Source organism: Squalius cephalus (assembly GCF_949319135.1).
Source record: "Squalius cephalus genome assembly, chromosome: 9".
In the NCBI taxonomy this organism is placed as follows: Eukaryota; Metazoa; Chordata; class Actinopteri; order Cypriniformes; family Leuciscidae; genus Squalius; species Squalius cephalus.
The window spans coordinates 31493715-31565803 of NC_137130.1; the positions used below are offsets into that span (position 1 = coordinate 31493715).

At 40.1% G+C, this 72089-nt stretch overlaps 2 protein-coding genes across 3 annotated transcripts; both read right to left on the reverse strand.

Moving 5' to 3' along the window:
* Nucleotides 1-1332: 1332 nt before the first annotated feature.
* Nucleotides 1333-22921, reverse strand: galnt5 (polypeptide N-acetylgalactosaminyltransferase 5). 2 transcript variants are annotated; one of them, XR_013822172.1, is made up of 10 exons: nt 20950-22921; nt 20663-20829; nt 20038-20157; nt 19681-19816; nt 19056-19175; nt 10377-10494; nt 9723-10036; nt 9485-9565; nt 9229-9372; nt 1333-2106 (listed from the first exon to the last, which is right to left on the reverse strand). XR_013822172.1 is itself a non-coding variant. In XM_079880239.1 (10 exons), the coding sequence occupies exons 1-10, from the start codon at nt 22026-22028 to the stop codon at nt 1969-1971; spliced, it is 2436 nt and encodes an 811-aa protein (XP_079736365.1). In that variant the 5' UTR covers nt 22029-22914; the 3' UTR covers nt 1622-1968. The 2 variants fall into 2 exon arrangements, 1 of the variants encoding a protein (XP_079736365.1); XM_079880239.1 differs by having other exon boundaries at nt 1622-2106; nt 9485-9587; nt 9726-10036; nt 20950-22914.
* A 36764-nt stretch (nt 22922-59685) lies between these two features.
* Nucleotides 59686-61834, reverse strand: LOC307164747 (uncharacterized protein). The gene is made up of 2 exons (XM_079881806.1): nt 61468-61834; nt 59686-60785 (listed from the first exon to the last, which is right to left on the reverse strand). The coding sequence occupies exons 1-2, from the start codon at nt 61817-61819 to the stop codon at nt 59692-59694; spliced, it is 1446 nt and encodes a 481-aa protein (XP_079737932.1). The 5' UTR covers nt 61820-61834; the 3' UTR covers nt 59686-59691.
* Between the last annotated feature and the right edge of the window lie 10255 nt (nt 61835-72089).

Sequence of the window (72089 nt, forward strand, 5' to 3'; positions counted from 1 at the left end):
ATGTCAGGTTAATGTGTGATGTTGAGTAAGCTATATTTAGCAGTATAAACAACAAGGAATGATAGCAAATAATGATTCACAACAGAAAGATATACAAAGCTTACAGACGCAAGCCAACTCAGCAGCAGCAACGAGGCAGCAGCGAGGTGTATATGACTTTCTTTTTTCAGAAGAATACAATCTGAGTTATATTATTTAACACCCTGACGCTTCCGAGCTTTATAATGGCAGTGCATGGCAACCATCAGTTTGAAGCTCAAAAAAGTGAATCCATCCATTATATAAGAAATCCACACGGCTCCGGGGGGTTAATGAAGGCCTTCTGAAGCTAAGTGATTTGTGTGTGTGTAAGAAAAATATTCATATTTAAAACTTTATAAAGTAAAATAACTAGCTTCCGGCCAAACGAACATACAGATTTGACCTAAGTCTAAAGCGCAACTTATGCGAGTTCCATTACTTCCTACGTCATAAGTTGCGCTTTAGGCGTAAGTAGACTGCGTATGGCCGTTTGGATGAAATATGAATATTTTTCTTACACAAACTCATCGCTTTGCTTCAGAAGGCCTTTATTAACCCCCCAGAGCCGTGTGGAGTTTGTTTATGATGGATGGATGCACTTTTTTGAGCTTCAAACTGATGGTTGCAATCCACTGCCATTATAAAGCCTGGAAGCTTCAAGGTGTTTATTAATATAACTCTGATTATATTTGTCTGAAAGAAGAAAGTCATATACACCTAGGATGGCTTGAGGATGAGTAAATCATGGGCTAATTTTCATTTTAAAGTGAACTATGAAGTTAAAGTTCATGTCTCCATTTGTAGAATGTTTTGTTGGCCTGGGCACTTAAGTAAAAGGTTGCAAAAGGCTCATGGTGATGCTGTAGCCAGATGACCAATATGGAGTGCATTCCATACAGTCAGTAATATGTAGCTTTCTGATGTCAGGTATCTTCTACTCTTAACTTTAGGTTTGAGCATTTAATGTTGTGTATCGAGTATCTTTGAATCAGTTATGGAACTGGCATGACACATGTTTACCTGACTAATAATAAAGTGTTACATTTTATTCTTACCCACTATGAAATAATTAGACTAATTAATATTGGTCTATCTTTGCAAATTGCTAAAGGGACTAAAAAGTACTTTTAGCCAAAAAGCAAACATGGATGGCCATCTAAATAATATTGTCAGTAATATTGTACTTCTAACTAATGACCAAGACCGGCAAGTTATCTACGATTGGATACTCAAAAATGTCAAGATAAATTATTATATAAATGACCAATTATCAATTATCATTCCAACCTAAATTCAAGGTCATGATAAAATGGAGTCAAACAGTGATTTAATTAGAACTAAATCACTTTAACTGCAATAACTTATGCACAGTAGTGCAAGGAAAATACAGAATGCGCAGAAAACCTTCAGCCACACCATTGGATTAAGTCGTTGGGCCAGCGGTCCTTAGAGGTATGCAACACTCACTTTTCACAATCCAATCTACATTTTTGTTCTTGTTCAAAAAGCAGTTTCACTTGGAAATACACAATACGATAATAAAGTCAGTCATTTCATACCCACTTCAACAAGATGTGAAAAATGAAATTCTTGATAGTGTTCAGAGACAATTTGAACTTTATTGTAAAAAATCCTCACAGGGTTTTTTAAAAATGTTTTTTTTTGTTGTACAAAACCCCTGTGTGTAATTTGCTATCAATATCCAAAAGTATTTCTCAAAAAAACCCTAAAATATGAATAATCTGAATTGGCAAAACGAGACACCTGGATCAATCCCCAAACAATTATGAGTAATTACTGTATCTGCACCTTACACAAAACCTTTTCCTCAAACCATACATATTTAAAGACAAAAAATAAAATAAAATAAAAATAAAAATAAAGAAATATCAATAAACAGAGGAGAAAGTTGTGATGGAGAATATGTGAGTGATATTCTGGAGCATCTCACTGAGCGTAGTAGTGTGTGAACTGCCATTTTTGAAAAGTATTGATGGGATCACAGTTCTTAAGGTAGATGCCAGCTTTAACTCCAGCTTCCAGACAGATGGGTTGGGAATGACTCTCTATCATCACATGCTCCGTCTAAACAGATATAGAAGGTAGACTTTGGTCAAAACAATTTTACACACTTGAACTAATCACACTTAAATCTTGAGCTAGGTATCCAAGAGTACAAACAACTAGGGATGCACCGATCTGATACTCAGTATCAGAAACGGTTTCATTCGCAGCAGCTGTCAAATGTCATTCTCCATTCAGCATCTTCAAACAGTGTCACATACATTTACTACAGTCAGCACAGTAAATCTCTCTCCAAGATGTTCCAATGTTCCCATTATTATGCATAATCTGAACATAAAGGTCATGGCTTTTGTTTAAAATGAGTTTATTGTTGATTCTGAATGGTGTGGTGCTCACTATCAGATGAAAGGACTGAATAAAACTCGTCATTCACACAGTAATTGGAATATAAAACTCAATGAAAAAGTTTCAGTAAACAGTTGGACAGATACTCTCAGTGTTGCACACACACAATATTACATATACCTGGAACTCCATGTGCTTTAAGCATATCATTATTCATAAGTGCTTTAGTGCCAATCTGTATTGGAGCCTTTCAGAATATGATAGTTTTAGTCAATAAAAGATAATTAATATATATATATATATATATATATATATATATATATATATATATATATATATATATATGCTATTTATTTGTTCTATCATTTAAAAATAAATAAATCTGTTTTTAATTTTAAATGATTGTTGAATTTAAGAATTTATTAATGCTGCGTCTCAATTTGATTTCTTATATTACACCCTAAAATTCTGTACTGATTTTGTGAAGAAAAAGTACATACTTTTGAGTTCGTAGCAGATTAGTAGGCAAGCTTTGGGACATACTAATTCATCATAATTGCATCTTTAGCAGACCACTCTGTCGCTCAGTTACATAGATCCCACCACCGTTTAAACTACCCTGTCAATCATCGTGTCACAGTTAAAATCCTTCACATTCAATTTAATGTCCTACTGTGTCGGATAGAAATGTATTAGCATGTTGGTCTTTAATGCGGAGAACTCTCCTTATGTGTTTTTGCATAATGATGCATATAAAAGTTAATGACCAAACTTATCTTTATAAAAGTTCACAATTAATTTTTATGTAACGTATTTCCTGTACTAACTAGAGCACTGCTTTTGTACTTTTGGCTGAACTGTTTACTTTGTTTATTTCCTATTGTAAAAACTTCCTATACTTTTATAATGGCTATTGTTCATTTAAATATTATTTGTTCAACAAATAATATTTTATTTTATTTTGCTGTATTTGACATTGAGAAATGGTCCGTTAGTGATTGTGATTTCGACTTCAGTGAAAGTTACATTATTATGCCATTAGATGGCGGCAAAGACAGTCTTAATGACTGAGTCCATACACTTTGAAAGAGTTTGAGCACTACGGGGGCACAGGCCCCCCAACAATTCTCCAAAAGTACTAAATTTACCTGAGGTCTGAGGTCATGTTTTTAACAAACATTAATGTAAGTATGTGCTGCAGATAATTTAGTTTGTTTTTACAGTTTAGGGCTTTGCTTAAATCGCCTGTAAACATTATTTATTTTAGGCATCAGAAGTGGATACGGTTTGGCTGATGACAGTTAAAATTACCTTTGGAACTCTGTTTTACCATGGTAATTTTTAACCCCTTAACGGTAACCCCCTTTTTGAGAATAGATGTGAAAATGCACTTTCCAAACTTAAATGGTTGTTATTCAACAATGCTTTGGAATATAGACCTAAGTTTGGTCTTGTAAGTTAGTTATCTAAGTTAGAAGACACTCAGCAGACTATTGAGCAATTCAAAAAATGAAAGAATGAAAAAGTTTTGGAAGTTTAAATTTACTGTAAATCAAATGTACTGTACAAAATATTTTTTATTTTATATAAAATATATATTTTACAAAATAACTTTTACTCTAAAATTACTATAAAATCAAAGCCATATGTCTATATCATCAAATTTGAAGTTGATTTCACAAAAATTTAAGTTCCTATGAGATTTTGTTTAGGCGCTGTACCAAAATTATCCACCGGGTGTCACCCACATTCCATTGACATTTTTTTGATAGGTTCTTCTGTAACAAATTGATCAATTTCTATCCAAATTTCACTTCTATCACAAAACAGACACCAAATATGGAAACTTGAGGCTCAGACCTTTCCAGCAATGTGTTTTGTAAAGATTAGAAAAGGTTTTGATAATGAAGTAGCTAAAATACATTTTGTAATAGTGGGTATGCATCAGCTGGACTGAGTGGCATAAGAGCTGCTGCATGACTGGATTTAACAGGGGAAACTGCGAAAACGCCAGTAAAACAAACAATTATCAGTTTAAACTAAAGGTTGGACTCGATACAGTGTTCCTTAACAACTTAACAAAGATCCAGTGACCCATGGATATTGACATGCAACCAAGAATCATGTTTCCTGACACTTATATGTGCCTGATTTTTGAATATACGATGGTAAATATTTAATTGAGGAATTGTCAATACAATATATAACAATACAATATATAGAGTATGATTTTACCCCAAAATTCAACATATTGACACAATATGATAACTGCAAAACCACGTTTCACTGCCTGGAGTCCAGCTGTTTCTATGAATTGCAACAATCTATTTGCTTCTCTGTTCTGTAGCTTTCAGGAAGTCTGTAAAAATATGCCTCAGATTTCTTGTCAAGTCTATTTGTACAGTCAATCTCAAAGCTCTTTCCCGTTTTAGATGTGTTTTGTGTGTTTTTTGCGGCATTCACACTGAAAACAAATGCTCAGTCTTTTTGCCACTCAGTGTGATTAGGTGACGTCACGTTCATACCCACTATATAAAACCTGACACTGCCTGATATGTATGAGAAGGTTAAAGTAAAAAAAAAAAAAAACCTTTCTTTTATTTTAAGGGTAATATTTTTATTAGATATGCTTAACATGTTGATGCAGCTTCAGAGCACGCTCCTGTCATTCATTATCACTCCTAATGGCTTTTAATTTATCAAAATGGAGTATAAAGGTTTTGTAATCATTATCAAATGACTTACTGATGATACTTGCTCAGGTGGTTGCTGGGTTCCCATCTCTATCAGCTTGCATCGTTATATATATTGTTGACGAGAACACATAGCTTGCATTTCTAGTAGGGTTGTCAAAAGTACCGGTACTTCGGTACCAAGTTAGTATTGACATTTTAAATGTGGCGATACCATGTACCGCATACCGGGTATATTCGGTACCCACTAATAGGCAGCTGCTTTCAGTCGCTTCCATGTTTATTTAAGCGAGACTAACTTTTTTACTAGGAGCACTGTAGCCGATGTATACCACGAAATGTACTAGTTTCTGTGAATATAAAACCGCAAAAAGACTATTTAAAGGTCCCATATTGTCAAAAATGAAATTAGCTCTGTAGTGAGCTTTCACACTTATGCCCACTCACAGACATAATTTCCCTCGATTCGAGACGTAAAATAACGTCCTTGTTTATACCCTTGTTTCAGTTCCTTTCAATATAAAAGTCTTTGTATGGAAGTAAAATAATGACAAATGTTTTAAAAAAATAAACAATAAAATAAAGCTTGTTGAATTGCACTACTTGAAAAAATATGCATTGCATTAACCCTGCTTGCATTTTAATACATTGTATTTTTAGGGCTTGCATTTGTATGGGCTGAAATTCAACATGGTTGTATATTTAAGCTGTGAATATTTTAATTCAAAACATTTCACACACGTTTTCATTATTAAAAATTCAATAATCCATATTCACCTTTCAGATTTCACTTCCAAAATGTTCATTCTGTTTAAAAAATACAACCTATAATATTCGACAGGCAATTTTCGGTCCATTTTATTTTGCTTTACAAATTCAGTGGTTCAAATTCAACAGAAAATTCAACATTTGACATCCGAAAACAGCAGGAATATCAGGAATATCTACTGAGATTGCGGGTTGATAATCTCCATAGCTGTTAGTCGACATCACCAGCAGGAGTTGCAAGCGGCTGTTGACGAAGACTAGAGCAATGGGTGAGAGAGTAATTCATTCATGAAAATGGATTTACAGAAATGGAGCAAGTGGTAATTATCAGGACCAGTTTATATATGGAAAAGCTGATAAAAACACAAAAGCTGTGTTTAGCTACATTTAAGTGTTCACAGTTAGTTTTGCACATGTAAGCAGCTTTCTCTACCGTGAACGATGCTGATGTACAGATAAAACGTTAAATCTGAGGTAGTAGACATATATTCCTCTCGGTTGTTTCGTTTTCTTAACTTTATATTGCGGCACTGTGCTGCAAAACTGGGGATACCTTCAATACGTCATTCTCCAGGGTTCACTTGCGGTCAGAACTCTTAACGCTTAATGGACTAATACAGTGATGTAAAAGAACAAAACTCGCACCTTATTGGGGATGTAGGCTATATTAGATATAGGAACAGGCTAGCGGATTCAGAATGAACGTAACGCGCAAAGTTTCACGCTAATCGATTCCCAGTGAAATATTGGCATGAAGTTGGCATGACACTGCATATTCGATATTCGCACATTTAGGAACCGTCTCTAAAGTTACATACAACATTGGTACACATGTTTCTACAATAGCATTTGAAGAGAATGACTTGGTCATAAAACCAACTGTAAAGTGTTCATGTAGGTGCCAGGCCACACCTTTTAGATTTTTGATATTTAAATAAACTGTCAAATCATGTTTATTTGCTATTTTTTCAGTAGGCCTACCGCATAATCTCATATTTATTTTAATATCAATTATCTAAAAAGTGTATTATCTCAAGCATCATGCTGACACATGAACAATTTACAGTTGGTTTTATGACTGCAAGTCATTCTCTTCAAATGCTATTGAAGTTAGAAACGTGTGTATTATTGTGTATTATGTATTATTATGTTATATGTAATTTTAGAGACGGTCCCTAAATGTGCGAATATCGAATATGCAATGTCAAGCCAACTTTAGCCAGTATTTCACAATCGCTTAGCAGCCAACTTTAGCCAGTATTTCACAATCGCTTAGCGTGAAACTTTGCGCATTACATTCATATTCTGAGTCCGCTTGCCTGTTCCTATATCTAATATAGCCTACATTCCCAATAAGGTGCGAGTTTGGTCTTTTACATCACTGTATTAGTCCATTAAGCATTAAGAGTCCTGACCGCAGGGGAATCCTGGAGAATGACTTATTGAGGGAATCCCCAGTTTTGCAGCACAGTGCCGCAATATAAAGTTTAGAAAACTAAACAACCGAGAGGAATATATGTCTACTACCTCAGATTTAACGTTTTATCTGTACATCAGCATCGGGGAATAACAGTATAATCTCGTTCACGGTAGAGAAAGCTGCTTACATGTGCAAAACTAACTGTGAAGACTTAAATGTAAACACATCTTTTGTGTCTTTATCAGCTTTTCCATATAAACTGGTCCTGATAATCATCACAAATACTTACCACTTGCTCCATTTCTGTAAATCCGTTTTCCATGAATGAATGACTCTCTCACCCATTGCTCTAGTCATCAACAGCCGCTTGCAACTCCTGCTGGTAATGTCGACTAACAGCTATGGAGATTATCAACCGGCAATCTAGGCCTACTGATATTCCTGCCGTTCCCAGACTATGTTAAATGTTGAATTTTCTCTGAATTTGTGGAAGCAAATATGTAAAGCGAAATAAAATGGACCATAAATTGCCTGTCGAATATTATACTAGGGCTGCACAATATATCAAAATTAGCGAAATATCGCAAATGTTTATATCGCGATATGCATATCGCAACGGCTTGCAATAACTGGGGTCATGAACTAAAGACAAAGAAAAAAATCACTCACTGCTCTTGGCTGAATAACTTTTGTAGCTTTAATAAGAATCAGTAGCCTATATATGTAATTCATAGTGAAAACTAAGCAATGTTTATTTTTACATTTGATTATTCAGTTTCTGTTGTTAAATAAACCTAATGTAGGATAACCTGAAACCCTAAACCCTGTGGTTTACACTGATGTTAAAATAACACTTCTTATGCTACAGTAAAACAATGCTGTTCACATTCAGAAGTTGTAGGGATGTTTTCTTGTCATAAAAAGAATGTGAAACACGTATATTTAAGGTTATATAATTTTAAATATATTTTAAAGATAATTTAAGTTTATTTTACACACTTTAAGCATTATCGTATTGCATATCGCATTATTTAATGAGTTATCGCATATCACATTTTTCTTCAATATCGTGCTGCCCTATATTATAGGTTGCATTTTTAAACAGAATGTAAATTTTGGAAGTGAAATCTGAAAGGTGAATATGGATTATTGAATTTTTAATAATGAAAACGTGTGTGAAATGTTTTGAATTGAAATATTCACAGCTTAAATATACAACCATGTTGAATTTCAGCCAATAAAAATGCAAGCCCTAAAAATACAATGCATTAAAAAAATGCAAGCAGGGTTAATGCAATGCATATTTTTTCAAGTAGTGCAATTCAACAAGCTTTTTTGTTTCAAAAACATTTGTCATTATTTTACTTCAATACAAAGACTTTTATATTGAAAGGAACTGAAACAAGGGTGTAAACAAGGACGTTATTTTACATCTCGAATCGAGGGAAATTATGTCTGTGAGTGGACATAAGTGTGAAAGCTCACTACAGAGCTACTAGAGGTCAAACTTAAATCAAAGAAAGTGCTGGAGCGACGTTCTCACTGCTGAGCCTCAACTTAAGAGAACCATGTCGATATCACCACAGTGATATTTCTCATGCTGAGAGATAAGCAGCTGTATTTTTATGAGGAAATATCACATAAAAAAAAGACACAGAATGAGAACAGTTCCTAATCTATTTAATTTGAGCTCCATGAGATGATGCATATTACACATAGGATTAGAAATATTTTGTTGCTGTTCATGGTCAGTGACAATTTTTTCCAGCGGAAGGAAAGCATTTAGTGATTTTACTTCATGAAAGTAGCATTAATACATATTTTTGGCTTTAATATTTGTATTGTGAGGTTTTATAAAAGCAGTAAGGTACACAAAGCTAGTGCTGTATGGTGAATAAGTCACGGCTGAAGGGTATCGATGCTATACCTAGAGATTACATTTTGCCCAGGACTTACCAAAACTTTACCAGACTTGTGCATCCAGCGGAGATGTGGCTTAGTGTTGTCACATGGTTCCATGATAATCTGTGTTTCCTGAGGAGCCAAGCAGGAAGTGTTCTGTCGAAGCATCCTTAACCAGGTGTAGCTAAATTGTTGACTCTGTGAGGTATGAGAAAGCAGAACAGTGAAAGATTGTGAAACAGTGAACAGATGAAAGATTATACAGCAGAATAGAATACCCATGTGAATAATACATCTGAATTGGATTTACCTTATTTGTGAGCTCACATTTATCAAATGAAAATATGCCATTTTGAAATACCAAACATTTCCTGGCTCCAACATTAAAAATCTGAAAAAACAGACGTAAATTTCTAAACAGAAAACAATAGAACTAAAAAACAATGCAAGAAGAATGTCTCTAAGATTAGTTACAGAAGAATTAGCCAAATCAAATAATATATCTTCTACAATAAATGTCCTCTAAAGTTTATATATTTTCTACCTACCACTCCTGGGCGTCCAGGTCTGGGTACACATTCTCCAAGTACCATTTAAAGCTTTTACACTTGAGTTTTTCTCTCAGTTGAATCTGTTCTGTCAGATTTCCTATATCAGTCACACTTTTGTCCAGTAGGTGGTGGTAGCCATGACCATAAAATAGCTCTTTATATTCATCCAGCCACACCTCTACAACCCTGGCCAAGTTTCTCTCGACTGTCTTCACACGGTCTTTAGGGAACTTGTAAGGATTATCGCCACGGAAGATGTGTCCGACACGTGAGCAGGGGATGATTTCAATCTCGCCACCACACATCCAGATCTACAGCACAAGTAACACATTACCTGCTACCACTGAACAATCTATACAATTATTTAAGTAAGCTCAATAAAAGTTTAAAAGGACTCATATAAAAAAAAAAATCGCCAAGTTTTAGACCAAACATAGTCATATTTCTGTTTTTCATTAAAAGTCCATGCTGATATGTCTACAAGACTGTGCTCAATAATTTAACTCAATAATTAAAAAAAAGGAGGGAGAGAGACAGAAAGAGGCCAAAAATGCAATACAATGAACTATATTATCAAAAATGAAAAAGAAAAAAAAGATCACTTTAAATCTTTGATCTCTGGTCTCAGCTAATACACCTTTGCTAATTTACCTTGAAAGAGATTTCCATGTTTTCACCACCCCAGACATCCAGGCCTGGGTCGTATGCCCCCAGCTCATAGAAATAGCTCTTATCTATAGAGAAAAGACCCCCTGCCATAACAGGACACCTGTGCAAGAATAAAAACACAATTAGAACCCCAATTAGAACTGAAAGTACACACACATAAACGTCTAGGTTACTATTGTAAACCCCGTTCCCTGAAGGAAGGAACAGAGACATTATGTCAGAACTGAACTGAACTGACGAACTTGGAACTCGCCTTAGAGCCCAACAACCTTCGAGTGTAAACTAAACAAGCCAGTGCACATTGGCGTGCAAGATTTGCATAGTGAACTCTGCCCCGCAGAGCGGGTATATAAGAAAGCGCATGTGCAATGCACATTCAGGTTTGCGCTGAGGAGCAGAGCCGGTGACCCAGTCGCTCAGCGGTAGTGCAGCAATTGTGGCGACAGGACGTAACGTATATAGTAACCATAGTAACCTAGACGTTCCCTATAAGTCAGTCACGTTTGACATCGACTTCCTATGTCGACTGAACTTCCAGCGTTCCACGTGAGCCACCTTATTCCCCGCACCTACTGGGGCGGAAGATGGGACAGGGCTTTACGCAGAGAAGGTCAATCACTGCTGTTCCTTCTAACTCATTCATTGAGATTATTGGATAACACTGGGAAAGCGAGTCTTTTCCAAGCAGAAAGAAGACCACATACGGAGACCACATCCTACCCGTAGGGAGGTGTCATGTGGGAATTACACATATGAAATGGACCATTAGGGCAGTGCTACATATGGACAATATCTGTGGTATATTCAGCTTAGTTAGAGAGAAGTCAACACCGAACAGAGAGGGTAGAGTGGACTCTGCTCTGCGTCTGATTGCTGCAGGGTGCTGGATGAACTCCAACAATACTCCGGCAATAGCAGCAACATACACTTTCAGGATGGAGGGAGACAGCCTTCGCTCCAACCCTTCCTGCAGGAAGTAAAGCACCGCCCTGATTGGGCATCTCCGGGGATTTTCTCAGTGAGAAGAGCACAACTCGACAAACAGGTTCCACTTCAAGGTGTGCCTCGTAGAGGGTGCTCTCGCCAAACTGATGGTGTGTACCACCGCCTGGGGTCGATCACCTAAGTCCTCTGTATTCTGTGCACAAACCACATGTGAAGGTTCCAGAGGTCTGGACGCGGGTGCCATAGGGTGCCCCGGTCTCTGAGGTATTACCTCAGAGAATGCGGCAGGGAGAGGCTGTTGCAAGGAGCATTAGTTCTGGGAACCAGGTCCAGTTGGGCTAGTAGGGTGCAACTAGCAAGACCTGTTCCTCATCCTCCCTGACTTTGCACAATGTCTGTGCAAGTAGGCTCACTGGGGGAGGGAGTAAAACAACCGGCAATGGGACGTGTCGGAGAGGCAAACAGGTGTACCTGTGCAGCTCCGAAGCATCTCAAGATCAGCTGGAACACCTGGGGATGGAGTCTCTCAATTCTCTCGGAAGCGTAGGCTGTCGTGAGAGCTCATCAGTTGCACGATTGAGCATGCCCGGAATATGAGTGGCACGAAGTGACCTCAGATGCTTCTGACTCCAGAGGAGGAGATGGTGGGTGAGTTGCAACATGCAGCGGGAGGGTAGACCAGTGGCTTTCAAACTTTTTTCTTTTTAAATTTATGCGACCTACATAGGCTATAGGCTACAACCATTTACATGGAATCAAGCCAAGCAGAAAACCAGGAACACCCCAAGCCTAAGGAGTAAAATACAACAAGTATAACTGTTTTGGGCTTTGACTAAACATGTTTTTGTTTGTGAAGCCCTGCAAGACCCATTTGTAAATAATATATGGATACGACATTTATGTCACATTCTCACTCGTAACTTCATGACACATGCTCCAATAGTAAATGGTGATTGTAAACCATTATTTAAAGCAGAATCCCACGATAAAAATGTGTCCAAAATCAACATAATCCATTGCGTCGATCACAAGATATTTCTCACGGAGTTACGACACAAAACACAGGCGCACATGTAGCTAAGTAAAATCAAATGTAGCTTTCACGTGGCGTTTCCGCTTATAACTTCATTATAAGCGGAAACGCCATAATGGTGGTGGTTTGATCACCACATTTGAGTGATCATTGAAAAAAAGTGTTTATGTAAATATATTCTGTTTATGTTCAATATATTCAAAGTATGACCTCAAGGCTAGATTATTATAATGCTCTTATGGGTGGTTGCCCTGAACGCATAATAAACTAGCTGGTGCGTTTTGTACCAGCTGTAGTTTGAGTTCTTACCAGAACCAGGAAGTTCTGAAGAACTGCATTGACTCCCTATTAAACATCGTATACATTTTTAAATATTGCTGATTACTTACAAAGTACTAAATGGTTTAGCTCCCATGTACTTGAGCGAGCTCTTAACGCATTATAGTCCTTCACGCTATCGCGATCTCAAAACTCTGGCCAGTTGATAATACCTAGAATATCAAAATCGACTGCTGGCGGTAGATCCTTTTCCTATTTAGCACCTAAACTCTAGAACAGTCTTCCTAACATTGTCTGGGAAGCAGACACGCTCTGTCAGTTTAAATCTAGACTAAAAACACATCTCTTTAACCTGGCATACACATAGAAAATTATACATTCCTATTATTCAAATCAGTTAACTGATTATTAGGCTGCATAAATTAGGTCAGCCAGAACCGGGAACACTTCCAACAGCGCGAGCGGGAAGCGGCGCACCTCACGTGGGCATGGCTTATATGCTCAGAGAACGGACACTGCACTAGTGATATAAAACGCACACACACAGGTCTGTTAAATTAAGCAATACTTTTAAGGTAGTCTAATATTTTTCTGACTAAAATTACTGACACAGTAAAGGGTAGATTTAAATAAAGAAAAACGAAATTTAAATAAAGAAAAACAAAATTAAGTTAAATTAAAAATGAGATTAATTTAGATTGATAATAACGGGTAAAAAGGCTAATACATTTTGTTTCTATTATTTTATTTTCCACAATGTTTGTCACGTACTGCTCAGAGACACAAAGTAGGAGATCCAAATGCAGCTTTATTGGCTGGGGCAATCCAGTGGCGTAATCCAAAGTACAGGCTAGGGTCATACACAGGCAGGTAGTCAAAACAAAGAAACAAACAAAACAAACAAAACAGGCAGGGACCAGAGGCAAGAGAGTAATCCAGGGACCAGAGGCAAGAGAGTAATCCAGGGAACAGGGCAAGATATCAAAAACCAAGAAACAAGAAAACCAGGGAAACGCTCAGAAATGCAGTGTAACACTTAACAAGACTTCGCGGTGAGTGAATGAATGAACAAGGTATATATAGACAGACTAACAGGATGAGACAGGTGAATGCAATCAGTGAATGAGGTACAGGTGAATGTGATCAGTGATAAGTGATGATGAGTCCGGGCAGTGAGTTATGGGAAATGTAGTTAGTGAGTGAATATGATAGTCTGATGTGGACTGCCCTCTGGTGGCTCACAAGGGCAGCTCCAGCTGGTGATCGTTACATAGCCCCCCCTTTAAGGAGCGGATTCCAGACGCTCCTAAAAGTGTCCAGGAGGGAGGTGGAGCGGAGGCGGACCCGGGGGCGGGACGGAGGGCCAGGCCCGTGCAGCGGAAGGGGACCTGAAGACTCCGGCAGGGCGGAAGGCCAGGGCGGAGCAGGCTGTGCAGGCGACCAGGGCGGAGCAGGCTGTGCAGGCGTCCAGGGCGGAGCAGGCTGTGCAGGCGTCCAGGGCGGAGCAGGCTGTGCAGGCGGCCAGGGCGGAGCAGGCTGTGCAGGCGGAGCAGGCTGTGCAGGCGGAGCAGGCTGTGCAGGCGGCCAGGGCGGATCAGGCTGTGCAGGCGGCCAGGGCGGAGCAGGCTGTGCAGGCGGCCAGGGCGGAGCAGGCTGTGCAGGCGGCCAGGGCGGAGCAGGCTGTGCAGGCGGCCAGGGAGGGGACGACCCTTCAGGCGACCAGGGAGGAGACGACCCTTCAGGCGACCAGGGAGGAGACGACCCTTCAGGCGGCCAGGGCACAGGAACAGACACCGGCTCAGGAACAGGAACAGACACAGGGGCAGGAACAGACACCGGCTCAAGGACAGGAACAGACACCGGCTCAGGTACAGGAACAGACACAGGAACAAACACCGGCTCAAGGACAGGAACAGACACCGGCTCAGGTACAGGAACAGACACCGGCTCAGGAACAGACACCGGCTCAGCGGAGACCATCTTGTCCTGAAACACTGGCTCGGCGGTGGCCATCTTGTCCGAAGACACAGGCGTGGAGTCGGCCATCTTGTCCGAAGACACAGGCGTGGAGTCGGCCATCTTGTCCGAAGACACAGGCGTGGAGTCGGCCATCTTGTCCGAAGACACAGGCGTGGAGTCGGCCATCTTGTCCGAAGACACAGGCGTGGAGTCGGCCATCTTGTCCGAGGACACAGGCGTGGAGTCGGCCATCTTGTCCGAAGACACAGGCGTGGAGTCGGCCATCTTGTCCGAAGACACAGGCGTGGAGTCGGCCATCTTGTCCGAAGACACAGGCGTGGAGTCGGCCATCTTGTCCTGAGATACTGGTTCGGTGGCGGAGGTCATCGTGTCTGGAGACACAGGCGCAGAAAGAGGAAGAGGAACAGATTCAAGCTCAGTATCCGGATCAGTTTCAGGCTCAGGAACAGATTCAGTCTCGGCGGGACGAGACACTTGACGGGCGGACGTGACGTGAAGCTCAGTCTCTGGATCGGCAGAAGTGACGTGAAGCTCAGTCTCTGGATCGGCAGAAGTGACGTGAAGCTCAGTCTCTGGATCGGCAGAAGTGACGTGAAGCTCAGTCTCTGGATCGGCAGAAGAGACGTGAAGCTCAGTCTCTGGATCGGCATAAGTGACGTGAAGCTCAGTCTCTGGATCGGCAGAAGTGACGTGAAGCTCAGTCTCTGGGTCGGCAAAAGTGACGTGAACAGTCTCTGGATCAGCAGAAGTGACGTGAAGCTCAGTCTCTGGATCGGCAAAAGTGACGTGAACAGTCTCTGGATCAGCAGAAGTGACGTAAAGCTCAGTCTCTGGATCGGCAAAAGTGATGTGAAGCTCAGTCTCTGGATCGGCAAAAGTGACGTGAACAGTCTCTGGATCAGCAGAAGTGACGTGAAGCTCACTCTCTGGATCGGCAGAAGTGATGTGAACAGTCTCTGGATCAGCAGAAGCGACGTGAACAGTCTCTGGATCAGCAGAAGCGACGTGAACAGTCTCTGCATCAGCAGAAGCGACATGAACAGTCTCAGGATCAGCAGAAGCGACGTGAACAGTCTCTGGATCAGCAGAAGCAACGTGAACAGTCTCTGGATCAGCAGAAGCGACGTGAACAGTCTCTGGATCAGCAGAAGCGCACTCTGAGCTTGACGGGACCAGCGGCGGCGAGGGCTTTGAGCTGGGTAGGACCAGCGGCGAAGAGGACTCTGAGCTGGTTAGGACCAGCGATGAAGAAGGCTTTGAGCTGGACAGAACCAGCGGCGAAGAGGGCTCTGAGCTGGACGGGACCAGCGGCGAAGAGGGCTCTGAGCTGGGCGGGACCAGCGGCGAAGAGGGCTCTGAGCTGGGCGGGACCAGCAGTGAAGGCTCTGTGCTGGACGGGACCAGCAGTGAAGGCTCTGTGCTGGACGGAACCAGCGGTGAAGAGGGCTCTGTGCTGGACGGGACCAGCGGTGAAGAGGGCTCTGTGCTGGACGGGACCAGCAGTGAAGGCTCTGTGCTGGACGGGACCAGCAGTGAAGGCTCTGTGCTGGACGGAAGCAGCGGTGAAGAGGGCTCTGTGCTGGACGGGACCAGCGGTGAAGAGGGCTCTGTGCTGGACGGGACCAGCGGTGAAGAGGGCTCTGTGCTGAACGGGACCAGCAGTGAAGAGGGCTCTGGGCTGGCGTGAAGTGCAGGCTTAGCTGGACTGGCGTGAAGTGCGGGCTCGGCTGGACTGGGGTGCCACGGAAGGAAGCTCTCCAGACATCTGGAGAGTGCCTCTCTCCAATCCAGACCAGAGAGATCGGGGAGCTCCCTCGGGTCGACCTCCTTAGCCCCCAGCCGGTAACATAACTTAATAGCCTCGTCACCCAGAGAGCAAGAGGCAGCGAGAGGAAAAAACCCCCAGGTGTACTGGAACAGATCGAGGCTATCCAGGGCTAAGGCCGCGATCTGTCCAGCGAACTCCCGGCTCATACTGGGAAGATCAGGTGAGATCCATACTGCTGTATTACAGGAGGTCATAGCTGCTGGATCTGAAGTGTGGCGAAGTCTTCTGTCACGTACTGCTCAGAGACACAAAGTAGGAGATCCAAATGCAGCTTTATTGGCTGGGGCAATCCAGTGGCGTAATCCAAAGTACAGGCTAGGGTCATACACAGGCAGGTAGTCAAAACAAAGAAACAAACAAAACAAACAAAACAGGCAGGGACCAGAGGCAAGAGAGTAATCCAGGGACCAGAGGCAAGAGAGTAATCCAGGGAACAGGGCAAGATATCAAAAACCAAGAAACAAGAAAACCAGGGAAACGCTCAGAAATGCAGTGTAACACTTAACAAGACTTCGCGGTGAGTGAATGAATGAACAAGGTATATATAGACAGACTAACAGGATGAGACAGGTGAATGCAATCAGTGAATGAGGTACAGGTGAATGTGATCAGTGATAAGTGATGATGAGTCCGGGCAGTGAGTTATGGGAAATGTAGTTAGTGAGTGAATATGATAGTCTGATGTGGACTGCCCTCTGGTGGCTCACAAGGGCAGCTCCAGCTGGTGATCGTTACAATGTTAAAGCAACGCAGCTTAACCCAAAACACAACCTCAGGCATGCACTTCGGTCCATACAAACTCCGCTGTTCTGCGCTCTAGCCAGAGAACACTCCCGTTGCTGGAACACTTAGGCGTCGGTTCTATTTCTAGCATGCACGTGTTTTCCGCGTGGCCCGAGCCGCGCCTGAGACGCGTGTCTCACAGTGTGTAAACTCCAACCTGTTAACATGGGAGCCGAAATAAAAACGGACACGCCACGCAGCTGAGACGCTCACGCCACGCAGCCAGTATTTCGCCGGCCTTATTCAAGCGTGAATGAGAACCGTTTTGCGGGGATCCCAGGTGTGCAAAAAAAACCAAAAAAACCCAGAATATTAGAATTTCAAATTTTCAAATTGAATACCAACCCACCGAACAAATATTCGAATATTCGGGTCCAGCCCTAGTAAAAATGACTGATAACACAGTAAAAAATATACCTGGAATAGGCAATTATCGCAGTCGAAGCACCAACGACTCATGTAAACGATACGGCGGTACATGGCCATGTACTTATGAGTCCCTTTAGGGAAGTATTATTCTATGTATTATGTTAAAAGAGAAATACATTGCAAAACATTGTATCTTCATTTAATTGGACAGGAACTCATTTAGTCATGTCTGGCAACATTTGATTTTTTATAAACTGATTATATTAAACTCTCAAACTATATTAAAATAAAATGTATATATATATATATATATATATATATATATATATATATATATATATATATATATATATATATATTATATTTTATCTATGAGACCTTAAAGGCTTTCTTATCCTTTCTCTAATACTAATGTTGTCCCCCAATAGAAAGCTTTTGTAACATTAAACACTACCGTTCAAAAGTACCGTTCAGTAAGAATTTTTATTAATTAAATTGATCAAAAGTTACAGAAAAGACATTTAGAATGTTACAAAAGATTATATTCCAAATAAATACTGTTCTTTTGAACTTTCTATTCATCAAAGAATCCTGAAAAAAAATGTACACAACTGTTTTCAACATTGATAACAATAATGAATGTTTTTTGAGCATCAAATCCACATATTAGAATGATTTCTGAAAGATCATCTGATATGAAGACTGGAGTAATGATGCTGAAAATTCAGCCTTGATCACAGGAATAAATTACATTTTAAAATATATTAAAATAGAAAACAGATATTTTAAATTGTCATAATATTTAACAATTTTACAGTTTGTTTGTTGTTGTATTTTTAATCAAATAAATGCAGCCTTGGTGAGCAGAAGATACTTCTTTTAAAAGCATTAAAGTCTGCGTGAACCGGAAGTTGCAAACGACTTTTCTCCAGTGTTGTGACGTATTTCCCAGTGAAAAGGAATATTGAACAGAGGGCAGGGTTTTACTCTAGCGCTCCTCCTCTCCATCTCTCACTCATAGCAGACTAACGGTTTGAGGGGAGTGGTTAAGCGTTTCCCAACCCAAGCCGTCAAACCTACATCATCAGAGAAGGAACGCCATTCCAGACCGGAAGTAACTTTTCAGACTTTGATTAAAGATTATGATGGCAAACAATTTTTTTCTGTGTATTAACTTGCACAGATTAATTTTTCACCACAAGACTAGAAATATGCGCTAACAAAGTAAATAGGGTCAATTTTGATTTCAGTTGGACTTTAAAAACTTTTGACTGGTAGTGTATGACTGATAGATTAGAAACTGCTGTTAGCACCATCGTGCATTGTAAATTCATTCAAAATTTGTTGTTTACTCAGAATGTCCTGTTGTCCATGTATCCCAAGATTTGTGAAGTTTAGATTTGTCGTTGTTCAGATTTGACCAATGCCATTACACTGACGTTACCTGATGGGGTCTGAATCCTTGACGTGGTTCTTTCTAATATATTCTTCAGGTAGAGCACTCCAGCCAAACACCAGTGGCCATCTGAAAATGCCTCTTTGGAAGTTATCAACAAGCATGTAACTGAAAAAAAAAAAAAAAAAAAAAAAAAAACATTTTAGTGCATGAATTTTAACTGCTCTCCTTTCAGAAGTCAGTCAGAAGCAAAGCATGCGAAATCTGTTGTAACTCATCCCGTGAATGTGTGTGTGTGTGTGTGTGTGTGTGTGTGTGTGTGTGTGTATATATATATATATATATATGTGTGTGTGTGAGTGTGAGAACATGCATTCACATTTATATGGGAACATGTATGTATATGTACACAATAAAGGATACAACTTTGTGAATATTACATGTAATGCTATTTTTGTCTTCATTTATAAATATTTATATTCATTAATATATAGCCATACATGGTCAATGCATATATTGCAGTGTATTGAAAAATAAAAGCACTAGTTTCCCATATATGGAAATGTATTATGTAATATATTGCATTATATTTTGCAGTATATTCCCATACATTTTTGTTCCATAAGGGGAGCTCAACCGTTATTTAATTGCAAGACTGAATATACTTCATTACCTCATGTCCTTATCGCTGATGACCTCAATAACAGGACAGACCACTTTTTTGCGGTCCAGGTAAACTCTTTCTAACAGTGGCTCCAGCCACCCCACGTTACACTCAATATGAGAGTCCAGGAATGTCAACACTTCACCTGCAGATGAAACAACATCTCTTGAAACAATCATTATACAGCCAAACACTAAAACAACATTTATTGTTTATAGCAGAGATACCAGCTGTCTATGCTGTATCCCAATTTCCAAACCAATTAAATTAAGCACAAATCCAAGGACAGTCCCTACGCATATTGCTACTGTATGGATTGAAGCTTTCTCAGTAAAATGAATTAAACTGAGTGCGAGTGTACAGTACCTGTAGCAGCACTGGCCCCTGCAATCCTGGCTCTGATGAGGCCTTGTCTCTCTTTCAGACGGATGATTTGTACTTTAGGGAACTGAGACATATAAACATCCAGCTGCTCCTTCAGGTAGTCTAGAACACAAACAAAATCCCTCATAGAGAAACAAAACCACAGAAAGGTGAAGACTAACATACCTTCAATGGCTTCTTTAATTAGAGGTATACTTTTCTGACTTCTATGACAATTTGAAAGCAAAAATGCTTAATTTTAAAGAACAGATTATAGCATATATAAGTCTATAAGTCAGAGGCTTTTACTAACTTTTTCTTCCATGATTAAATCCATGCTTATATTTTTATTCCTGCACTTTTGATGTTTTGTCATAGATGAGGCATTGTTAGGTTAAACTTTTCAAGATTTCAAGTAGTCAAAAGAGTTCCTTATTTTGTATCGTTTACCCTCGTATTTAGTGCTGATGACTTGTGAGTTTGAATCACCCAAAATGGACTTTAATACTATGTGTGAGGTCTAAAGCTTTGAACTATTAGACATAAACCCTGTCATTGACCTCACCTCACATGATTCAAATAATTTCTTTAAAATGCAAGTAAATCACCACAGAATTGTCCCTCAGACCTTTGGTGCTGCAGTCGTCCACCAGAATGATCTCCTTCAGCAGGTGTGGAGGAGACCTGTTGAGCACACTGTGCACTGAGCGTAGCAGAGTTGACCACACCTCATCCACAAAGCAGAAGATCACGCTGGTGTTGGGCAAGTCATCATGAACAAGATTTTCTGAACATCTAAACAATACAGGATAAGGAGGTGTTACACATTTATCAGTGCTACATCTGCTTGTCATGATATAAAAATTGCCATGACCTCCCCAAATACAACAAAATTATTCTATGGTTCAAACTCACGTTTGGGGTCTGGTGTCTGGAATGGCTCTATCTATTGGTATCTGTTCACTCAGGAATACATTAAAATATCCTTCACTCCAGCGTCTTCGACTCTCCAGTTCTTTATCTCTGGGAACACTTGCAGGCTGTCCAAACTGTCCCACGGCCTGCGGATCTCTGGGTAAGTCTGTCACATCTAGGGCCATAACCTTATGAAGCTCTCCTGACCTCCTCACTTGCACACTAGGAGAGTGTGCTATTTCTACAGTTTTTTTAGTAATGTCTGGTTTAGTTTTGTTGAAAATATTGGCATGTTTCTCTCTATTGTCAATAATATTTTTAGGTTTATCAGTCTTTGTTGGTTTGAGAAAATCATTACTCAAGTTATTTTGTAAACCTGAATCTACATGTACTTTCTTATGTGACATCACTAGTGTGTCATTCGTATGATTTACTTTCTCCAAAGTGTTTTCTTTAAGCGCAGGAGAATACATTTTCTCCTGGACAGCAGGCAGTACTTTAGTAAGTAAATGTGCTTTAACATCTAGATTTGCTTCGGTCTGTCCAACAGCAGCATTTATTTTGTTTATCTTTGCAGATATACTGTTCACTTTGCCGTTAATTTCAGTTTTTGTCTCATTTGTTTTTGGAGGGATGCTAATAATTGTTCCTTCCACAGGTGATTTCACAGTTAGATTCACTTTGCTTTGATTAATTACCTCCTTTTGTTCCACAAAAGACTTGTCAGCCATTAACATTGAATTCAAATGTTTATCGTTGTTTAGCAGAGCTTGGGGTTCTGTCCTAAACTTTGGCCACTTTCTGTAAACCTCATCAACTTTCTTTTCAAACCTTTTTTTGTTTTTAAAAAACTCCCTCTTTTCTACGTTTACTTTTTGCAGAGGATGTTTAAAGATATCCTCGACATTGCCTTTACTCCTTCCCTGTTTTATTACAATCTCTCTCTCTTTGAGATCCCGATTCACATCACTGAAGGATATCCTCAGTGCTGCGATATCAAAGAGGAGCCAAATTACAGATGCGATAAACACAAACGCTAGGACCCTCCCACTGCCTCTGAAATACTTCCTAAACCGCATTTTTCTTTTTTAATGTTCACACTCCGTGCAGTACTGACTGACTCCACATTCTTAAACTGATGCACCTAACTGAAATATTAACAAGTCGCAAATGAATTAGAAACAGAGAAATTATGTTCTTTGTGGGCCAAAATGGAACAAAAGGAATGAGTTCAATTGGAACCAACGTTTTAACAACAGCAGAGAAGCCGCAAAAGTTAGCAGAATTCAAATTAAACAACTCTGTCACTATAGTTACAGTAGGCTAGTTATTCAAACTATCGCGATAATAGAGACGGGATTTGACTGTGGTTTACCTGGGCATACAGACGATGTTTATTCCACTTGTGACTGGTGGTGTAAATAGACAATTTAAGAGTACCAAAACATGATGTTGTAAATGTTGTTATTGCCAAACACCAAGTGTGAGAACGTAGCCATAGAGGGGTACTACTTCACTAAACATCCCGAACTCAAAAACGACTGCGTGGCAACATTTCTGCAGTATGACCTAAAACTCTGTTGTCCTGGCAAACTTCCGCAGTTTTGCATTCAAAGACATATTAGATCCACAATAAATCCATTTTAGATAATTCGTTTCAAAGAACGCTGAAATAGTCGCGTTAAACTTCCAATTGAGATCGTCGTCGCAAAGTTTGTCATTACACACACGTGCTGCTCCGGTCTTCTCAAATGAATATTTTCTGACTCGTTTCTGACTTCTAAAGGTTCGTTTCGACAATTAGGTGCCACTTCTAAGCGCGCACACACGTTCCACTGGGTTAAGGACATCCTCTTTTAAGCCCCTAGTTCCTGCACATCAGACCTGCCCTGTTTTACACGTAGGCTAAACACACTTTATGTGACGACGTGTCAATATACAGCGATATTTTGGACGCACTGACAGATGAAATCCTGTTCAGGGTGTGGTTCGAGTTAGACATATATTTGTAACTGTATGTTAGTCAATATACTCGTTTAAAACATACAAAAATTATATCACTACAATTGTTTTTTGGATTACCATGGCAATATGATTGAAGTAACTTACTTGGTATTAGTTCGTGCACACCTACTATACTTCCATATAATAACTATTTTACACATATTAGAATAATAATACGGGAATGTAAAATGACCAACAATGTTATAGCCAATCTTATAGGCCTATTTTATTTTATTTGACTAGATTTGTGTCTGGATATTTTCTCAACCAACTTAATATAGCCTACATAATCGCTTTTTATTAAGTAGGCTATCTGCTGCAACTCATCTATTTAGTAAAATGAATAAATAAAAAAATAGTTTTCTAAAGAAATGTATCCATGATTTATTCACTGTTGCCTGTTTATATTTGTGTACAAAACTCATTTCAAGCATTAGTTAAAAAAAAAAAAAAAAAAAAAAAATTTAAGACCAAGAGAAATATAAATTCAGTCAAGTGTGTCACAAACATTTGACTCAGTGTAGGCTAAATACCATATAACTTGCCCAGTAACTTGTTTTTTTTTTTTTTTTTTTTTTTTTTTTGAAGAGTAGGTGGTGGATTAACATTTAACATGGTTATAACTTATATCTGTGTATGCTCATAGTCTGAAAGATTGTGAAAGATTTAAAAGCTGCTATTTAGATCAAGTCTGGTCTAACCTGTTTTGTTGCAAGAGGAAACCCGAAAGTCTAGTCTATGTTTGTTTCTCTAGAATAAACTAATGGTTTTGAAATAAACAGCACAGTATTATTACACTCACAACACACCTTTAAGGAGAAACAAAATGCTTAAGTGTGGGTGAACTGCTGAAGAAATGTTTTTTGGTAACACTTTACAATAAGGTTAATTAGTTAACATTAGTTAATGTATCAACTAACATGAACTAACAATGAGCAATACATTTGTTACTATATTAGTTCATCTTTGTTAATGTTAGTTAATAAAAATACAGCTGTTCATTGTTTGTTCATATTAGTTCACAGTACATAAACAATGTTAACAATGCAACCTTTGAGTTTAATAATATATTAGTAAATGTTGAAATTAATATTAACTAAGATGTTAACTAATGAACTAATGTTAACTAATGAACCTTATTGTAAAGTGTTACCATTTTTTTATGTGAGACTAGATAATATATAAATAAAAAGTAGATAACATTAAATTAAATGAATATTAAAAGATTAATAAAGTCAAGCTGCCAATAAAGGAAAACACGAACATATAGCAAACGGTCTAAAAACTAATAAATTCTATGGAAGTAAAATAATGCCAAATGTTTTTGAAACAAAAAAGCCTGTTTTTTTTTTTTTTTTTTTTGCAAAGGTCCCCTCAGGGGCTCCGTAATACGCACTACTTGAAAAAAAAAAAAAAAAAAAGGCATTGCATTAACCATGCTTGCATTTTAATGCATTGCATTTTTAGGGCTTGCATTTTTATGGGCTGAAATTCAACATGGTTGAATATTTAAGCTGTGAATATTTCAATTCAAAAAATTTCAAACACATTTTCATTATTAAAAATTCAATAATCCGTATTCACCTTTCATATTTCACTTCCAAAATAGTCAAACTGTTTAAAAATACAACCTAAAATATTCAACAGGCAATTTTCAGTCCATTTTATTTTGCTTTGCAAATTCGCTTCCACAAATTCAGTGGTTAAAAAATTGACATCCAGGAACTGCAGGAAAAGCAGTAGATTACCGAGCATACTCTCCATCTGCTGTTAGTCAACCTCACCAGCAGGGGGTGCAAGCGCGTGTTGTTGACGAAGACCAGAGCAACAGTTAGAGCAAGCCATTCATTCATAAAATGAAAATGATTATGATGGGTCAGTATATATGCGGAAAAGATGATAAAGACACAAAAGCTGTGTTTGTTTCATTCAATAATTTCATTGTTACTTTCACTGTGTAGCCTACATGTTATCAGCTTTCTCTACCATTAACGGGATTAAATCGGTTTCCCCTTAATACCTCATCATACTCAAGGATTCCCCTTCTGTCGGGACAAGAAATGGGATTTTTAGCGACTTTTCAGACCCCTTTAGCGACAGTTTTTCAAAAAAGCGACTAGCGACAAATCTAGCTATACTTTTTGGATGTATGTATGCCTATGTGTACTGCATTAGATTAAACTGGGAAGAGTCATAGCACTTGTAGCCTATATTGTTGTCCTCCGTTAGTTTAACTAAGTCGCTTTGGATAAAAGCATCTGCTAAATGATTAAATGTAACCTAAATGTAAAATGTAAATTGGCTTGACATTGGACATTCGCACATTTAGGGACCGTCTCTAAAGTTGCATACAACATTGGCATACATGTTTCTAATCTAACTTCAATAGCAAACTTCAATTTATTTGAATAAATATCAAAAATCGAAAGGGTGCGCATTATGCCTGACACCTACATGAACACTTTACAGTTGGTTTTGTGACTGTAAGTCATTCTATTAAAATGCTATTTAAGTTAGAAACGTGTATACCAATGTCGTATGTAACTTTAGAGACGGTCCTTAAATGTGCGACTGTCCAACGTCAAGCCAACTTTATGCCAGTATATCACTGGGAAACGCTCAGCATTAAACTTTATTTAACCCTTATTTAACCAGGGAAATCCTTTGAGAACAAGTCTCTTTTACGAAGGAGCCCTGGCCAAGAAGGCCGCCATAAAAGTTCCACATAGAATACAAAATATAATAAATACAATGAACATACAAGACATAATACGTTAACAGTACAATGAATCGACCAACGTTTAAAAAAAAAAAAAAAAAAAAAAAAAAAAAATTCATCATGACATCCCCCAATGTCACCATAGACTTATCTTAATTTGGGAAGCAGGGACAGGTGCCCATTGTGCCTGCTTCCCGGTACTTTACTAGCCTCTTAAATTGACCAAAGGAGACCAAGTTATCAAGTTTTAAGTCATTCTGTAACAGGTTCCACGCTGATGGGGCAGAAATTCTAAATGCTTGCTTCCCTAACTCTGTGCGAGCCCTAGGCACAACCAGGTGGAGATTATCATTAGACCGCAGAGAGCGAGTGCTGGCCTTGAAGGACATAAGCCTACATAAATAAGGGGGCAATGTCCCAATGATGGATTTATATATAAACAATCGCCACCGGATTAGCCTGCGCTGAGCAAGGGAGGGCCACTGGACTAGATTATACAGAGTGCAACAATGTGTAAAAGGTTTGCACCCTGTAATAAATCTCAGTGCACCATAATAAGCTGAATCTAGTTGGTGCAAATATTTATTAGGGGTGTGCATATATAAAAAATCACCATAGTCCATAAGAGACAGGAAAGTAGCCTCGACCAATTTCTTCCTTGTTGCAAGAGAAAAACAGGCCCTATTCCTAAAATAGAACCCTAGCTTTAACCTAAGTTTCCGGGCTAAATTTTGGATATGAGCCTTAAAAGTCAAATGGTCGTCAAGTAAAAGTACTTGTACTCAGCCACACGCTCTTTTAGATTTCAATATTAGTAACAATGTTTGGAGGGATAGCTGTGGAGTTCCTATTATTTGAGAACAGGACCGTCTTGGTTTTACTTGCATTCAACACAAGCTTCAAGTCAGATAGCCGAGATTGTACAGTGTCAAAGGCATCCTGCAGGTACTGAAAGGCAGGCCCGGAGTAGGTAATCGGGAGAATCAGGAGAAATCCCGGTGGGCCGCTTCACTTTTGGGCCGGTCGAGGAAATGTTTTTTATTTTTTTTTTCAAATTTCAATGTCACGTTAGTTAGGCTACATTACACGTTCCGCATTCTGACACCGCAGCGCGCAGCCTCTGCATGGGTTGTACCATGTGAGGGAGTTCTGGAAGGAGGAGGTATGGAAGCTTGTTTCCGCCACAGAATAAAACATTTTAAAAGATAATTGTGACTTTTTATCTCACAATTGCGAGTTTACATCTCGTCAGACTTTCATAAAGTCAGAATTGCGTGAAATAAAGTCGCAATTGCGTGTTATAAAGTCAGAATTGCGAGATATAAAGTCAGAATTGCCTGAAATAAAGTTGCAATTGCGTGTTATAAAGTCAGCATTGCGAGATATGGTCAGAATTGCGTGATATAAAGTCGCAATTGCCTGTTATAAAGTCAGAATTGCGACATATAAAGTCAGAATTGTGTGAAATAAAGTCGCAATTGCTTCTTATAGTCAGAAATTGCAAGATATAAAGTCAGAACTGCGTGAAATAAAGTTGCAATTGCTTCTTTTAAAGTCAGAATTGCGAGATAGTCAGAATTGTGTGATATAAAGTCGCAATTGCGTGTTATAAAGTCAGAATTGCGAAATATAAAGTCAGAATTGTGTGAAACAAAGTCGCAATTGCTTCTTATAAAGTCTAAGTGAATTATTATTTAACCTTTACATTATTTGTTGAACCATTACAAACTACACAATAGTAAGAGCTGAACTGTTGCTTCATTTATCCAATTTGGAAAAAGTGCTAATTTGGAATTCCACCATGGAAAAAGTGGGCCGGTCTTGGGCCTGAAACTCCCGGGCTGAAAAGTGGCCCCACTCCGGCCCTGCTGAAAGTTCTGGTGAAGGGTTTCTCCACAGGTGTAAATGATTGTGTCGTCAGCATAAAAATGAAACAGAACACTGTGGACATTTGAACCGAGGTCATTTACATAAATGGTAAATAAAAGTGGGCCCAGCACCGATCCCTGAGGAACCCCTGATACAACTTGTAAGAAACCTGAAGAGATACGTCAATATTCCGTTCATATTCTGAGTCCATCTGCTTGCCTGCGAGTTTGGCTTTTAATATCACTGATATTAGTACATTAAGCTACGTTAAGCGTTTTATGTCCAGTAGGGGAATCCTGAAGTATTGAGGGAAACCCTATTGCCTACTGTATGCAGCACATTGCCACAATATAAAGTTAAGGCAACTAAACAACCAAGAGAAATATATGTAAACCTCAAATGTAACATTGGATCTGTACATCCGCATCGGGGGAGTAACATTATAATCTCGTTCACGGTAGAGAAAGAAGCATGTAGGCTACTGTAGCGTTTATACGCCCATATAAATATAATTAATTATTATTCATAACTGATTATGATCAATAATTAATTATTTAATTATTTTCAGAATTTAAGGTAGCAGAATCAATAGTATGATCATTTTATCAGTTCATCCAATGAACAGAAAGCATAAACAATTATTAACTCTAGGAAATATAATATCTTCCTGGCCAAGAAAGAATAATCCCCAGCTAACAGTAAATTAAGAAATAAATCAAGGGTAAAAGCATAGGTAACTTCGATCGCAGTTAAAGACAATAAATTCGTAACATAACACAAGTAATACTTCTCTGTTCAAATACAAACAATACTTTATTGATTATATACTAACACATAAAACTAATATCTAACACAAACACACGCATACACACACATTCATACAAGTTGCTGAAAGAAAGAAAGAAAGAAAGAAAGAAAGAAAGAGTTTGGGAAGAATGAGTTTAAGAGTGAGATGATGAAATCTCAAGATTCTATGCACTTATAAGACATAACCTGAACGAACCATCAAGCATTAATTCAACCCTTCTCTCGTTTTAGGCAGGTTATTAAATTTATATCAATGCACCAGTTCAGTTTAAGAGTCTGGAGGTACTTGCGTCTTTGCTTTTGGGGATTCCCTTTGTCGGGTACAAGGGGGTTTTCCGAGTTCGTTGGCTGGTCTCCTCGTGCCTGGATAGATGTCTGCGGCGGCCAATCACGTGGTGTACTGGCGGGTGGATGGAAGTCTTTGAAGTTGAAAGCGTGCATTGCAGCCGTGAATCATGGACCGAAACTTTGCAGCAAAACTTAACTTAAAACCAAGACTTTCAATCGGAAAAGAAAGGAAAACTCAGAAAAGAAAGAAAATTGAGAAGAGAGTAGGCTAGTAAGATGACTGGAAATGAATCTAACCCATCTGATCTTAATTTGGGTTGGTCTGCTGCTAGTCTGTTACATGGTTACTATAACCATCGTCTGTTGTCTCCGTCTTTGTTCTGTGCCCCTCCCTTCGAACCTTCTTCTCCTTAGAACTCTTAGAACTATTAACTAACGCTCTGCGCTGGTTTTTAAAGGTTTATTAAAACAAAAACAAAAGTTTGTTCCTCCTACAAAAGGGGAGTTCTGACTGCTGCTTTGTTTGCAAAGTCATAAATCATGTCTTCCCTGGGGGTGTCGGTTCCAGATGCAACCGTTCAGACATGATTTCTACTTATCAGAATACTAAACATTTTCTGCAGATTTAATTCCAGCCATCTTGCTAGTTGTGTTTGTAAGATATTGATATGAAACAGTACACACTTTCATTCACTCACCTAATAGTTATAACAATTACATGAATTATATGTGATTAAAGCATATTAAATGGACACATATATTGTAGAAACAACATAGAATGATGTAGTTGCATGATGTTTGATTATAAGTCCATTGAAAATTGTTCTTGAATGATTTTATGTATTGTTATGGGTAAAATCTCAGTTCTCTGGTTTGAAGAGAAGAGAACTCTGGTTTGGTCATTCAGAGGTTCTTAAGAAAGATGGGGTCAGTTTTGTCGCAGGGGTCAGGTGACCTCTTGGTAGGGCCCTGAGCAGTACCATCTCTGAACTGATCCGTCTTGCAAACTATCAAATGTTGACAACGTTCTTCCTTTAGTTTAACCAATAAAAGTCTTTGGTTCGCAGACTCTCTGGAGCCTATGGGTGATTTATGGCTCTGGGTTTGGTGATTTGAGTCTGGAATGTGAAGACTCTGTGCGGGATTATGTTTGAACAAAATCACCTAGAAGCTTCAATTGTGTTTGATTATAGGTAAGTCAAGAATTGTTCTGGGATGAGTTTTATGGATTTTGATAGGTAACGTCTCTTTGTGTGTAAAGTTTATGGGGCTTACGACAGCCCTGAGGTCATGGGTATTTCCTGCTGAAATCTGCTGGTCTCTGTTTTCCTCTTAACCAGTCAGTGTTCGGCAACAAAGCTAGCATTGACCAGTTATTTTGTTAGTGCTGGGGGTCAATTTTAAATAGCCAGACCGGTGGCGCCAGACTGATGATGATCATGAGACGTTCTGAACAAATCTTCCCCCTTTCATTCGGCGAGAAGCGGAGAGTTTGGATTAATCTTCTGGAAGAAGATTAGTCTGTGTTTGGTTCATACTCGCAGTCGTTACAGCTACACAGGAAAAGTAACCGTGAAGACACTGAATTTAACATAAAACAGTCGTCATAATAATCACAAATACACTTACATTGCTGTAAATTAGTTTTATGAATGAATGGCTTGCTCTAACTATTGCTCTGCCTTCATCAACAACACACACTTGCACCCCCTGCTGGTGAGGTAGACTAACAGCAGATGGAGAGTATGCTCGGTAATCTACTGCTTTTCCTGCAGTTCCTGGATGTCAATGTACAATTTTCTGTCGAATTTGAACCACTGAATTTGTGGAAGCGAATTTGCAAAGCGAAATAAAATGGACCAAAAATTGCCTGTTGAATATTGTAGGTTATTTTTTTAAACAGTTTGACTATTTTGGAAGTGAAATATGAAAGGGGAATATGGATTATTGAATTTTTAATAATTAAAATGTGTTTGAAATGTTTTGAATTGAAATATTCACAGCTTAAATATTCAACCATGCTGAATTTCAGCCCATAAAAATGCAAGCCCTAAAAATACAATGCATTAAAATGCAAGCATGGTTAATGCAATGCATATTTTTTTTTCAAGTATAGTGCAATTCAACAGGCTTTTTTGTTTCAAAAATATTTGGCATTATTTTACTTCCATAAAATTCCAAATTTCATGCTATTTTTACAGTTAAACTTTACTTTTTTAAAAAAGATGATAAAAATTGTATATGAATTAGAATTAAATAACCTTGGTGAGAATTGTAAATTAGTTTAGATGTTACCTGTTTATTCCAAATGAGTATAATAGTAGAATATGTAATTACTGTGGTTGAACATGTTATCTTGAAAAGAACCCTGTAAAATGCAGACAACCCCCTTAATTAAGATATTTACAGACCCCGAAAAAGTGACTCTGGCATGTCTTGAGTTGAGCGGAACAATCGTGCATTATGTCTTTATAACATGCTAATTAGGGATTTGGAATTAAAATTACAACAGTTGGTCTTTCATTTGCATAGAGGTCATGTTTAGCTAATGTGTCTCTTGTTAAAACCGACAGCCAGCATGACTATGGTTAAATCTGACCCAGTGACATTTCCTGTTTCAAATTATGCACAATGTGTGAATTAAATTAATTAGAGAATTCATTAAGAAATATGGCTCATGGAAACGACCGTAATATTTAGTTATGGGAGGTCATTTTCTTTCATTGTTGGAGCTAATTTGTTTCATAACATTTCCTGCTGTACTATCTGCCCATGTTAACTATGATGTATGCAATTTGTTAGGGCTTTAATTAATTTTGATTACATTTTATACTAAATGTTCAGCTTGTTTGGAGAGATGGCTCCCATTGAGAAAACCTTTCAAACAATTAATTTGAAATCAATTGCTTCCTTTTTCACTCCCTTTAACTAGTATGGCACTGTGTGGGAAATCTGTATGCTATTTCCTGCAGCTGTGATTAGCTGTAAATAGGCGTAATGAGTGATCATCTCCACCTCTGCTACCGCAGCAGTCAAATAAATGAATTGGACTGTTGTAATGGTTGTTGTTAGTTGTCTACCCATCCTCACACCGCAGCACTCTTTTTTAATTAGTCCTGGATTGCAATGTTTGGGCCTGAGATGGTGCATCTATTATGTCCAGCGCTATAGCCTTTAAACAGGACCTCGCCTCGAATATGTAAATCTCTCTTTTGCAGGCAGAGACAAACCCAGCCCATCAGTTTCTGCCAATCAGCTTGAGTGACAGAGGAAGAAAGTAAAAAAAAAAAAAAAAAGTCTAGTTATGTTGTATAAGATGACATTCATTGTTATAAATGAACTTCCTCTATTAGGGCACAATATTTTCCCACCTGAAATTGATTTTTATTTTCATATACATATTTATATAACATATGAAAACAGCGTGGCATAAATTGATTTACAAATGCTTCAATTAAATCATTGTGTTATAAATTCTCAAAACAATTATTAAAATCTATTTACCTATATATTGCACATTAAAGGTATACTCAACAGAGATAAGCACAACTGAATACAATAAATGCTATTGTAAACACACATCAAAACATATTTATACGTTCATTTATACGTCTCTCTGTGTCTTTTGTCATGGCAGATTTTGATGTAATCACTGTTTTATCCATCAAAAGCACTTTGATGCACATTAAAAAACACACTTATGAGACAGTAAATCAGGACTAAAGATACAATAAAAATACCTTCTAATGCAATATAAAATGTTAGATATCAGGTTAGAAACATAATTTATCATGAGCCCTGGGTAATTTCTGATTACATTAGGGGTGAATTTAAGTTGATTGGGACACATTCCCATTCATCTCAATGGATAAAAAAAGTGTTGGATAAAGGTGTGTTTAAATTAGAGAGGGAACTCTGCAGGGAAGTGGGGAGATTCATTCCTTTATCAGCTGTTGAACACTCTGTCACTAGATGGCAGCTTAGTTCATTTAATAACAGGTAAATAAATGTACCCAGTCTACCCGAAATTTGGTGCTGAGAAATTATTGCATTAAGGTGTGTCGCTAGACCCCTTTTACTGGGCACAAGCCTAGTGAAATATTACTTTTGAATATAATTAGTTATATTAGTACCTATAAATATTTATAATATAAATGTCTAACAATGGAGCAGTACCTGAAAATTTACATGGCATGTGTTTTTGCTGTTTAGAACACAAAATCAGTTTTTAGGACAGCAGCCACTGGGGTAGAAGTGAGGGCAGAGCCTATACAGTCTTAATAGAATCACGCCCAATAATAACCAACTGCATAAGTCAAGTAAGTTTTAACTACATAGCGCTTACAGATTGTTTCAAAGCAGCATTTCGGCTGTTGTTCAGCTTAAGTCAGTTCAGTGTTGATTCAGTTATGTTGTAAAGATAATCAATTATTAAATTAGTTCATTTCAAGCAGTTCTTCACAAAAAAAAAAAAAAAAACATATTATGGCAGCATCCACCTCAGTTCAGTTCTCATACAACAGTGTCAGTACAGTCAGATCAATAATATTGTTGAATATAAAGCATCTCCAACTAAGCAAGCCAGAGGCAACAGTGACAGGGAACCCAAACTCCATCAGGTGACAGAATGGAGAAAAAAAATCTTGGGAGAAACCAGGCTCAGTTGAGGAGCCAGTTCACCTCTGGCCAATGAACGAACACAGTGTGATTATGATACAGGCTGCATCAAAAGTCAGAATTCAGATCGGAATCGGTAGCATTCAAATATTCATTCAACCAGAGAGTCATACGTCACAGCAGTCTGAGGACAGCAGTACCAGGACACCATTCTCAGGCCTTGTCCACACTAATACGTTTTTGTTTGAATATACATCTTTTTCTCTCTGTTTTGGCCTTCCGTCTACACTGAGACAGCATTTTAATTAATGAAAATATGAGTGTAACAATATTAGCTCAAAGGGGAAATATTAATAATAATCCATAATTACCAATTATGATTAATTATTAATATTTGGGTCAGTTAATTAGATTAACTTTGAGGTAAGCTAAATTAATATTACAATCAATTTATCAGTTCCAAAGAACTCTTTGATTATTCATTTATTCTAAGAAAAGGGTATTTTTTATGGTCACTGAAAAATAATTATTCCTTAGCGTGTACAGCACTTAAAGCATGTAACAGGATCAAGACCATAAAAGGGACTTTGTATGCAAACAGAGAATCAGAAACCAAATGCATAATTGTGCACAAGTTTTATTAACTAAATCACACACATGACTAAACTAAACAAAACAAACAAACAAACATACATACATTCATCCATACATACATGCATAGGTCAAGTGGTGAGTGTTATGGAAGCGGAAACAGGAAATAGAACTATGGAGCAAGATCTATTTTAGTATGAAACGAACCATCAGCTTATTTCATAGCACCTCATTAAATACTTGCATGGTCAGTTGCAAATCGTGGACAATTCTTGAAGTGGTTGAAAAATGAGTCCGTTGGTGGGTCCGTGAGGGTCAAAAGTCATGGTGCAAGTTGACATCTTGTGGTTCCGAAGCTGTTGTGGGTCGGAGCTTGCATGGTGGCTTCGAGCACATGGCTGTGGTGAGTCGAAGCCTGCTGTCCTGGCCTACTGAGTGCACGCTGGCTGGTGCGGCCTCCTGAAGTGCCAGGAAGGCCAGGAGTTGATCGTTGCCAATTCAATGATCGTAAAGTTGCAGTTTTTCTGGATTGAAGAAAAGGCAGTCTATCTCCCTCTGGGGAGCGTGAAAGCATGGCAGGCAGTGCTCTGGCCTGCTGGATCCAGGGCCATGGGCCCCAGTGGTGGGGGAGGGGCCTCCAACGCGAGGAGTACAGTGGAGGCCAGCAGCACAAAAACAAAAAGTGGGCTGATCTAGTGAAAAGGCCTTTTTAAAGCTTGACAAAGGACAGCCCTATGCAGGCTGGTTCACCCAATGAGAAGGGTAGAATTTCTGGCGGGAGTTTCCTCTGTCACCAGGATTTACAAGCCTTTGTCTTAAGAGTGCTCATTCGGGATGGCATGCTGAATTGGTGTTTGATGACACAACTACGAAAGATTCTTGTAATACTAATATGTTGCACAGCTATTGGCATATCATGTACACAATCATTTCGATCTTCAGAGTACCAATTTATCGAGACCAAACATGGTATAAGTGGGTTACATTGACCGTTGGTCCTGTAATAACTACATAGTGTCAAAGAGATCATAGTATCAACAGAATTATTAAAAGACAAAACACATAACAGTAACTCATTCTCAAAATGTTCTGGAATGCATGTTAATTTCATGTTAGTCAATTCATCAATAAATGAATGCAGGAGAGTCTGTTTAGCAGATTGTTTCTGTCTTTCCATGGTCTTTCTCTTGCATTTGGCCACATTCTTTAACACCCATAAAACCTTATCTGATCGTAAAAACTCTCTGTGTTCCCTGTAACAAGACACCGTCCTGCCAGTGTGTTAGCCTCATTTGGGATGTTAGTTTTTGGTGAAGGTTTCACAGTGAGTTTGCTGGATTATTCATTAAATAAATGAATAATTTGTGTGTGTCCGATTGGTCCAGACGCTACATGAGCTTTTTGAAAACGCTCTCCAAAGTGGATACATTTGAAAACGCCGTATTCACGTTGTAGTGTGGACTCAAAACGGAGGTATTTAAAGGGCACCTATTATGCAAAATTCACTTTTACATGGTGTTTGAACATAAATTTCAGATTCTGGGCAATGTGACGTACTTTTGCACATGCTCCGCCCATGACCGTTGACGGACACTGCCGTATTAGCATAGACCCGCCCTGAGTGAGCTGTACACAGTCCACCATTGTTTCGCCGCTGGAGCAGAAGCGATTGAGGTGTTTTGTTGTTGGATGTAAGAATGAACATAGCAGTCGTCATATACTCCTGACATCTCAGAAAACGCAGTGGATTACTTTTGTTTTTGAAGGGAATGTGCCCCCAATCTACCTAACTGCATTCGCGAATCATTTTACACCAGAATGCTTTGTGAACAAGGGACAGTAGAAAGCAGGCTTTGCTAAAAAGTTGTTAGTCGAGGATGGATCTGTTCCAACTTTTGTGTTCATGATTCAGCTTACAGTCTCCGGATCAATACTGGTCACGGCAGTAATGAAAGGACTGCACACACTTTATTACAGTTCATCAGAGTTGTTTTAGGGATATAAAGTTTACCAGTTTATTAAGCACCCCCTGAAAAGGTCTGTATATATTTGTTTACTGTTAGTTGTAACAAGTGTTTTGTGTAATTCGCTGTGTATGTTGATGCTAATGCAAGGGAGAAAGAGAGTTTATGAATAAGACTTTAATGCGCACTTGTACTGTTTTATTCAGCTCTTACAGTACATTGATTTTCTGGACAAAAACAAATGCTTCAACTTTTGTGTGAAATACAATAAACTTCATAAAACTCATCAGTAATTTTTTTTACTCTCATTCGGACGTGGTCCGCTACAACAAGCTTGTACTAATAGTGGATAAAAGCAAGATGACAAATAAATTATAACCGTAATTAAACTAAACTATACCTGTTCTATCTCCATGCAGCATACATTCTCTAGCTTTGTAGGCATTATTGTCCGACTCCGGTTCGAACTGAACACTGCTAGTACAGTTTCTGTTCTGGCATTTTCATTCCGTGAGATGAGATCAGTGATCAGCCAACTATTTTCAAAGGAAAGTAGCTAATGCCTTCCCTAAAAGTAGCTAAATGTCGCTAGATGATGTCATACATCAATTAGCATATTCATGACATCATTGCGTCGTACTTGCGTTCTGCCTGCCTAATGTGTTTTCTCTCTAAATTCATGCTCACATACTGTATTTTAATATAATATAATATAATATAATATAATATAATATAATATAATATAATATAGACGAATGTCGCGAAATGTCCCATGAAAAAATGTTGCGGAAAAAAAATTAGCAACAAAGGCGCTAAGTTGGCAACACTGGATGAGATTGTCCTGACACTGAAGTGCAAGCTCTTGATTGAAGCTCCTTCCTCTGTGCCGGGAGAAGCAGCTCATTTGCATTTAAAGGGACACACAAAAACAGTGTTTTTTTCCTCACCCCTCAAAAGTGGAAATTTTAACATGCTGTAAAAAAAACTTCACATACACAATGTGGAGACATCAGAGAATTATTTTACATCTTGTAAAAAGGGGCATTATAGGTGCCCTTTAACAGCGATGACGTAAGTTTAGTCATTTGATGCATATTGTACCAACAGATATTCATGTTTATACCGGTATTGTGCCAGTTATGTGCTATTCATTCTCACACTGTTGCTAAAATATGTTACTTTGCACACTCTTCATATCACAGTCCTGCAAAGATGACAAAAAATGTACTCACATTTGCTGTCCTGCGGCAATACATGAGAGCAGTTGCATTTTAGACCAAACATATGGTGACTGAGTGTGACTCAGTGAATGGTGAGATATTTTGCTAAATAAAATTATTCGTCAGAATAATTGCGCGATAACTTTATTATTTATTATTATTATTTATCCATCTGTATCATCTCAGTGAGTTTTTCTGAGGTTTTACGCATGCACAGTAATATGAATTTAGCGTTTTCAGGCATTCTCCACAAGTTTCTTATCCACACTGAAACGTCAGAAAATGCCTGAAAACACTAGTGTGGATGGAGAGCGTTTTTAAACGAAAAGGCCGTTTTTAAATGTATCCAGATTAATGTAGACGTAGCCTCAGTGTTGGAGTTTTGTGGTTTAAGTTTAGTGGTTGGGTGGCATTGGGAATTTGTTAAGGTAGAGCTAGTTTTAGTAAAGGGTAGGGTTTGTGGTTGGAGCAGGATATGCGATGGTGTGCACCACCCTAAATTCCGGTCTGAAGCTTCTATCCTCAGACCATCTATAAACCAAATTTAAGGCAAGCCTGCAATCTTTGCTGAAAAAACTGTAATGCCTGCTGACGCTGCGGAACGCAGGGAAGGGCGGTTCCCTTTCAGTCGCTCACGTTTGACGTAACGTCGATGTGACGACGTAATTGGGATCGCCTTGAGAGACCAATCTACTTCGAGAGTATTAAAATGAGCCAATGCACATTAGCATGCGATAATTGAATCAGCTGCTCTGCTTGCAGCGTGAGCATATAACGAGCAGCATATTGCATATTGTCTTTCGCTTCGGAGCCGAGCGGTTCTACTGTTCCTGCTCTACAATCTTCTGACAGTGTTAAACTTCAAAAGAAGAAAACGAGTCTGCTTCTTCAGGAGAATGCCTCTTCCAGTTGGTGTTGGTGTTACAGTGCAGACAGCGCTGGCCGCGATCTCACAGAGAGCAAAACTGCTGTTTTCACAGCTCAGAATGTGAGTTCTCACATTAGACTTGCACTATCGTCCTGTTTGTGTAGCCACGGTCATCCCTGGGTGCTTCAGCACCAGAGAGAGCAGTTTCCTGAAAGAGCATACACGGTTTGACACTGCGTCTTTTTCAAGACCTCATTCAAACCATGTGTTTCTGGATGCGGTCATTTCTTATCCTCATGTGACGCCCACGATCACTGTTTCACATGCCTGGGCTTAAGTGTGCTGAAACTGTGATCGTGGGTGGTTTATGTTCTCTCTGAGAGCATGACCACGTCGACACATTGTTCGTCTTGCCTTTCACATTAAGGTTTATGTGATAAACGTGCCGCGTGCCGTCGAGCTGCCGGCTGACAGAGCGAGTTGTCACAGCAACCCAGTGCGTGTTGTTCAGCGCTCTAGATGCGCGATCGAGACTCAAGTGCCTCAAACGAGGTGGAGTCCCCTCGCCTATACCCCAATCTAGTTCTTCTTCTGGTGCACCAGAAAAGGGCTACTTCTGCGTATAGCCAGGGTGACTATAGTGGAGGATTATAGTGAGGGCTTCCCCGCCTGGTAACCAATCCGTGTGGGCCCCTCTATCGCATCGCAAACATGTTGAGAATCTGTTTGTGGGTGGTTATATTCTCTTATGAGAACATGACCACATCAGCACGTTGTTCGTCTTGCCTTTTTCATTAAAGTTTCATAAAGCCATCGAGTTGACGACCACATTCACTGTCTCACATGCCTGGCAGCTTCTGGATGGGATGCTGGTCATTCTCATGATGGACCTAGCATTTAATTTGGGGCTCCAGGGAAGGATTAGACATCGATCGCTGCATCAGAGAGAGGGCTGTTACGCTCTGGAAATGAAGATGATGCTGAGCTCGCACTATAATGGCATGCATGCTCATGCTGAATCAGATTCAGACTTGACAGCCATGCTTTTCCGGGTTACACTGGGGCCGCAGTGCGGCGCGTAATCGCCTTGCCCCGCCCCCGCGCCTTCCCGGATGTGTGTGAAAACTTTTTGCAGTATGGAAGCATCATGGTGCCAATATGGCAAGCCAAACGTGCCGAAAATTGCAGAAAGTTTTTTCCTCTCTCACTACCCTCAATGGTGGGGCGGCAGTGCTACTGCAGACTGCCTCTTCCCTGCATGTGACAGCCACCCTGAAAAAATAAAATAAAATTGTGGAAGGCCAAACAGTCATAATGCATGAGGGTAGTTCTGAGTCGGGGTTGAGCTGTGCCTGGTGACTGACCTTGTTTAAAGTCACAGCACTGGCCCTCGGACAGATGATGTCCACCCTAGTGGTCCAGAAGCGCCCTCTGGCTAAACCTTGCTGAGGTATGAGACATCGCCAAAGTTCACTTTCTCGATGCTCCCATCTCACGAGGTGGCCTTTCGGTGACACTGTTTTAGACTCTATGCTCCAATCACCGGCCCAACGACAGTGTCCGGTGTCTTGGTCGAAGGCAATGCAGCGTGTATGTCTTTTCGGGCACTTCTGGAAAATTCACTTTAATTTATTAAACAGTTGATTTCCAATTTTAATTCTGACTCCATGAATAATTTAATCTGACTCCAAATTTAAGTGACTCTTTGTTTTTATTGATTTTCTCTCTTAACAGCTGATCAAAAGATGAATTGTGATTTAATTTAGATCTTTTATTATTCTTGACCTTCCATACTTTCAGTTATTAATTAATTATGGACCCAATGCCACATAGAGATCACGTCAGCCGGATCGTGTTTCTCACGGACACAAACTTGCTAATTCTGATTTTAGTCAGTGGATGTAGGGTTAGCTAATACCTCTTAAGTCAGTTGCCTACTGCTCACTTGTACAAAAAAGTGTAGTTTATTTTAGCCATTTCCATACAACTTGCTAAATCAGTGATAGACAGAAATCAAAAGGTCTTCAGATGACGTGCCTACTGCTCCGTTCATACATGCGCCTTTAGTTTGACCTACCTTAACTAAGATTTGCGGTAGCACCAGCCTCCTTAATTTACTAAAATAATGATTTCAGAATACTTCAGAATAAATCAAGATGTAACATTTATTTTGCCAGGCAGGATTAAGCATCAATTAAAAAGGATTAAACAGAATACACAATACATAACTGATCAGCATAAAATACAAACAGAATTCAAAATGCAATATCAAAAATAGTTTAAAAGAGTCAGCATACCTGGCAATAGAGACACACAGCAACAGTGTGGGAAGTTCTGTTTACAGATGCTTCCTTGAGTGGTTTGCCAATCCCCTTTAAATACCCAAGTGGAACAAAAGAACAATAAACATCTAGCACCCAAATATTTATTCAGCTTTTGCTGGACCCTTTCTCGTGCCCAAGTGGTCACGCCTGAGTTTGGGGGATAAATACAAATGTTATCAACGATCTTTATTGGGGCATCTCCCACAACAGAAGAGCAGGCATTGTTTTCTTTTTCTGACTGTTCTGCTGCTGCGGGAATGAAACTTCTTTACCATTCGCACCAAAAGTATTTACTTTGACCTCTCATAAAACAACTGGAGACAGTAGGTGTGTGTGTTTTGCATGACTGAATGAGACCTGGAGGGGAGAAGATAGTGTGAGGAGTCAGGAACTCAGCATGGGGGGAAGAGACGAGATTGGAAAAGTTGTGTTGTGCTCTCTGTCCCATAGATCTCTTCTTCAGATTAGTGAGTTTTATTGTTTTATTGCAGGTTAGAATTCTTGAATTCAGTCTTAGTAAAAGTCCATCCTTACAAGACTGTGCCCAGCGGTTCTCCGCAATTCAAAAGCAGGCTGAGGTAACCAAAATCTTACCACAATGTGCTCCGTGAGTCACTGGTGGGCTGCCCCTCAGTCTGTTTGTCGCCAAGGGTGTCAGTCCCCTGCAAAAATAAAATAAAGAAACTCCGCCACTGCCAGCTCTACTGTGACGTTGATCTTTCGCTGGAAGACGGCACCACCAGAGGGTGACCCAGAGTCAGCTGCTCTTCCCTGGAGAAGGGCCATTGGGGGTCCATTCGGGAGAGCAGTTGTACAAAAACAGGGACATGGTGCTCAGTCACCTCAGCCACCTAGGGCTTCGGGTCAACTGGGAAAGGAGCAAACTCACCCCCGGGCAGATGATCTCTTTTATGGTATGGAGTTGGACTCGATCAACATGACAGCGCGCCTCACAGAGGCCCTTGTCCAGTCAGTGTTGAACTGCATGAGCTCGCTCGGATGCAGAACAGTGGCACCACTGAAACTGTTTCAGAGGCTCCTGGGGCATATGGCATCTGCAGCCGTGGTAACGCTGCTCGGATTGCCTTCATATGAGGCTGCTCCAACACTGGCTCCACGATCGAGTCCCGAGATGGGCGTGGCAGAGCGACTTGTGCCGGGTCCAAGTGACCCCGCACTGTCGCCAAACTCTCAGCTTGTGGTCGGACCCTTCGTTCCTGCGGGCAGGTGTTCCCCTAGTCCACAGATGCCTCTGCCACCAGCTGGGGGACCACGTACAACGGGCATGCAGCTTCAGGTCTGTGGATGGGGCCTCAACTGCATTGGCACATCAACTGCCTCGAGTTGTTAGCAGTACATCTTGCGCTGGGCCACTTCAAAACGCCTCTACTAGGCAAGCATGTACTGGTCTGTATGGACAGCACTGCGACTGTTGCGTATATCAACCGCCAGGGTGGTCTAAGCTCCCGCTGCATGTCACAACTCGCCCGCCATCTCCTGAGCGTTTTCTTGAGACGCAAACAGGTCTACCTTCGCTCTGCCGAATGTCTTCCACAGCAGTTGGAATGTCTGCGGGTGTAGGGACCATTCCCCTGCCTGAACACTGTTCCTGGACAGTCTGTCTGGTCCCACATTCAGGTGGCCTGGCACGTGCGCTGCTCTCAGCGAGCGCAGGTTGTGCTGGGCCCAGACCAGGAGGCGCTCCGTCAGCCTGTAAAGGTTTCGGGACCTGATACCTCCTTGGCGATTTATGTAGGCCACCACCGACATGTTGTCCGAACGGACCGAGACGTGGTGACCTCTTATCTGGGGACAAAAGCGCCTCAGCGCATTGTCGACTGCCATCATCTCCAGGCAGTTGATGTGTAGAAGCTTTTCCCGTTTTGACCACTGGCCGAAGAACGGTCTGCCCTTGAGCAGCGCTCCCCATCCTGAGGTGGAGGCGTCCGTAGACACCACCTTCACACTCAAGGAAGTCCCCAGGTTTACACCTGACCGGTACCAGTCGGTCGCTTTCCAAGGTTTCAGAGCTGTACTCGCGCTTTTAGCCAGAACTGCAGTGGGCGCATGCGAAGCAGACCCAGCTGGAGTACTGATGATGCTGAGGCCATCCTCTGAAACTCAGCATCCTGGGCACCCAGCATCCTCTGAAACTTTCTGAGCGGGACTACAGTGCCGCAGCGGAAGGTTTTCGTCATGCGCTGAATATCCAGTCTGCGCTGCGGCGATAGCTGTGCTGTCATAGACAGCGAGTCCAGTTCTGTGCCCAGAAAAGATATTCTCTGACTGGGAGACAGTGAACTCTTTGCCCAATTGACTTTGAGACCCAGATCCTCGAGATGTTTGAGCAATATGGTCCTGTGTTCTATGAGCTCTGAGTGTGATCGAGCTAGAACCAGCCAATCTTCCAAGTAATTCAACACTCGCATTCCCCGGAGTTTCAGGGGTGCGAGCGCCGCGTCCATGCACATTGTGAATGTACGGGGTGCTAGGGACAGGACTTTGTATTGATATGCCTGGCCCTCGAAGGCGAATCTCAAAAATCGCCTGTGACGTGATGCTATTTGTATTTGAAAATACACGTCCTTCAGATCTATTGACATAAACCAGTCCCCTTGGCGAATTTGCGAGAGGATTTTCCTGGTTGTGAGCATTTTGAACCGGCGCTTTGAAAGCACTTTGTTGAGCTGTCTTAGATCCAGAATGGGTCTGAGACCCCCGTCTTTTTTCGGTACCAGAAAATATCTGCTGTACAGACCCCCTTCGCTCTGAACTTGAGATAAAGGCTCTATGGCCTCTTTGCTCAACAGTTTCGCTATTTCGGCTCGAAGTAGATGTGCTACTTCTATTTTCAGCGTAGTTTCGGTTCGCGCCGCGTAAAGGCGGGGACGCCGAGCGAATTGTAGCGAGTAGCCTCTTTTTATAATGTTCAGCACCCATTCTGACACCCCGGGGAGCTTTGCCCACGAGTCCGCATGAATAGCTAGGGGTTGAATGAGATCTGGGCTCTGGTCGTGACATGGTGGCGACCGGAGAGAGCTCCGCTATGCTGTAACAGAGACGCCGTGCTTGCGGCGATTACCGCGCTTGAATCTTCTATGGCGGCTTGCTGAGGGAGAGCGAGCGGAGCGAGCCCCGTGGGGCTTGTCATGTCTGTGAGTGAATGAGGGCGCGTGACAGCGGGCGCATTTACTACACTGAAAACACCGTCTGCATGAGCAGACTGAATGTGTGTTGGTTTCGTTTTTACAGAAACCGTGAGACATGTAGTATGTAGTGTTTGTGGGCACTGGGTCATGGGCACATTCACTACATTTAATGCACAATCGACATGGGCCGATTTTATGTGTGCGAGCCCTGTGTGACGGGCTGTGCATGTGTGTAGGGATGAACACTGAACTGTGGGCATTTTTACTACACTCATAGCACCATCGGCCGTGGCCGGAATACCAGAAAATACACTCTTTATGGGATTTATCTGGGTCGCCATAAAAACGGCGTTTGTGTGCAGGCAAACGGGCTGTAGTACCGGCTTGTTTTCTGCAAAATACACTGGAACAGTCGCATTTTCTGGAACTGAAGTTTTGGTGGAAGTCTGGCCACAGCGGGACTTGAACACCGTCGTTTTCCTAGGCGGGCTAGGAAGACTTTGAGGCCTCGGGCTTTACATCGGCGGCGGTGGGCTGCGGCTGTGAGCTTCGAGCAGATGGCTGTTTTGAGCGACCTGCAGCGGAGCTGGAGCGCTTAGGCAGAAAGTGTTTCATGGCTTGTGATGTTTTCTGCACCTCAGCGAATCTATCCGCGAAATCTTTGACAGATGATCCAAAGAGGCCGGCAGAGGAGATGGGGGCGTCGAGGAACGCAGCGCGCTCTGAGTCTGACATCTCGGAGAGTGTAAGCCATAAATGTCCAGGTTGAGAGAGGCCATGCTCCGCCCTATGGCCTGTGCAGCGGACTTGGTGGCGCGAAGAGCTAGGTCCGTAGCGCTCCTTAGGTCCGGCGCGCTGATAGCTTCCGGTCCTTCCTTGTCCAGTTTATGGAGAAGGTCGGCCTGGAAGATTTGCAGGATGGCCATAGAATGCAGCGCAGATACAGCTTTCCCGGCGGCAGAGTAAGCGTGACCGTGCATGGCTGAAGTCGTGCGGCAAGCTTTTGATGGTAGCGCCGTCTTAGCACGCCGTCCAGCAGAGGGCGGGAAAAGATGGGCCGCTACAGCTTCTTCCACGGGGGGAAGAGAATGGTATCCTCTGTCTTTAGCACCGTCCACCGCAGAGAATGCTATCCTCTGTCTTTAGCACCGTCCACCGCAGAGAATGCTGCTGAGACAGAGGTACGCATTCTGGCTGAAAAGGGGGCATTCCAAGACTTAGCGACTTCTTTGTGAAGCTCAGGAAGAAAGGGCGCTGGTCTTGAGGACGGCGAAGCGCGGTCCCCTTGCAGGAAACATCCATCCAGCCGGTTGTGCGCAGGCTCCTCGGGCGCAGACCACTCGAGGCCGAGGCTCGCCACGGCCTGTGCGAGCAGACGCATGAGCTCTACCTCAATGCTGGCTCTTTTACCAGAAGGCTGGCGAACAGGGAAGGCGAGATCCACAGAGCTCGACCAATCCTCACTGCCCGATGCCAGAAGAGAGCAGCTATCATCCTCCACAAACACAGCTTCGTCATCATCCAAGGCGGAAGCGGCTGCAGACGGTGGCCGCTGTTCGGCAGTAAGAGACTCAGGTGAAGCAGGCGGTGAAGCTGGCGGGCGAACCGGCGAGCTTTTGCGGGTTGGAGGAGGTTCCGGGACCCGCTGAGCACGCCGCTTTTTGCCAGGCAAAGATGCCAGGCGAGTCCTCAGAATCACCATGGGCATTAGCTCGCAGTGAGGGCAGCCGCCGTCGGCGAGCGCGAAAGCTGCATGATCCTCACACAGGCAGGAAACGCAGATGACATGGCGGTCCCCGTCGCTGAGTGAGGCTCGGCACGAGCCACAGAAGGAACGAGACATCTTAAAAAAGACGCTCGGCTCTTTTAGAAGGGAGTGTGAGTCGCGGGGGCGAACACACACTTAGCAGAGAAAAAAGGATATAAACGCCGGATAGCGTAGCAGGAACGGCGACTGAAGGCGGCGAGTGAGGCCAGCGGCTTCAGATGCGAAGGCTCGTCCCGCAGAAAGCTTTCTCAGACGGCGTGGCTTCTTCCTCTCGGGATCCAGCGATGCGTGCGCTTCGCTGAAGAGATGAAAAATCAGATTCGATCAGCCTATCGAGCTATATTTATAAGCCTAAGCCACACCCGTTTCGGCGAGACGTGACGTAGTGGGCGTGAAGCGCCCTCATTGGACATGACGTCATGAGGGACCTCTCTCGATAGGCTGCAGCATTTGCCACAGGGCAGCCAATGGGTGCGTGAGCTGTCTCGCCTATGTCTGCATGCTGCCGCAATGCGTTTTGCATTATTACAAAATTAAGGATCATTTTTTGGCTTCAATATCTCGCGGAAAAGAGATTTTCCCCTAGCGTTAGATATTACTCAGTACGAGAGACCTCTCGTAAGAGAACACCTTTTACAAATCTATTGGAATTTTTTTATTGCAAGTAAAATATTTCAAATGCAATTATCTAATCATCTAATAAGATTATCAAGTGTCAGGGTTTGTTTTTGTTTGTTCTATGATTGACTCAGCTAAACAGACCAATAAGAGACTACCATTAACCATTAACTACTATTATTCATTTTAATTATACTAATGTCTAATTAAAACGTCTACAAATGTATAAAACTGATTAGAGATCAGGTAAAACCCACAGACACTTGTTCATTGTGAAAGATTTTGTATTTTCATCTACATTGTGACTTAGATTTAATCAACTGAAAACAGTGTATGTCATCAGATTCATCTACATTGTTACTGTGCATTAGATTTAATCAACTCTGGCTTAGATGTAATCAGCTCTATCTGTGTCTGTAAAGGTGTGAACCAAATGGCCAATACTTATGTATGGCCCAAAGAAACTGATTGGTGTGAATGCGATCTCCTGTGGGAGGTCCTAACAGTTTCCCTGTGTTTGTAGCCCTTTTGTCTTCATGTATAAAGGTCAGTCACACAGACAGAACATTGGGTTAAGATTGTTGAAGGGTGACATGCTAACATCGCTGCTGAAGGACTGCTACTCTACAAACCTTCAATAAATTCTTCTCCCCACAAGAACTCTGGTCAAGCTTACTTATTTTATGTATTGGAGAAATCTAATATATTGGCGAGCCACCCAAACCACTGCTCGGCCAAATACACCAAAATCTAACAATTGGTTCTCAGTGACTCCTCATGATTCATGGGTTGACAGAGATCATCGCCCCCAGCGGTGAACCATTGAAATTTTGACGTGTTTTGAAATGTTTAGAAGTGTTTAGAAAAATTTAGAAACAGTTATGACGTAATGAAGCCTCGTTTACTGAAATCACGTGACTCTGGCAGTTTGATACACGCTCTGAACCATTGATTCAGAAAAAAAGATTTGTAAAGGTTTCAAAGCATCATGAAGCAGTGTTTTGAAATTGCCATCACTAGTATCCAGTCTTCATCTGTCTTCTTCATCCTTATCCTGTGACAGAACAAACAACCAAAAGAAATGGAATATGCAGCACGCTTTTCTGTTTTCAGGACTTTTTAACCTTCACTGGACAATTTTGCTGTCTTGCCACCACCAGCCCCTTTGACGACGAGACCCTGAAGTCACTGTTCTGGATCGGGGTGAATTTCCATCACCCCGTGGACCTCCCAGACACCTCTGGGCTGAACTGGAGGGACGATATCATCCAGTGTCTGGAGAGTGTCTACACCCGATCCAGAACACAGCTGGACCCAGAGCCCGTTCCATCACCATCGACCACGGAGGAAACGTGTGAGCCCCCCGCAGACAGAGAGCTACCACTCGCTGCGACACTTCAGTCAGTGCCCGAAGATAAGAGGTTAGCGCGGACCCTCGCCCCGGAAGAGGAGCCCCCCAGTGAGTCTGAGCCCACATCACATCAGTGGAAGAGGGTATCCTGGTGGATTTTGAGACTGAGGACTGGCTGATTGACTTCAGTGCGGAGGTATCGTCTCCCACCCCATCCCACCCCATTTCGGATTTTTCATTGCTGTTCCTAGACTGCACCATAGTCTGTATGAACTTTCTTCATGTTTCCTCTGAACCTTCATCATTGTTTCTAGACAGTACAGCCACCTGGATGGACAATGTATGGTTACCTTCGACCCGGTCTAGCCTTCATCTGCCTCCGTCACCGCCCTACTCAGCTAGTCTTCCAGCCCTGCCTCTGCTGGAGGTTGTCAGCCCTTCGTCATCTCCTGCTATGCCAAGCACTTACGTTGAGTCTCAGGTCCTACAACCACCATCAGTGCCTGAGCAGATAGATCCAGTGGCTCACCTCTGACCTCAGATCGTCTCGCTCCGTCTTGGCCCATCGATCTGTCGTCTCCACATTGGCTCCTCCCACCTTCGGCTCCACCAGACACCCTTGACCTTTCAACTCTACTGGGTTCCCTCGAACTTTTTTTCCCCTTTTTTTTTGTTGTAATTTGTAGTCAATAAATGTATTGATTTACAATATTTATATAACACACCAACATGTGTATGCAGCACGAGTATAGATACAGCAATGTTGTTTTTAAAAGATAAAGATACAAATCTGCTAATATTTGAGGATTAGTGTGGTAAACTATCATTTCTGTCAAACGTTACCTTGGTTAAAGACTGTTGCAGTTGTTTTGAAGTATTTTTTTATGTTCTTAAACTTGTATGTTAGTTAAGGGTATCATGCAATGTTCACTATGGTTTCACAAGAACAGGAGAATTGCAGGTGACAGGTGATTGTCTTAAAATCCATTGAAAACAAGTGAAGTGTAAACAAGTGTAAAATTTAATTAAGTGAAATTTAAGTAATCTTAATGTTTACAATTCTGGTTACACTTTACAATGTTTCATTAGTTAACATTAGTTAATGTTTTAACTAACATGAACTAGCCATGAGCAATACATTTGTTACTAATCTTTGTTAATGTTAGATAATAAAAATGCAACTGTTCATTGTTTGTTCATGTTAGTTTACAGTACATTAACTAATGTTAACAAGATTTTTATAAAGTATTAGTAAATGTTGAAATTAACATTAACAAAGACTAATAAATGCTGTATAAGTGCAGTTCATTATCAGTTCATGCTAACTAATGTAGTTAACTAATGTTAACTAATTAACCTTATTGTAAGTGTTACCACAATTCTTATGCATCCCATGCTCTTATTACTATATAAATTAATACATAATAGTATATTAAATTCTAAAACAAGACAGGATTATTCATACTATATATATTTGACCTTTATATTTGATACATTTTTATATCATCCACATTCCGAGTGTGTGTGCTGATGTAGGGTGGGACAAACCGGGTCAGATAAAAATCAAAGGTCACATTGGTGCCGTGACTCAGGACTTCAGTCAAGGTGGTCGAAGATCATCTGAACATCGGACTGGCGGGCCTGTCTTCATTCTTCACTACACAGGACCTTCAGCTAAGCTTTAAAGTTGTTCCAGGACTCAAAAAAAAAGAAAAAAAAAGTGTTTTTTTTTTCTCTTAAGTGGTTTGATTTTATTATTGAATTCAGGTATCACAGCATTTATAGAATATAGTGTACACATTTTTTTCTTTTATCACTTTTATGCTCTTATTACCTGATTATGGAGCACGAAAGGTTAACTGGATCTCAGTATATAGGCACTCCAGTTAGTGTTGGTCGAGAGAGAGGTCTGTTAGCAACACCAATTCCCTTCCCAGACATTAGCAATGGTATGGGGTTAGAAGCTAATTCTAATCCAGATGCTAATGAGAACCCTAATCGTGTAAATTGTAGCAGTTCTGAAACTATGCAGCCAATTAGCACATCAACTCCAGTCCTTACCAGTGACATGATGAGTCAGATGGGCATCATAGTGCAGCAAGTAGTCCTGCAACTGGCGGACAGTATCCTTGAACATTTGAATTTGCACAGTCAGACAGAAGTTACATCTAAGCATACTCAAAATAGCCACAATAGTAGATACATGCCTGAGCAGAGCTCCATGTCAAGTGCATCGCAGATTCAAGTAGTACATCAGAGGGAAGTTAAAGATCCTCAAATTTTCAGAGGCAATGCATCAGACACTGTTACACTCGATGAGTGGGTGCAGTTTATGAAAAACTTCATAAGGAAGGGACTTCTGCCTACTGAAGAGCAGGGTGAAGAAATTTTAATCCACTTGAGAGGCAAAGCCAAAGATGTTGTTAAAGTAGCGATGCAGTATAGCGGTTTGAATATCAGAACAGATCCTGATGCAATTTACACCATATTACGTAAGCATTTCAGTTGCCAACAGTATTCTCCTATCCCATTGCAAGATTTCTATACTACTCTTCCAGAACCTCTGGAGGATCCCTTTGATTACCTGGTTGCGCCTGAACCGTACTGCTGACATCACAGCTGAGTGTCTAAAACAGCAGAGCAAGGTACTAGACAATTAATTGATTGAAATCACATGCATGTTCATTAGAAATTGTCCAAATTCAGATCTAGCGCTGACATTTCGTTCAAAAACCATTGACAAATGGACGGCTTATGAAGTGCAAGAGATCCTGAACGAGTATCATTCAGAGAAAAGTCTCAGAGCCACAGGACAAGGAAATAGGCCGAATGAATGTGAAAAGAAAATTTCTATGAATGAGATGTGTGTAAGTCCTGGCCCATGCCCAATGAAAGCTGAACAGGATTCACTCCAGTCAAAACAGTCAGAAAATATGGCTTTGGAAAAGGTGATCGATATGCTGGAAATAGTTCTGATGAATAATAGTGGTAATGCACAGGCAAGCAAGGAGTACAGGAAGAGAAGCAGCATGTCTAGAATTCCAGACTTGAATGAGGCACCAGGCTTGGTGTGCAAGGACACCTCACATTCTACTTTTACTCACTGTAGAGACCACATGCTATGTTTCTAGTGTTTTTCGCCTGACCATCCCAGAAACCGGTGATCTATGTAGTTTGAAATACGTTCAAACTTAGTGATCTATGTGTAGTGGGTCAGGTGGTGAGTTTGGGAAGTGTACCTTTAAGGTTTGCTGATTATTGGGATCAGGTGGCGTAAGTGACGTGTCCCTTTAAATGTGGGGAGATATGAACAGGAAAAACATGCGGTGTGAGTTGAAGGGTGAGTCTTATTGTGTATCAGTTGTGCAAACGGGAGGAGCTCGGTCTGACAGCTGCTTTTATGGTGTTCAGTAAATGGAACCAGCAGTGACTATCTTATAGAGACTTGCTTTCATCATAGTAAGGAGTGATCTTACACGGGTGTTGCGCTCAACGTAAGTGGCGCAAGTCTTTGTGGAAGTTCACGCCAGTTTGTTGCGTGATATTAAAGTCATTGAGCCGCTTACCACAGCTCATTGTTTGTTTGTTTTGTAGCTCGGTCTGGGGTCCGTGTTTATGGTGTCCAGTAAATGGTACCAGCAGTAAAGAGCTTACAGAACTAGCGTAGTGATCTTACGCAGGTGTTGCAGCAACGTAAGTAACGCTGACCTTTTTTTTCCTCTTAGATAAAATGTATAATTGTTAGCGCTGATTGTTTCCTGTTTTGTTAATATGTATGAATAGAAGCAACAATAGAGAGTGTGCACAGCTTTCAGTCATCCACATCGTTTAATTAAATTGCTATGGGGCATACGACTTTGATTCAAAGAAAAATGTAAGTTTTATCCAGCTTTTTGCCTTAATTTTCTAATTAGTTATTTTAAATTGTATAGCATCATAAACCATCTTTACTTGTGATTTATAGGAGGATTGCCCACGTCGGTCACTAGCCACTGTTTTTCCTGAGCTTAATCATTGTTTTATTTTTTATTTTTGTGTGTGCATGTGTGCGTCCTGAGGAGCGGCTACCACCAGTGATGACCTGGATTTAGTTGGGCTTAAGCCATTCTAACATTCGGCCTATGCGCATTGTGCAATATTTCACTTGGAAACAGTATCCATTTTGTAATGTAATGTTCACTAGTGAAGTGTGAAATGCTGTGTTGTGTATGTCTGTATGGTAGTATTGGTTTGGAGTGTTTCTTGCAGTGTTTGAGTGTTTTGTGAGCAGTACTTATTTATTAGACTTTATGCACTGTAGATTTGATATTGTTAGACTTTATATCTTGTATGCATGCACTATGATGCTTTAACTCACTGTGATCTATTTATTGTAAAATTGCTTACTGTTACCTAGAGGGAATATTTGTCTATTTTTACTGCCAATTATCATATTGATTGTTTAATAAATTTATAATTGAGTACATCAGTCCCATGTCCTTTCCTTCATTGGATACCACCTGCCTCAATATCTAAGAAGGGAGCGTGGGTTTTTGGGGTTTCTAGTTTATTTATACAAATTTCGGTGTGAGCGCCCCCTAGGGGTTACATATGTGTGAGAGAGAATCACATAGATCTTGAGAGTGAAGCTCCCATATCCAGTTTTGATGATGTGAGGAATTATAAGTCTTTATGTGAAATGTTCAGTGATGTAACTTCGGACAAAACAGTCATCTTTCAGGGAGTTCAGAGAGTTCCAAAAGCTGATAGCTTGTTTTACACATCCATTTCAGTTGAGACTGATCTCAATCTTAAAGCTTTAATTGATAGTGGATCAGTGGCATCTATTCTTAGTGAGTCTGCTGAAGAACGGTTGTTGAAAAGTAACCCAGACATGACAAGCCAGTCAGCACAAGATATTGTCATTGTTGATTGTGGTGGCCATCATGTTGCCCCTACTACAGTGTATGATCTTAAAGCTACAGTGTACGGCTGCTCCATGACAATTCCTGTTTTAGTTGTACCTGGGCAGACTGAAGAGATGATTTTGCGCACAAACGTCATAAAGAGACTCCTGATGCAATTGAGAGAAACTAACGGTTACTGGAGGCTCATGTCTAAGTCAAGTAACGCCGAGAGTGATGAGTGTTGTATGTTTCTATCCCTTTTCTCAAATGCAGAAAGGTGGAGAGGTGAATCCATACCTGAGAAAGTCGGTACCGTAAAGTTACAAAGGAGTGTGACGTTAGAGCCACAAACTGAACATCTAGTTTGGGGTAAGCTACCTCAGTCTTTTGTCTTGTCAGTTGGCAGCACTGTTATCATGGATCCGACCAAGTCAAAATCGAGACCATGGCAAATATTGGTCGGGAGGGTCATAACACCACTATGGGGAGATGGTTCTATCCCCTTGAAAGTCATCAACCCCACTAATCACAGAGTTGTGTTGAAGAGAAATGCAAAAAAATAGCTGATGTGTCACCTGTATTGCTGTACAAGATTTGCCGCTACCAAAATAGATTCAGTCAAATCTGCAGTGTGCTGAGGAACCCTTACCACCTAGATCCAGTGAAGAGATGAAGCATGTCTTGAGTGAATTGAACCTTGGTGAACTTGATTTGGAGTCATGTGAAGTATCAGCCCACTGGAAAGACAAGTTGTTGCACCTTATTGAGAAGTATGAGTCAGTTTTTTTAAGAGACAAAATGGACTGTGGAGAAGCCAAATGCGTTGTCCATCAGATTAACCTCACTGATGACAGACCCTTCCGTTTTCCATACAGGCGCATACCACTGAGCCAGTATGCTAAACTGAAGACAAATGAGATGGGGGAAAAAGGATTAATCCACAAGTCACATAGTGACTATGCATCCCCTCTTGTACTAGTTTGGAAGAAGAATGGCGATCTCAGGATCTGCAATGACTTCAGGTGGTTAAATGCGAGGACTGTCAGAGATGCCTACCCATTACCACACAAGTCCGATGTGTTGGCTGCATTGGGTGGCAACAAGTTCTTCTCAACCATGGATCTTACCTCAGGGTATTATAATGTCCCCTTAGCGGAAGAACACAAAGAGTACTCTGCATTATCTTCCGCATTTGGTCTCCATGAGTATAATAGGCTTCGTCAGGGTCTCTCTAATAGAATGATGATGTCTATTTTTGGGGATGGGAATTTCAGCAGCATTCTCTGTTATCTTGATGATTTGATGGTGTTTGCCCCTTCTGAGTCAGTAGCCCTTCAACACCTTGAAATGGTTCTCTTGCAGTTGGCACATCACAATCTAAAGTTGGCTCCAAAGAAATGTTTTTTTCTTGAGACGATCTGTGAAGTTCCTTTGACACACTGTATGTGAAGAAGGGATTAAGACTGATCCTGGTAAAGTTGAAGCAATTAACAATATTCAAGCTTCTGATTTAATGGAACCCGGTGGGTTCCATTAGCTGGCGCCATATTGGGCGTCATTTAGCACCCAATATGCTGTATTGGGCGCTATACCTGAAAAGGACAGAGAGAAGAAGGTAAAGGATCTGGATTTGGATTGTGACACTTTGCCACTTGAAAGTGAATTGGGAGTGCAATGGTGTGCTGAACCAGATGTCTTTCATTTCAAAGTGGTAGTCTAGGATAAACCTTTTACCAGGAGAGGAATTCTCTAGGTGGCTATCTCCATTTATGATCCTCTGGGGTTCTTGTGATTCTGTCTGCCAAGAGGAACCTTGAACTGCGAGATCTGTGCAGAGAGGGAATAGGATGGGACAATGTTATTTCTCCAGTGTATGTTCAACATTGGATGATCTGGATCTGCATCGCTTGAAGAGTTTTGAGGTCAGAAGATGTTTGAAGCCTGATGGGTTCGGAGAAGTAACATATGCTCAAATGCATAATTTTTCAGATGCTAGCGAGCAAGGATATGGTGTGGTATCCTATTTGCTGCTTCATAATGAACAACAACTGGCACATTCTACTCTTTTGGTAAGCAAGGCAAGAGTTACACCATTAAGACCATTACAATCCCTCACCTGGAATTTACAGCTGCCATGCGTGCTAGTCGTATCGACAAGATATGGATAAAATAACTCAAGATGCCCTTTCAGGAATCAGTTTTTTGGACGGGCAGCACTTCAGTTCTCAAATACCTTTGAAATAAGACCTCAAGATTGAACCCTCTGGGGTCTGAGGGGTTTTCTGGGCCCTGGAGGTGTTCTGACATGCTCTGACATTTGTGGTTTTTTCAGTTATTTATAAACATGTTAATGGCAAAGGTGTAAATTCACTCTATATAGCACAAACAGGGCTACCATAATATGCGAGCAACATGCATGTATATGTTTGAATTTTTAGGAGAATAATGTTTATGCGTGGTTATTGATGTCGCTTCGAGTTCTGGCTTCAAAATGATGTGAAAATCATCCTGCCTAATCGTTCACACACAATTTAAATCAATGTATTGTTTTATAAGACAGGTTTTGCTTGGAAAGCCAATATGCGAGGGGGGCGTGAACGAGGAGTGGTTTACACCTGAGAATACAATGTCCCACCCAGTATGCGTAATGACTCTGCATAATGAGCCATTCATTCAGGTGTGACACTTCAGCCACAAGAATGAATGCAAGGACAAAAGATATATTTAGAAGAAGACTTATATTGTCCATTTAAGAATTTGCTTACATCTATCTTGTAAATATGTTTTGCTATTTTATTAAAAAGGTTACAATTACAACAATAATTACAATTTCAACAATATTTCAAGTGTAAACTCTTTACTCTTTCTTTGTAAAAAAAATGATTATAGGCCTACATCTTATCATATGTATTCATTAGTTTCAATATAGCCAACACTGGAACAGCTAACATTTTAGCTGATGACTTTATTTTTGACAAAAATAGTATGTTATATATATATAGCCCTATATATATATATATATATATATATATATATATATATATATATATATATATATATTAGGGATGTCCCGATCAGGTTTTTTTGCCCTCCGAGTCCGAGTCATTTGATTTTGAGTATCTACCGATACCTAGTCCCGATCCGATACTTCTATAATACATAAAAAAAAAAGAATAAAGAAGAGCGAAAAACAGATCCAGGATGTTCCTTTTTTTTTATTTAATTCACCTTATTTTAACATTCAACAACTCTGTAAACGAGCACTTCTGTGAGGTAGCTTGAACAATCAAGTAATAAATAACATAAATTCTTCACTTTTGGATTTAGTGCAATGCAACAGTAAATATAAAAAAAAGTCTAATATATAAACAAATAGCACCTCAACTTAAAATACCCAGTGGCAAAATAAAAGTGCCACAGTGTTTGCAAAGCCAGTAATGTGCTTTTAGGAACTGCACTCACCGGTTTCACACTGCACGCGTTAGCAGAGCGTGCAGCGCGTATTTTTTTCGGCGCCCATGTTAACAGATTAGAGCATTCACACTGCACGCAGAGGCGGCGCGTAGCAGGAGAAGAGCAGGAGCAGCAGTGCCGCGATCGTTTCGGCGCCGAGTCTATTTTTGCTGCGCCGCTTACGCTGAATTAAAGTGACAATGCATTGATCATGGCCAAAATACACCGCAGTTTTATCCAAAAAGTGCATTGATGATATCTATTGTGTTTTAAACAGTCGATCAAATGACCAACAGCAATTTAAAAAGAAAACAAATGTCCAAAACAAACTTGTTGCTAGAACAATAAAAACAAAGATGAACCAAAAGTTATATAAATGAAATTATTAATAAAATAAGCTTCTTGACAAGTCGTTTCTCTTAAATGTATTTGAAAACGAAATAAAGCAATGCCAACTTATCCATTATAGAGTACTCTGTCTGTATACAACCCGCGGTTCAGCCGCGCGTGACAAACGCTGCCAGTGTGAAAGCAAAACGCGCGTGTCCTGCTCCTGCTCACCATACGCACTGCTCCTGCGCTACGCACTGCTCCTGCGCTGCGCTCTGCTAACGCGTGCAGTGTGAAACCAGTGTGTGCCACCGCATAACTATAGATGTGTTAAAAAAGAATGAGAATATATATACATATATATCCGAGTCCTGATCGGGAGGTAACGTCCGATTCCGATCGAGTCTGAAACCACGTGATCGGGCCCGATTTCCGATCACGTGATCAGATCGGGACATCCCTAATATATATATATATATATATATATATACATACATGTACATATATATATATATATATATATATATATATATATATATATATATATATATATATATATATATATATAACATATGAGCAGAAATTGCTAAACAAAAGCTTATTTGATGTGGCAGTATATTCTACAGTAAAAACTGTACCCAAATCTAGTCAACAAAATTTTGTCTTTCATATTTCGCCTGACTGTAACGTTGTTTTTATGAAATATTAGGGCATATAAATGTTAATTTACAGTTTAATACGTTGCTTATACAAATAGCCTACATTTTATTTCAACATATTTCAGTCGATTTTTACTCATCTCAGTATAGCAATACAGTTTGCTAAAACATCATCATTCATTCACACACAGAAACACGATTTAAATTTAAACTGTCTTTTTGCGAGCTGTGGTAAACAGCGCGCATCTCTGCCGTTTGTTCATTCATTCATTCACAAACAGAAACGCGATTCACTTGAGAAGGAAAAAAAACTTACTACAGTATTCCTCAGCTCAGTCGGATCCTTGCTCCTCGAAATACCCGCACTTCTGAGGTACATTTTCCATTATTATTATTCCTCACAGCGCTGCAAGACTTTGTAAGTGCTTTGTAACTAATAGAGTGTCTGAAATTCTGAAGGTTTCTAATGTGGCACAGTGGAGGTACGTGAAATCCTCAATCAATCCAGCAGATCTGGCATCTAGAGGAGCGAAAAGTGGATTCATTCTTGAAGAATGACATGTGGATTTCTGGACCCACATTTATTGTTTGACCACAAGAAGAGTGGTCAATGGATCCCACTGATGGGAATGTGATATTATCTTATGATCCCGAGATCATAAGGAGTGCTCTGGTAAACATGAAAGAAGTCAAAGTAGATCTGACACCGTATTATGTCTCCTCAATTACTTCGTCTGAAAAGAATCTTGATGGACTGCTCTTGTTTTCTTTGGTGCAGGTCTATTCACCTTTTTCACGGAACGCGAAAATACCCGTTAGGCTTTGCGCGTGCGCGTAGGCAGGATGCTCGGAACTTCCGGTTTGCGGCTTGATGCGTTTAAGTAGCCGTTATTGGACAGATCTCAAACGAAAGTTGTAAACTGTTTTACATCATTTTTTTTTACATAATGGCAACAAGCAATGTCAACATTAGTTCGCGGTGGCAGCACGGACTAGACTACTTAACGAAGACCGTAAAAAACGAAACTTTGTCTGTCCCTCATCCTAAGAAGCTGACAAGCGCCGCCTCCTGGATTGATGATATGAAACAATGGCCAGCAGTCACATATGTTGACATATTCAATTATCTTGTTTTGTCTGAGGGTGTCGACGGCGAGGAGCTTAGAAATTATAAAAGCACGGAAGCATACAACTATTTACACAGTAACAAAATTGGTCGAATTCTTTGCCATACTCATCAACAGTTCACATTCTTAAAAGCGGAGGTAGAGCCGAGTCAGACATTAAATAAATCCAATCACATTGCGTGGGTTATGATACAAAATAACGGAGTAGTGGAAACAGCTGGATGCTCTTGCGTAGCTGGCCCTGGTAGGTCTTGTAGCCATGCTGCTGCTGTGTTGTGGAAGGTGGGTATTTATAAATATAGTATATATCTATTTGTAAAATTTTGTTTATAGTAATAGCCGTCTGTATATTATGTTCATTGTTTATGAATATATTCAGTACATATCTATGTCTTGCACTTATGCAACCTTTTGCACTTGCTGCTGTTGCACTTCTGGTTGGATCCTAACTGCATTTCATTGCCTTGTACCTGTACTTGTGTAATGACAATAAAGTTGAATCAAATCAAATAAATAGAGCAACATTGCTAGTACAGTAAATACATTTAAATAGTCTGTTTGTGCAGCGTGATTCAACGTGAATAAATTATTTTTACACAACAATATTTAAACAATAATAAATGAAATTACAATACAATTATTTAGCTTTTAGTGCTAATGTGATAGTACTGTGCAATAAGTGAAAAAGTTAATATTTTGTGATTTTTGAAAGGTGCAGTATGCAGTGGTCAGTGGTATGACAGGGATATCTTGCACTGATGAGCAGCGTAGATGGAATGCAGGGACCAGAAGAAATCATGAACAGAAACGAATCAGCCAGATAACATTTAAACATCACAGAGCTGAGGAAGTATATGGTGCGTCATCAGCAAGGGAGGGAGAAAGGCTAGCACCTACACCATGCTATGACACACATCATGACTTCAGAGATAGAGTCAGTTCTTCAGATACAAAAGCTCTGTTTGAACTAAAAAATAGTCTTTTAGAAAAGTGCTACAATGCAAATGTACCAGAGCAAGCAGATGACATTGATAGCATAGAACTCCACCAGCCACATGGGGAGACTTTGACTTGCAGTAAATGTAAAGCATTTTACAGCAACTACATAGAGATGAACAGCGACCAGGCAGCTGTATTGGAGATTCAAACACAAAATCAGAGCTTGTCAGATGTTTGGCATAGTGCAAGACAGATACGGATCACTGCTAGTTCAGCTAAAGGTGTACCAGTACGAGCAACAACAAATCCTGATAAATTCATGAGAGAGCATCTCTTCCCTACCTTTCGGGGTAATGCAGCTACAAAGTATGGGAGTGAGAAAGAGGTAATAGCTCGAAACCTTCTTGTCGAACAAGGTCTACAGGTGTCCCTTTCAGGTACCAGAGTCAGCCTGACAGAGCCATGGCTGTCTGCAAGCCCTGATGGCATAATAAATGGTGTGGAACTTCTGGAAATAAAGTGCCCAATCCTTAAGAACAACACCACCTCTCTAGCTGACCATTTTACTATGAATTATAGTGACATCAAAGTAGTTGATGGGAAGCCTGAATTACAGAGAAACGGAGTCAGGGGCTACTACAAACAGATACAATTAGGCATGTTTTGTACTGGGCTGAGAATGGCAAAACTACTTGTCTGGTCATCAAAGGAACACATTCTGATAAATGTACCATATGACGCAGAGTATTCAGCAGAGCAGGTTACGCGTCTCAGAGGCTTCTACTTCTCTGTGATGCTTCCTAGAGTAGTGGATGAATTCAATGCCGGACGACTCAAACTGAATGGCAAATACCTACAAAATGTCAGAAAATGATAAACTACTGGTAAAAAAGACTAACAAACAGTAAAACAAAAAGTGTATAGATCCAGACATGTAGGAGGAAAAAAATTCTGACAATGTGTCAAGGCAAGTTTTCAAAACCATTCTGAATTTATTTGAAATTAGTTCCTTGTTTACTGGTTTTGCCATTGTTAAGTTTCGTAAGGTAATTAAAACAAATAATTAACAAGTATATGTATATTGTAAACAAAAATGGAAAACATTGAGATTAGAAGATTTGTTTAGATTAAAAATGTGAAGTATTGTGATTAAATACATATGTACAAATTTGACTACATGCAGTGTGAGCATTAATTTTCTGCTTCACGGATCAGGTCACCATGCAAATTCACTAAAGCTGCACATATACGCAGAATTTTATCAATCTTTGGCATAAGGGTGATAGGCAAGGTTTGTGACAAAATCTTGTATACTTTCAGTCTCCTAATTGCACGTTCAACATGTATCCTTACATTTGCAATCCTGCGACTGCACGTGACTTTTTCTTCTGTCAGCTGTGTTTGGTTGGCGAAGTGAGGAATTATCAAGTTGACTTGTCTTTCATACAATAAATCTCTTATCAAAAAACCCCTATCCGCCATCACTTCATCACCCGGTTTGAGATTTTCAAGAATGCCAGAGTCACATGTGATAAATTTGTCGCTACAGCGGCCCCCATATGCTGCTGATATGAACATTACTAGACCACAAGGTGCAATAGCCACTAAGTATTTGATAGTGTTGCATGCATAGTAGTGGCTGTACGATTCAGACCTCGAGTCAAGGTTCCTTGGTTTTTGGATTTCACTTTCACTGCAGTCTAAGATACAGGTAACATTATGATAATGTTGCTTAAACGCCTCTGGTGTTGTGGCCCTTATTGTTTCTTTGGGGAGCCATGGTATCAGGTCCTTCAAGACTACAGCCATGGTGTCAATCCAAAAAGAAATGATCCTGCTCACTTGACTCACTGATATACAAAATCGAATGGCTAGGTCTTCTATCAAAAGGTTTAATTTCAGCTTCATTAGTGTGAGCAAGATCTGCTGTTCAACTTCAGTCTGGTATGCCTCATTCGCATGGGGACGCAGAACAGCTACAAGGGTATGAAATGTGTGGAGTGGGAGCCCGGTGTACAGATTTGAGTCAGAGTCGTTCATCAGAGTAAGAGGCTTGACTGTATCACACTGTGTTGACTGGTTTACATAAGTTACACTGTGTCTCTTGATATAACAATGCTCCTCGAAGATGTGGTCTTCCCATTGTGTACCAACAGAGGCAGAGTTTATAGATGTACAGGCATGGTCATCAACATTTAATTGCATGGGCGTGGGGACCGATGCAAGACTCTCTTCTCCAGGCCTCCCTTCATCATTTTCAGTGTGCTCTTGGTAAACACCAGCTCCTTTAAACAGACAAACCATTTTAATCTATGATTAGCTGGGTCATCATGTTATATTTCAAATGATTTTTTGAAAAATGTATACAATAAAAAAATTTAGTCAATCAATAAAATAATATATTTTAGAATATAATCATGCAGAATTTTAGTTTAGCACTAATACACTTTTAAATGGCATGTATGAAGTACCAAATGCTGAGTTTTTCCCACATTCTGTAATGGGCTTATAAACAATCACTGATAGGTATTATTTTGTGAAACATTGCTATTTAAGCTGTGATAAGATTTAAGATCTCTTATTGCTGCAGCTGCTCTTTGACTAAAAACATCATATACCTAAACTGTGCTGTATTGACACTTAAAGTGGAGCGTAAAGTTGACTCATTTGAACGATTCGTTATAATGAATCAAAACACTATAACACACGAGTGTGGGAGTCAGAATGGTTCATTTAAAGAGCCGATGCTAAAGAGTCATTTGTTAAATGAACACACTTATGCTAAAAGTTAACATACTGAAGTGCTGAAGGAAACGCTGGTTTCTTAAAGACGTTTAAGCACACCGTTAGCAGCTACGCCATGAGAACTTTGTACTGAAAATACTGTATCCGTATCATAAACCACATTTCGATAATTGTGCAGATCCACACGTTAGCCTTGTAAATTACATTAATGAATAGTCTCACCTTCGTCCGGACAAGTTCGTCGTCTTCTCTTCTTCCTTAATGGACGATCGTATCCAAGCCAAAGTTCAGGATATGGATTTTCCGTTGTTGGTTGTCTGTCCACAAAGTGGAATGAGCAAACATGGATGTTACGGGGCGGAAATTTCAAATTAAGTGCTGCGAGCCATTTTCTTTTGCCCTCGTCGTCGGATGGCATCCTGTGGAATTTAAACGGTTTTGGACATGTACATTCCGCTCTTGTTGCTGGCTTGTGGTCGTAACACTCATTATCCAGAAGTTTTTTTAGCTTTCTGTAGCTGTTGTGACAGCCTTTAACGGAACAAATTCTCCCAGAGCCTCCACTATTTGCCATCACGAGTAACGTCGTCTAGCTGATGACAATTACTAAACGGAAGTTGAGAGCATCTTACCGGAAGTCGCTCACCGCTATGGCGACCCCCACGGAGAAGTGAGGAAAATGGTGAATATCAACAAGGGAGGGCTATTAATAATGTAAAGCTAAAGTTTGAATCTACTGTGTGCAAGAACTTGCTTTTGTTGGAAGAATTGGAGAAGGCTGAAATGGAAATCATCTGACTTTCCCAAAGGAGAGATTTCCTGAGGAACTGACAAGTCTATGAAAGGATGGATTAGTCAAGCGAAATAGTCCTCTCTATAGTCTTAATCCAATACTTCAGTCTGATATCATCAGGGTTGATGGACTTCTTGGAAAAGTGTTGATTCCTGAAGACTCTAAACACCTTATCATATTGGATAAAGACTTGCACATCTCTAACTTGATTCTGTGACAAATTCATGAAGAAGTGGGACATAGTGGACGGAACTACCTGTTGGTTACCCTTCGACAGCGATATTGGATCCCAAGAGCTAGTGTAGCCATAAGAAGAATTCTATCAAAATGTGTAGTGTGCAGAAGGTTCAATGGAATTGCAGGCCATCAACAGATGGCTGATTTGCCTCAGGATCGAGTTTCACCAGACAAACCACCCTTTACTCTTGTTGGAGAGGATTGGCCCTTTTGAGGAAAAAGCGAGGAAGAACCACCCTAAAGCGCTATGGAGTCATCTTCACCTGCTTGGCTTGATAGCTGTTCACATTGAAATGATCGCATCACAGGATACCAAATCATTCATTCATGCTCTAAGACGTTTTATTGCTCGATGAGGACAAGTGGCTGAAATATGTTCAGACAATTTTTAATCACCTCTTGTAATTCACGCTCAGCCCCGACAAAGTTTGTTCAACTTTGTCGGGGCTGAGCATGAATTACAAGAGGTGATTAAAAATTGGAATCACAATCAGATTAACAGTGTTCTTCTTCAAAAGAAGATAAAATGGACATTCAATCCTCCAACTGGCTCACACCATGGAGGGATCTGGGAAAGGCTCATCAGATCGATAAAGAAAATCCTGAATTCCATTCTTCGAGTACAAAGTCTAGATGAAGAGGGTCTTCATACATTCTTGTGTAAGGCAGAATCCATACTTAACAATCAACCCATAACCAGATCTTCTTTGGATCCCAACGACTTGAAAGTTTTAACACCTAATCATCTTCTCCTTCTAAAAACAAAGCTTACATTACCACCTGGATTGTTCGAGAAGGTAGATTTGTTTGCTCGTTGAAGATGGCGTCAAATTCAATACTTGGCTAACCTATTTTGGAAAAGATGGATTGGTGAATATCTACCTCTACTACAGGAAGATCAAAAGTGTCGCCAAAAGACACGCAACCTTCAGTTGGGAGATGTTGTACTGGTAGTGGACAATAATGCACCTATAAGTTCCTGGATCATGGACAAGATTATTCACACGATAAAGGACAAAAAAAAGATTCACATTGCAAGTTAAAATCATTCTGTGAGTACCTGCTTGACCAGGCCAATTACAAAAATGTGTCGTCTTCTTGAAGCTGAGGAATCTAAAGACTAATTATGACAGTGACCTTTGAGAGCTCTCAACTGACCATATTGACTTGACTTAGACTTGATTGCATTACTGACAACTGACTTTACTGACTCTAAAGACTGGACTTGGTACATGGGAATGCGTCACGGATTTCTTTCCTGCTGCTTAGCCTCTCAGCATCTATAGGCTGCCGCTATAACAATTTATTTGTGTTTAGATGTTGCATTAATTCCCTTTTATCACTGTAAAGCTGCTTTGAAACAATCTGTATTGTAAAAAGAGCTATATAAATGATGACTTGACTTGACTTTTATCTTTAGATATTTCTATTTTGTGGGAATTGCGTGAATCATTTTATTCTCCCGCAACCCCCACTCACACAAGTACCTTACTGCCCGCACCCTCACTCTTTATTCAACCATTTCTTCTCTTCTGTATCAGTCTCCGACGCGCGTTCACGAGAGCACCACTACGCATGCGCATGGTAATGACGCAGGAGCTATACCTTTAAGGTCCACGGCTGATTGAGAGGAGACGGACTTGTGCAGCGCTGCTTCTGAGTGGGCATCTCCCAGCAACACTGCTGTCCAGAAGGCATGTGAAAGAAAAACATCATACTCACTGGAATGCTGCAGGGGAACGGCAATCAAGTTACCGTTCTTTAATGAGCGTACCTCAATTGCAAGCTGTAGATGGCTTCTTGTAGCTGAAGGAGAAAGATTCTGAGGTAATGGCTTCCAGCACCACCTTATAGAGCGGGGGAGCCTGCCTCTATTTCACGCACTTGAAGGCAATTTGTGGGTGAACTCTCGCCCACGAGATTTCACAAGGCTTCAGTAGATTCGAGGAATGAGGGGAAACCCCCCATAGCATCAGCTCTGACGCAATGTCGAGTGAACCAAACTCAAAAGGGAACCTGTTAATTCAGATGTTACCTTAAAACATTTTACAGTGTACAATGATTGTGGCCTGACTGCGTGTGAGTTGGTCTGATAGCAGTGGCAGGTGTTTGCATGGCAGCAGTGTGAAATGTCAGTTTGTAATGCAGCTGGACAGCATCTCAGAGCTTGGACAGAGACTTTATTGGCCCCTCCATGCCCTGGGGCACGCCTGAAGCCTCATGAACAGGCTTGCTTCAATACAGAATTTGAACATTATTCATTCTCAAACACCTGTTAATCCATTTGGGAAGGAAATACACAGATATCATTTTCATAAATATTAGTAGGGTACAACAGGGCTAAAGGGACGCTTTAAGAAAAATTGGCTTTTCACTACTCCCATAGTGTATGATTGCAGAAAAAAAAAAAAAGTTTATATTGAACATTGATGGCGCTACAGATTTTATGTGAAAATAAATCAGAAAGGGGTTTATTTTGTTTAAAAACGTATAAATACATGCACAAGGTAAGGTGGGCCTTTTAAACCACACATGGGCTAAAAGGCTCACCAGCATGGGACAGAAAGGCACAAAGTATTGATACAAATACTTTTTTTTAACAATGTCTAGGTTAATACACTTACTTTATCAAAGTTTGTGCAATTTTCAGCTTATTTAAAAAAAAAAAAAAAAAGTAATTTTAAACATACAGAGACACAATTATTTAAAAAATGTAAAGCTTCTGAAAGCATTGAATGGGATCCCATAATAATTTAATATAGCTTTACAGTAGTAACAAATACATATGATATTTTATTATATGATATGATTGATATTATATTTTAAAAATATATTCATTATAATATGGTGATTTTCTCTAAGGTGGTCATCCAACTTGATATATGATATTTACTAGGGATGCAACAATACAGTTAGCCCACGGTTCAATACATACCTCGGTTTTTTAACCACGGTTTTCGGTTCGGTTCGGTTCTGATGGCTTGACACATAAGAGTGTTTTTTTTTGTTATTCTGTGCTTAGACAATAGGAACAGTAAGAGGTTAAGGAGAAAAAAAATAAAAACGATTTATTGCAATACTCCTTTATTTTACTTAAAAGCTAAGCAAAGTCCACTAGTTCCTAGTGTATTGTATAATATACAATTAACACTGACATCTCACAGCTGCTGGTAGCCCATGTAAACTGGGGAACACACAAATTCCTAAATTTTGAAACTAAACATAGGCCTACATTTTAGTAAACATAAAGGGGGTCAGTCTAGGACAACTCGAGGTATCGCACACCGGACGCGCACTTTCTCAGTTTATGGCCAGCAATATTGTTATGTTTATAAGGACATTATGAAACTAAGATAATGCCTGTACTATGTTATGATTGTACTGTACAATACAATCGTTGCTAAGTCTGCAGTCTGAACACTTTACCTCAGAGCGTCCGTTAACTGAATGAATGACAATATCACCTGAAAATCCGATAACATCAGCAATTTTCATTCAAGCAGCTGATTTCTGTGAATGAATGTAAAACTAAATGTATATTGCAGCACAGGGTGAAGTCAGTATATACATGAACGACGATTTGAGACAAATAAATGTACATTTAATGTAAAACTATGTAGATGGCGCTCTGTGGCGCGGCAGGATTTTGAACACGGTCCTGAGCCGTTGCTGGGCGCCGCGGACAGACGCCGAAAGGCGCCAACGGTGTGTGTAGCGCTACGTACACTCATAGAGAATAATGTGTTCGAATTTAAAAGACGTGGCGCTGCGCGTCCGGTGTGCGACCCCTTTAAATTGACCATTTCAAATAAACATATTTGTGCCTTCAGACAGTGATATTGCTGGGTGATGGTGCCGCAGATGTGCAGTCATGTTGGAAGTGTTTCTGTTTGAGTAGGCTACACGTGTATAACAATGCTTGCACACAGTTATTTTTATTGTTTACCGTTTTTTCTTCCTCGGCACTATACTCAACGGCAAAACCGAAATGTCCCGACACCACGGATTTGAAAGACGCCGGCGCTTCCTCGTACTGTAGCCTCACTTCACCGCCGCTTGCCATGTTAAAGTGTGGAATGATGGTTAAGCGCCCCCTAACTTTAGAGCATAGTGATTGAATATTTACTCGCGGGGAATTTCCTTATCAGCTAGTAGACTTACAGGCACACACAAAGAGTCAATTCGGAGAGAAATAAATTATTTAAACGTAAAACCGAAAAAACCGCAATTCATAAGCGCGTATTGAACCGTGGATGTCGTACCGAACGGTTCAATATTATATTGAGAATTGTGGCATCCCTAATATTTACCATCTGAATCTAACCATGTCATGTCAACAAATGAAAAAAAAAAAAAAAAAAAAAAAAAAAAACAGCAGCCAGCTCTTTATTATCATGTTCAAGATTGTGCCTTTTGCCCCAACAGCAGGGGCGCCTTTTACCCCAAATACCATCAATTTACATATTCTTCCGTTATTGAAAAACTGTTGCTTTAATTACTCTGAAAATTATTAACAAGACCTTTGTCTCAAAATATAGTCAATAGTTTTAGAGATTCTCATTTGCTACATACATTAACAATAATTAAAAAACTTGAAATATTCGATCAAATTAATGCAGAATCAATTTTGCATTGCTGTCCTTGTCAAGAATCAGCCAAATTTCCACGTGCATCATCAAAAGCGGCAGTTTAGAAAAGTTCTGAGCTGAATTTTTGTTCCATCTAGTGGTTTAAAAGAGAAAAAATTAAAATGCTCATTTTACCCCGATGGGCCTTTAGCCCTGTTGTAGCCTACCCTATACAAACATTTATTAGGGCCCAAGCCCTGAAAGGGCGGAGGCCCTATTGTTTTCGTAAGGATTATTAGGGCCCAAGCCCTGAAAGGGCGAAGGCCCTATTGTTTCCGGTAGGATTATTAGGGCCCAAGCCCTGAAAGGGCGAAGGTCCCTATTGTTTCCGGTAGGATTATTATTAGGGCCCAAGCCCTGAAAGGGCGAAGGCCCTATTGTTTTCGGTAGGATTATTAGGGCCCAAGCCCTGAAAGGGCGAAGGCCCTATTGTTTCCGGTAGGATTATTTATTATTAGGGCCCAAGCCCTGAAAGGGCGAAGGCCCTATTGTTTTCGTTAGGATTATTATTATTAGGGGTTCAAGCACGAAGTGCTGAAACCCTATTGTAATTGTACTGATTTTTATTAGGGGTTCAAGCACGAAGTGCTGAAACCCTATTGTAATTGTACTGATTTTTAGGGGTTCAAGCACGAAGTGCTGAAACCCTATTGTAATTGTACTGATTTTTATTATTATTATTAGGGGTTCAAGCACGAAGTGCTGAAACCCTATTGTAATTGTGCTGATTTTTATTATTTTTCTTCTGCCGTAAAACGCATCGTGCAGCCCAAACCGTAAGACCTGGAACCTTGAAACTTTGCCAAATGGTAGTATAAAAATCGAGGAGAGGTTATCAAATTATGACCTCGATTGGCCCATAGGTGGCGCTATAGCGACCAAAAGCGCGAAACTGCTCATAACTCCTAGACCATATGTCGTAGACTCAAGTGTCTTATATCATTGGAAAGCTGGAACCCTGAAGAACAAAACGTATATCTCCGATTTCATTTCCGGTATGCAAATTTTTCCGCCATTTTGAATTTTGTCAAAAACCTACTTTTGCGAACTAGTCCTAGGTTTTTCGTCCGATCGGAACCAAACCAGTGCAGAAATGTTCTCTGGAGTCTGAATATCAATAATTATCGAAAAAAAGTTGAAATTTCGATTCACGGTCGCTAGGGGGCGCAAAAATATTGTTGTGGGAGGAGCCTATTTTACTAAAAGGGCTATAACTCAAGATGTAAATGAGGTATCTTCACCAAACTCGGTCCACATGTGTAGGAGTTCAATCTTGGGTCACAGTAAAAAAATCGCGACGATTGAACACTAGGTGGCGCTATAACATGAAAAAAACATGAAAAGGGCTATGACGACCTGACCGTTAGTCCGATTGACTTGAAAATTGGTATGCAGTGTCTTGGTCCAAGGTGCCATGTATGTCTTTGAGGACATTGGCATATCTCAAAAAACATGGCCGCCATCGGCCAATGAAATTTGAGCACCTATTAGACAAGGTTAACGGAGGCTGATCGGAACAAAACTCGGTAGGCATGTTCGACTCATGGTCCTAGAGGTCTGTAAGAATTTTGAAAGAAATCGGCCACTAGTTGGCGCTAACGAGTTTTACAGCTCCGTAATCACGTGGTGTTACAAATATCCACACAATATGCATATCATTTGATAGACCTTCTCATGGAGAACAACTTTGCCTCAAGAACCATTGCTGTCAATCAAACCGTTCATTAAATATTCGTAATTATGTTAAAAACCTACTTTTGCGAACTAGTCCTAGGTTTTTCGCCCGATCGGAACCAAACGAGTCTAAGACAATTCTATGGACTCTCTAGATAAATAATTATCAAAAAAAAGTTGAACTTTTGCATTTTTCGCATAGGTATATAGGGTTATAAAGAAAATGGGCGTGGCAAAATGCACTCAAAAGCCTATAAATCCTAAACGAAAACACAGAACTTCACAAAAATTGATGCACATATTTGTCATAACATGCTAAAGGAGCCTGGAAATTTGTATAAAGATCGGACCAAAGGTAGCGCTATAACTGTTAAAACGCTTTAAAACCATATATTTCCTATGGTAAATTGCCTGTATTGGCTGTGAATGGTCTTTTCCTATGAAAAATTCCATAGGAAATAATTTGATCAAAATGAAATAATTTTCATATAATAATGTTCATGACTCTTAATAAGCATGAAACATTTCAGACAGATCAGACAAAATTTGCCTCTATAACAGTCAAAAAGGTAAAAATGATATAACATGTCATTAAGCCAATAAGTGGTATTTTACTGCCCCCTGCTGCCATTTCATCATACTGCTCACTAATATTGTCATATAATTCATATTTAGACTTTATAAAATCATTATTTTAACATTTTCAATCATATTTTGTCAAAACTCATCTATTGGAGTATTACTTGACAATTGTGTCACACTGAGATATGGAAATGGACGAAAGTAAATGAATGAAATGAAACGAAAGTAAAACGGCATTTAAGCCACGCCCCCGAATACAAATTCACTAATAACTCGAAAACGGAAAGTTGTTGCACGTTCAAATTTTGATGGTAAGGTCCTCTCCAGGCTCTTGATCGAAACGTGTCGTCGCGGGCCTCCGTCGAGGGCTACTCGAGCACTATCTATGCTCTGAGTTTCAGAATTTTTCGCGTTCTGGTTACCGAGATATAACTGAAAAACCAAATTCCCATTCATTCACTCATTCATTCAAACACTTCAATTGCTATAATACCACTTTTGTCCACTTGAGGGAGCAGCAGAATTGCACATTACCTTTTCATTAGCTTTCAGTATTGGGAAACAAACAAATGCTTTAAAAAGCAATCTTTTTATTATGATAGGGCTGTAGCTTTCGATTATTTTAGTAATCGAGTATTCTATTCAAGTAATCGGATAAAAAAAAATTGTGGTAAAAAATAGATTCAAGTTAACAACAGCCTTTAAAATGACTTAAAATACAAATATATAATAACAAGCAACAATAATTGGTTCAAGTAAAGTATCAAAGTAAGTAATTATATTGGTTTTATTGAAGAACACTGTTAAAATATACCCATGTAAAATGAATTATATAAACTAATATAAACATAACTTATGTACATAAATAACAAATGCCTGCAGAGGGTGCCAGCGGCCTGGTTGTTGTTACACTAAGCCTGGCATTATCAAATCCTTGTTTAATATTGTCCAAACAATTAATTCAAATGTCAACTTAACCTTCAATATTTGGCCACTTCTGTACGATAGAAATGCTACAGTCACTGTAATTTCTTGAACGAGAACATGTGCACATCAAAACATGCAAACTCAGAGCAAGATAACTTATATTTTGAAATCGCAATGTTTAAACTTTTATTTTGAAATCGCGATGAACAGCAGTTTGAGAAACCCAGATGTGCTCCACAAATGATAACAGTGCAACTATGAAACACAAACTGCGTCCGACTTGCGTTCCCATATTTGCACGTTATTGGAAACCTAAACAAACAGCACTGCAGAGACTGAGTTTGCTTGGAGCAGCGTTTACTGTGGACGGAGCTGAGGTAATTTTAACATGTAACGTTAGGCTAATCTGCACTCATGTAATTGAAGCGTCTTCTCTGTGAAAAAAACAAACAAACAAAAAACAGAGGATATATTTATTTAACTGAATCACAGCCTTTGTGATTTCACAATGGCACTATGCTATATTATGACTGTAAATGGTTTTAAATATCGCGTTGTCCTAGAAAACTGTAATTCTGCGGTTGTTGGATTCTCGTCTGTGGAATGCACCACTTTCGGTATTTTGCCAATTACTCGAGGGGTAAATTGCAATCAAGGATTTTTTTAAATCGAGTACTTTACTATAATCGAGGAATCGTTACAGCCCTATACTGGTAACATAGTTTTATATTATTAGATCACAAAGAAATGCCTATAGACAAATAAATATATTTTCTCAATAACATATCCAAAAAACATATTTGTGTGTGTGTGTGTGTGTGTGTGTAAGCATGCATTATTGAGTTAACATGGAAAAACTGGTTTGATTTAGTGCAGAAAACTGGTGCAAATCATTAAGTTTAAAGTGAAAGTGAGCCAATAAGTGGTCTTCTACTGGCTTCTGCTGGCCATTCTACTTATTAACTCTTCGGAGTCTTGGGCTATTTTGGCCGTTTTTGAGTACTTTTTACACAGCACAACATCACCTATATGAACAGACAATTAGTTTTTCACTTTGATGTACTTTATCAACATACTGGACCCAAAATCACACAAAAAACACAAAATCCGAATAGAAAAATTATAGTTTTTTACTACAAAAAACACAAACATGCTCAATGAAGCATTTTAAAAGGTTTAAAATGTTAACACAAGTTGTAAATGTCAACATATACAGGTACAATTCAGATATAATCAAGCTATATACAAAAAAAATATGATTTACAAAAAAAAGCAGGTGTAGCCATGGGCTTTTTTCTTTTTCTTTTTAGCTTTGCCACTTTTTAAAACAGTTCATGCACACAATTATACAGAGAGCTATATTTAAGGCCTTGCATTCCCAGAGTATGAGGGTTCCCAAATAGTGCAAATACAACATAAAAAAGGTAAAATTGAGATAAAATCAAACTATATACAGCAAAAAGCAGGTGTGGCAATAGGGTTTTTTTCTTTTCTTTTTTGCTTAGAAACTCTACAAAACACAATGTACAATTACACAGACAGCTACATTACAGGGCTTTCATGAGCTTGAGTAAGAGGTGTTCCTAAAAAGTGCAAATATACCATACAAAAGGTAAAATGAATACAAAATCAATATCAGGATCACTCTCGGTTTTCCAGGGCTCAGAGCTGTGGTGTGGCTGTCCTGACTTTGCTGGAGATCTTGATCTGGTTTGACTCTTCCTTCCACCCCATCTCTTTGTAGGCCTCTGTCTGCTTGTTGTCGAAGTGGTAGATGACCCAGGCTGCTCATCATCTCTGTACATGTCAAGACACACGCAAAAAGATTAAAGATTGTACATCAAAGTTCAAGATGCTCATTGGCACATATGTACAACAATTACAGTGAAGCAATCATTGGCAATGAAATTCTTGTTCACACACACACACACACACACACACACACACAGACAGACAGACACACACAGAAACACACACGCACAGACAGACAGACAGACAGACAG

Bases quoted from the DNA above. Each gene is read 5' to 3' on its own strand.
- galnt5 (XM_079880239.1), bottom strand. From the start codon at position 22,028: ATGCGGTTTAGGAAGTATTTCAGAGGCAGTGGGAGGGTCCTAGCGTTT. The intron at 10,495-19,055 runs GTAACGTCAGTG...ATTCTTGCACAG, and splicing joins AAGGATTCAGACCCCATCAG to GTGTCCTGTTATGGCAGGGG. The intron at 9,588-9,725 runs GTGGTAGGTAGA...TTTTCTGTTTAG, and splicing joins CCAGACCTGGACGCCCAGGA to AAATTTACGTCTGTTTTTTC.
- LOC307164747 (XM_079881806.1), bottom strand. From the start codon at position 61,819: ATGGCAAATAGTGGAGGCTCTGGGAGAATTTGTTCCGTTAAAGGCTGT. The intron at 60,786-61,467 runs GTGAGACTATTC...GTCTGTTTAAAG, and splicing joins ACGAACTTGTCCGGACGAAG to GAGCTGGTGTTTACCAAGAG.